The sequence below is a fragment of the Carassius auratus genome, chromosome 44 (assembly GCF_003368295.1).
Source record: "Carassius auratus strain Wakin chromosome 44, ASM336829v1, whole genome shotgun sequence".
NCBI classification, from domain to species: Eukaryota; Metazoa; Chordata; class Actinopteri; order Cypriniformes; family Cyprinidae; genus Carassius; species Carassius auratus.
The window spans coordinates 8,093,764-8,165,852 of NC_039286.1; the positions used below are offsets into that span (position 1 = coordinate 8,093,764).

At 36.4% G+C, this 72,089-nt stretch overlaps 1 protein-coding gene, 1 non-coding gene and 3 gene segments (V, D, J or C); 1 reads left to right on the forward strand and 4 right to left on the reverse strand.

Moving 5' to 3' along the window:
• Positions 1-297: 297 nt before the first annotated feature.
• Positions 298-48,457, forward strand: LOC113062361 (growth factor receptor-bound protein 10-like). Of its 3 annotated transcripts, none has more exons than XM_026232173.1 (17): positions 298-494; positions 10,914-11,026; positions 15,542-15,635; positions 21,783-22,029; positions 23,892-24,027; positions 37,209-37,365; positions 40,217-40,332; positions 41,836-41,910; positions 42,160-42,297; positions 42,943-43,053; positions 43,249-43,347; positions 43,902-43,979; positions 44,400-44,516; positions 44,605-44,671; positions 44,779-44,866; positions 44,951-45,044; positions 45,623-48,457. In XM_026232173.1, exons 2-17 carry the CDS (start codon positions 10,940-10,942, stop codon positions 45,767-45,769), a joined length of 1,851 nt encoding a protein of 616 aa, XP_026087958.1. In that variant the 5' UTR covers positions 298-494; positions 10,914-10,939; the 3' UTR covers positions 45,770-48,457. The 3 variants fall into 3 exon arrangements, with proteins under 3 accessions (XP_026087958.1, XP_026087959.1, XP_026087960.1); XM_026232174.1 differs by lacking the exon at positions 298-494 and adding an exon at positions 1,734-1,754; XM_026232175.1 differs by lacking the exons at positions 298-494; positions 10,914-11,026; positions 15,542-15,635; positions 21,783-22,029; positions 23,892-24,027 and adding an exon at positions 36,036-36,467.
• A 332-nt stretch (positions 48,458-48,789) lies between these two features.
• On the reverse strand, positions 48,790-48,861 carry trnap-agg (transfer RNA proline (anticodon AGG)). The gene has a single exon. It is a non-coding gene; the product is annotated as a tRNA-Pro (tRNA).
• A 2,699-nt stretch (positions 48,862-51,560) lies between these two features.
• Positions 51,561-57,289, reverse strand: LOC113062374 (Ig kappa-b4 chain C region-like). The segment is given in 3 exon segments: positions 51,561-51,750; positions 54,309-54,530; positions 57,169-57,289. Coding segments are annotated over 3 exon segments (321 nt in total).
• A 428-nt stretch (positions 57,290-57,717) lies between these two features.
• Positions 57,718-58,900, reverse strand: LOC113062373 (Ig kappa-b4 chain C region-like). The segment is given in 2 exon segments: positions 57,718-57,991; positions 58,525-58,900. Coding segments are annotated over 2 exon segments (393 nt in total).
• A 7,086-nt stretch (positions 58,901-65,986) lies between these two features.
• On the reverse strand, positions 65,987-71,041 carry LOC113062372 (Ig kappa-b4 chain C region-like). The segment is given in 4 exon segments: positions 65,987-66,475; positions 69,173-69,250; positions 69,659-69,739; positions 70,290-71,041. Coding segments are annotated over 4 exon segments (510 nt in total).
• Between the last annotated feature and the right edge of the window lie 1,048 nt (positions 71,042-72,089).

Here is a 72,089-nt window from a genome sequence, read left to right on the forward strand (position 1 = left end):
AATTTCATATTCTTGATATTGTTTCCTCAAGTCCTTAAAACTGACTCTTCCTAGAGTAGCGATTTTCTAACATTTCAACAAAAAAAAAATCTGTCTAAAATGACCGAACATTACCAAAGGGTTAATGAGAATATGTGCCAATCAAGCTTATACTAAAACAGACAAAACAACCAGTCAGATCATTCTGAAGGTGCACATCTGAAGTTTAGAAAAATGCGTTACAGTATGCGGTCTGTAACTAAGGAGGTGTGTCTTGTGCGTAAGGGGGCGGGGCTGGAAGAGTTCCTCGCCCTCATGTGTTTGAAGCAGTCAGCTGAGCCCAACTTGTGCGGACGCGGCTCTAACCTCGTACAACATGCAGGATCACAAGGATCACGTTTAACTCTGTGCACAGTTTGTCAACGTGTACAGAAAACCATCCAGTTTTAAACACCCACTCTTTTAATTACACTTCGCCGTTCTTTCCCCGTGAAGAATAGCCTACCGATTTGGAGGTGAGTATTCCAGATTGTTTGGATGGATGGGGGTGTGAGAGAACATATGGTTTCGTGCTCATGCTACATCTAGAAGTGTTTTGAATATAATTTACGGTCAAACCATACCAGTCAACAAACTGGGGTCTCACATATTTCACAATCGGCTCGATTTAAGGTAAACTTGCTATTTATGAATGAGATGCAAGCATGCATAAACTTTGAGTGAAACTATTTTCGATCACAGTCAGGTTTGCAGTAGATATATAGGCTACCGGTAAACTTTGCGCACGCGTGTTTACAAACAGCTTAAATAGTTCATTTATTTATATCGTATTTATAGATTAACCTATAGGTCGTGCTTGAGTCATCTCTTCTTTAGGATTGGTAAGCGAGAACCGGTTCTTTTTTTATATATATATTTTTTTAAATATAAAATACGGGAACCAAATCATTTCCTTGGTGTGATTTTTGATGATCTGTTAACGGATCAAACGATATGGACATCGTACTGAACCACTGACAGACAGGTTTTAATGCATTGCTGATCGTTAAAACGCTAGTGGGCAAACAGCGCGAAACACACCAAGTCTTTAACTTACAGTGAGTTAAACACACACCCGACAGTGAGTTAAAATTTTAAAACACGTACACCCGGCCAGTAGACAGGTTCGCCAAATTAATGTCTCCTGCGAGCCGGTTCTTTTTAGTGAATCGAAAACATCCAGCGCGACTGTATAGTCGTATTCCTGACCAGATGATTTTCATGACTCGGTTCTTTTTAGCGAATCAACAGAGCTGCACTTGTAGTCCGATTCCAGATTGACTCTTATGAGCTGGTTCTTTCTAGTGATTCTGAATAAACCGGAGCGGTTATTGATTTAATCTGAATTGCTGAACAAATACTTTCGTAGCGTCTGAAGTAGGGTGACGAGATGTCCTGTTTTGTTCCAGTCACAGTCCCGTATTTTCAGCTCTTTTTTTTGTGTCACGACTTATTTTGAAAAAATCTTGTTTTGTCCCGTATTTCAAAATTTCTTTATGACTCGGTGATCAGAGCGAGTCGTAGAAGAAGTGATCTATCACGCGATAACTGCCTAATCTAAGTAAGTGTCATAGAACCAAATTGCCGTCCAATCACAATTCGTTATCGATTAACTTGGAGTAAGCGATAAGGGCCTGGGCCTTAATATTTAAAAACACACACAGCTGTCAAAATGTCAATCGTGTGGAGTGTTTCACGTAAATAGAGTCGGTTATGGCTTAAGTGAACGTAAACAGGTAGGTGAAAACTGGATATGTGTCAGTATCATAGACTGACTAAAAACAGGGTAAATCTATTATATTCATTCGGTCTTAAAGGGACAGCAGCCTAATTAAATACCTGTCTGTCTCATTAATGTTAAATGGGTGGTTTACCGTTTTTCCCCCCTAGGCTTAATTGTTTTTATGGGGTGCAGTCTAACATGTGTTCGTGCTTCATTAAAAAAAAAAAAACACATTATATTTCACATAATTTAACTTTATTCCTCACCGATCTGTCCATTCTCTGACAAAAACCTGAGCATCCTGGCCCTCAAGCTCAGAATGTGTTTTGGTTATATTTATAAACAACCAAAATATGGTATAGATATGCTGTTGTTTGTAAATGCTACTGCTTCTGTTAGCTTTTAATTTATGGTTTTATTCTGATTAAAGCTTTAATACAGCACAGCAACCTTACGTGCATGTATAATGCTTCTCATTGATTTGTGAAAATAATAGGAATGGGGATTTTCCGCAAAGATCACATTTGAATATTTGAGCTCACAAAAAACTAATATTCGAATATTCGTTTATTTAAATTAAGTTTAATGAAAGAGACGTTATTTTTCAGCAACATTTATTGTTTCCGTCATTTTGAACAAGCTTACACACAATAAGCTTGAACATTACACATTGTGTTTTGTAGCTGAAAACCTTGAACAATTTGTGCAAACAAACAAAAGTACAGATAAAAAAAAAAAAGTGAACAAAGAAAAACCGTAAAGCAGCCTGCAGCGTAGCCTACACTTAACTTTTAAACTTTTAAACTGTCAGCAAATATTTTTTGCTATTTTTTCTATTGTTTTACATGTTCTTGTTAAGAAATATGGGCATGTAAACATGATCGGGGGAAAGTCGGCTCCTTAGTCTGTTAACAATAAGGCAGGCCGCGGAGACAACGCGCTCTGACAGCATAGACGTTGCCGGGACCCACAAATAACGGTGTGCTAAGCGAATAAGTTTTGTGAAGCGCTTCGTGTTTTCGTTTCACCACTGAATGGGATCATCATCTGGTGGAATACATGGCTCCAGCAAGAACTGTTCCCACTCGTCTCGGCTGGACTCTCTGTAATCATGGCTGAAGAACTGGCTCCGCCTTTTCCGACGAGTGTGCATTGCATCCTCTTCATCGTTGGTGGCGGCGGCTGCATCCGCACCACTCACATCAAGGAAAATGTTCTGATAATGTTCAAAAAAGGTTTTTTTTTCTTACTTCTCTCGTTTTTTCATCGAGAAACCTGAGATGTTTGTGCCGAGGATCTAGGGCAGACGCGAGAAGAGAAGTTTTCACTGCATTCTCCAAGTTTGTGGTGTTTATTCGTTGCTTGAAAGATTACGCAACAATGTTCTTGAATTCGGTCACTTTCTGTGCCTCTCCACGGCATATTTGAAGTACTGTAGAAGACCGCAGTTCTTAGGGGCCGTTCACATATCGTGTCTTTTGCGCGCTAAAGTTTGTTATTTCCAATGTAGGCGCACGGTAAGCGTGCTCATAATGGAAGCGACGCAGTCGTGATGCACACGTGGATCGACGCGCCTGGAAAAAACGTCCGCACCGCATCGAGTTAAAAACATCTCAACTTTTCAGAATGCCGCAAGCGCACCGCAGGTCATGTGACTAGATCTGTCTTAATCTGGTTAATATGACCGTAGTTAAAGATGTACATTGAGTTTTAATGCAGGCTACTTAATGGTAGTTTTAAAGATTAAATGAAATAAACCACCTTTATTTAGTGTTTTTATTTTAATGTATAGGGTCAGTTATTGGATTGCATTTATGGCACCTTATAAAAAGTCTCTGTAAACAAACCTTTTGAAATAATTTGAATACATTTATTTCTATTATTTGAGTTATGCTGAAATCTGATGTGATTTCTTGGAAAGTTCTATGATTCCCATTCTGAAATTTTGCCGCAGATAATGCACATTTGGCCTTAACTTTGTTTTCATGCGTTTTGGACCTGATGCATGAATTTAAGATAATAGTTCTAATATTCTTATTTGAGAGTCTAATGTTTGATCTTGATGTTCTACTACAATTAGACTTTAAAATTCAACATAATCTTACATTTTGGGATTGTGCAAAAATGTTTGATTTGCATGTGTCACAAATGCAAATGAGCTGTTTTTCATTTCAAACAGTTGTCCAAAGAAATTGTCCAGGAAAGTTATGTAATATATCTTTTGCGAGAACTCTCTTTCGCTCTCTCTCACACACATGGTAACACAAAGAAGGTGTACCTGTTTCTTTTAGTCAAGGAAGGAAGGGAAGTTGTTCGGTGGTTCAACAATAGACTGGCCGAGTGCAGGGGTTGGATTTTTAAAGGCATGTTCAGGCACATATATATGAGTATGTCACTCTCCCTCTCTCACACACATCTCAACTAGAAACGTGTGGGTTTTATTTGGCAGAGATTCTGCAAAAAGCAATGAAGCAAGACGACAACTCCAAATTGCCGCCTCCAGGGCTAGAGAGTTCAATTTCATGTCATTTCAGTTCACATTTTCATGTATCTAGTGTTCATTAAGGGAGGTAAGAATAAGGAGAAGCTTGATCACAAACACATCAGCATATTCTGGTTCATATGGCATAAGAAGGTTATATCCATTACCTTCTTAAACCTCTTTATTTCTTTCTTTTCCCCATTGTTTCTTATGCTGCTAATTGTCTCCCACTATCCTAATTTATCTGGCTATGTTCCCTCAATCTTTAGCACCTAATGTAAGCGTTCATCCTAAAAATATAAAAATCAGCATGCACTCTACAGTTCTGTGAAACAGCAGTTATCTTGCTAAAAAGAAAGCAAGAGATAGAGAGAGAAAGAAATGTAAAAAAAGTAGTTTATGCACTATTATTAGCATTGGCCACATGGAATCTTGGGGGGGGGGGAAGAGAGAATAAGCAAAGATTTTGACAGAGTAGTGTTACATGTGCTCTTAATTTAACCACTGGTGACTGATCCAAGACCCATTTTGTTTGTTTTGGTCAGACTTGCTGAAGTCTATACAAAAGTGGTTTTGGTCAATGCATAGGCGGTTTATTTAAAGTAGGAGTTCACTAAAACTACACATGAACTGTCATAACCCATCAAACTCCGCTGGCTTGCATAGACAGTAAGTGGGAACCTGTGTCGGTTTGTGTTGCGTTTCAGACTCTGTCTACAGTCTGGTTTTTCTTTTTCTCACTAGCTCTTTTGTTTTGTGTGTGTGGTCACACGGGTGGTCCATATTTGATAGATTCTAATTCTGACCTGATTTTGGAGTCTTGGAACACACACATACCTAGCTTCCTCAGATGGACCGTCAATCCATCACAGGGCAGTAGTTCTTTTGATCTCCCCACCGTACCACTGCTGTCTTCCAAAGCTTAAAGACCCTCCATGCAATCCAATACGGCACAATGTACCACTCTTCTCTTTTGTCCAATATAACAGTTATTTATGAACAGATCAGCTATGATGGTTGCTAGTCTAGTATTGTAAAAATCATTTCATTCATAGCAAAAGCTTAAATTTGTTGTATAACATTTTTTTTAAACAAATTAATGGTGACCTTTGACCTGAATCACCCTATTAGCCAAGATTACGGTTTAAATGTAGAGAACAATTAAATATCCAGTATCCAATGATAAATATGCATTATTAGTCAATAACAGATGCACTATTGACCAATAATCAACATAGCTTGACGTGTAAAAAATGGACCTTCTTTTCAAGCAACATTCCTTCAAAGTGGCGGGAGTGGAAGTCTTGGAAGGTTCTGGGCATTTTTACCTGTTTACTTGGGTATGTGGTGGTTTAAGGTATTTACTCGTGTCTTTAGCCTTAGTCTTTCAGACTGAAATTATTTTTTTACAAAAACCCCAAATTAAAGAAAACTTAAAATAAAGTTTCAGTAATTCAGGTTCAGTTAATTGGGTAATTGAACTTGATATTTCACCTTATCAGTTTTTACATATTGTTACTGTAAATTCAATTTTGGTCACAGTAATGTGCATCCACACTGCTGAAATGTTTACCTGTTGTAGCTTATCCACATTTTGTGCATGAAATGGTGAAACAATCAAAATACATCATCAGAGAGGCTATAATTAAATGATGCTGTTTCAAGGAAAATGCCACCGTTTTACCATATTAGACGAGCTGATACACACCTCTCCCGTCTCAGAGCATGCAGTCGATCACTGTAGCATGCGGCACCACTATGCTGGCATTTAGCTTAGCACCATTCATTCCTTAGGATGCAAACAGGTTCCAAAGTCCTCTTTTCAGATAAAAGCAAGTTTAGTGTTTCATTTGGAAACCAAGGTCCTAGAGTCTGGAGTTAGGGTGGAGAAGCTCATAGCCCAAGTTGCTTGAAGTCCAGTGTCCAGTCTGTGATGATTTGGGGTGCAGTGTCATCTGCTGGTGTTGGTCCATTGTGTTTTTTTGAAAACCAAAGTCACCGCACCCTTTTACAAAGAAATCTTGGAGCACTTCATGCTTCCTTCTGCTGACCAGCTTTTTGAAGATGCTGATTTAATTTTCAAGCAAGATTTGGCACCTGCCCACACTGCCAAAAGCTCCAAAAGTTTGTTAAATTACTTTGGTGTTGGTGTGCTTGACTGACCAGACCTGAACCCCATAGAGAATCTATGGGGTATTGTCAAGAGTAAAATGAGACCAAAGAGACCAAAAAATGTAGATGAGCTGAAGGCCACCGTCAAAGAAACCTGGGCTTTCATACCACCTCAGCAGTGCCACCAACTGATCACCTCCATGCCACGCCGAATTGAGGCAGTAATTAAAGCAGAAGGAGCCCCTACCAAGTATTGAGTACATGAACAGTAAATGAACACTTTCCAGAAGGCCAAAAATTCACTAAAATGTTTTTTTCTATTGGTCTTATGAAGTATTCTAATTTGTTGAGACCGTGAATTGGTGGGTTTTTGTTAAATGTGAGCAAAAATCATCAATTAAAAGAACCAAAGACTTAAGCTACTTCAGTTTGTGTGCATTGAATTTATTACACAAGTTTCACAATTTGAGTTGAATTATTGAAACAAATGAACTTTTCCACGACATTCTAATGTATTGAGATGCACCTGTAGAGCTAAAAACACTTGCATTTTTTTTTCAGAGCAATTATCATTCACATGGATATTCAAGTCACTAAATTCTACATGCATACCACTTTTCATGCCAACATACTGATTAGCCCAGCTTCAACCCTGTTCAACTACAATGTAAAGAGAAGCTGGATGATGCATCCTGGCATTTCCCAGCATACATTACAGTACTTGTTTTCATTTAGAATAGCCAAAGTCACAGTAGACGTGAAGCTTAAGGCACCTTAATCTTTGTCATTTTTGGATCCATTTGATCTGGTTGCCTTGGCTTTCTCTACAGGATTTCCTGACCGATGGTCGTGAGTGACTCTTGACAGTAGGATTCAGTGGTTGTCTTGTACACCTAATTGAGCATTCCAGAAAGAATGCTAAGACTTTGTTAAGAAGGAAAGAGGGGCACTTGACCTGTGTTTATGTACTTACTAAAGGGAGGATGGGACACTCTTGGAGTTATCACCTAGGCCTTGAAATTCCTCAGAAGACATGAGAGGCAGTGGTGGGATCCCTGGTACATCAAGCATTTTATCCATCTCTAAACAATGAGTTTTGGCCCATAACAGCTTTGTGTATATTTCTCATCATCAAGTCTGGTTGTGCTTTGGTCTAAACACAGTGGTTTCTTGTCGGTTCTTGTGCGGAGCACTACCCAAAACACTGGTGGACCATATCGGTATGTGGCAGCTTTATGTAGTGTCTGATATCTTAACAATAACAGGTTGGATTATGTAACTGACAACAATAGAGCCTCTGTCAATCAGCGCTCAAAACTATGGGAGGTGAAGATAAATGAACTGGATCCACTTGAACTTGGAAAGTCTTTCTCCTTTTTTTTTCTGCAGTGGATTTCAACATCAAGTTAGGGCCTCTGTCTCTTTTTATTCTTTGAATCTCCAGATGATGCAGAGAATAAACCCTGGTGAACTTAAAAAGCACATAGGCAGTTACGGAAAGTCGATTTGTCATGCATCTGGACTTCACGCAGGCTTTAAAACCTCAACCATGGCGATTTCACAAGTTTCTTCAAAATTTTCTGTTTAAAATGACTTCATTGTCGTCAACCAAAGGCATGTGGTTTTCAGATTATGACACAGATACATGAGTAAGTCAGTGTGTACTGTTTGGCATGTCCAGACGTTATAGATCATGCTCTTTGAACACATGCAAGGCTTCTTTTCTGGTAGAGATGGTTAACAATGTGCTATGCTTTAACAATGTACACGGGTCATTTATCCATTTTAAAGTCCCACTGCTATAGCCAAACTTCTTTGAGATGCATCTACCATAATTCATGATGTTTTATTAACAAAGTTCAAGAGGAGCATGGACTCAATTAGCACAGTAGTAAATATATGTCTCTTAGAGATTTTGAAAAGGTGTTTCATGCATTTATTTAGACAAGACTACTGTAATTGCCTCAATATGGGCATTAAGTAGGTGATCTCTTTCCCGCCTTCAGATGGTACAGAATGTCGCTGCCAGGCTTCTTACTGGTGTGCGGAAATGAGAGCACATTACTCCAGTTTTAATTTCTATGCACTGGCTTCCAGTCTGTTATAGAATTGATTTTAAAATGTTGTTGCTGGTTTAAATCCTTAAACGGATTAGAGTCTGAATACCTTTCTGACCTACTGTTCATTCACAATCCAGTAAGGTCTCTGAGGTCATCCAACCAGAGACTACTAAATGTTCCTCGAGCTAGGTTGAAACTGAGAGGTGATCGTGCTTTGTCCATTGCAGCACCGAAACAATGGAACATTCTATTTTCAAGAACTGCTACTACGCTACATGACTCTTAGGTGAAGCTCTCAAACATATCTGTTTTCTTTGGCTTTTAGATAATTAGTGTAGTTGCTGATATTATGTGCGTGCAATCTGTTATGTAGTATTTGGTTTTATTATTGACTGTTTTTGGACACATTGTACACCACCTTGGTCAACAATTGTTGTTTTTAATGAAATTTGGTTTTATTATAGACTGTTTTTGGACACACTGTACTGCACCTTGGTTAACAATTGTTGTTTTTAATGATGATAAATAAAGAGTTTCATGATAAACGGCATCTACCACCAAGTTTAGGATGCTTAATAGTCTGTTTTTGATCACAAGAACCTGTCTTATTTGGCTTCCAAGCCTGATTTGACAGGCTTTCTTAAGGTTAATCAACTTTTTGAGGGAACCCTCTGACAACCTATTTTTTAACTTCATAAAAATTTAATTGAATTCAAAGAAAACGCCACCATTTTACCATATTAGACGAGTTGATACCACTTTTGCTGGCCAAGCAGAGACAACTGAGTGTGGTCTCAATCATCAGCAAGAATCACTGTGTATGTGTGTGTGAATGAGTGTCGCTTTTCTTCTCTGTCAGTATAATGAGCTTGGCCATTGATGCATAGCAGGCTTGAACGGTCTTTCAATGCTGGATGTTAATTTGAGGTTTTGGTGCTGTGCTCTTGCTGTTCAGCTGCTCCAGGGTTGAGCCCCACATGTTTGGGCTTACTGATCTTCAGTTTGGACTTTCACACGGTGCTAAAGTACCCTGTCAAAAAGTGCTTTTAAGCATGTTGTATCCAAAATTTCCAGGATTGAAATCAAAACTTTATTTCAGTTTATTCTTTTTTGTCTTTCTCCAGCTCTTTCTTTCTTTCTTTCTTTCCCAATTCCCCTTTTAAGCCCTACCACAGCACAGCCCTCAGCTCTCTCGAGATAAGTTTGAAATGATGTGCTATTTTAAGTAGTAGAGTCTGTTCATGTAGCATGCTGTCTCAAACAAGCTGGCTGTCAAAGTGCTACAGCTGACAAAGTATTACAGTCACAAACTGCCCATGTCTATTAGTGCTTGATTGATTTACCACATGCACTGATTAGTTTATCTGTAGGAGTATAGAACAATTTCAGTGTTTGCAAACAGTGATGAAGCTTTTTTGTGGGCGGAGCCTATCAGTTGGCAGAAAATGCCAGTTGCCAATTTATTTTTTTGTATTTAAGTTCTGAGATTATATGTGGTAATTCTGGTAAGAAAAATCAACTAATCATTCTCTCTTTTACCCTCGGCTCAGAATCATACATTTATTATCCCACATTTCTGGCTTTTTTCCCCTCAGAATTTACAAACTCACAATTGTTGAGTTGAATTAAGTTCGAACTAGGAGATAAACTTAAATTGCAAGAAAAAAAAGTCAGAATGGTGAGATAAAATAGGTAAATGTTGTGTAAAATGCTATAGGTTAAAATAGTATTTCATGCTTTAACTGTTGGGCTAAAACAATCCAAATTGGTCTATACTGTAAGTTGGGAGCATAGGAATGAGTTGAAAAGCAACTTTGATAAAACAGATTTCATTGCTTTTACTGGAGCACAAAAAAGCTCTTTGGATTATGCTGGATACCAAGATAATTTGTGGAGTCATTTTCACTTCAAGGCGCAAAAAAAAAATGAAATGAAAATGAAAATGTTAATTTGTTCTGAGCTCATAATTCCTAAAATTGATGTCATAATTCAGCTTTCAGGTGAAACCATAGACCTTGTAATATATTATGTTATATAATTACCAATATATGCGTTTAACATTATAGTAGTGGGGATTTTATCTCAGTGATTGGAATCTTTGGCTTTGTTTCAGTGACTTTTGCAACTTGCATTGTTAGAACAGGAGGTTGTGACAAGTGAGTCTTTTGTGTTATGAGTGATCATGAAATCATTCACTCAACGGAGTCGCTCAAAGATGACTCCCTGATTCAGTTTGTTTACACATTGGTTCAATAAGTCCAACGAATAAAAGTTTCCTTTACAGCACTTACAGAATCAGGAAAGCTTTCACGAGCTGTCTTTATGATTTATTCCCTTAAAAGATGAAGTAAAAAACGCTGATTTGCTCACAAACAAAATACCAGTTTTTCCTTTTTGCAAAAGGGGTAATCATAATTTGTTTATTATTTTAATATAGTTTCTCATTTTTAGTGTTGATCCCAACTATAATTCGGTAAATTTGTGATGTTAACCAAGTCTCTCTCTGTTTTTCTCTCAGGCTGTTGCGCAGGGGTTTGGAGGTGCATGTTACCGATCACACCGAGCTCAGTGACACTGAGAATGGCCTTAGCTGGATGCCCAGACTACTTCCTCCATCATCCAAACTACCAGGTAAAGACTAGTATAGCAGTATCTGTATTGCTCCCTCTGAAGCAATGGAGTCAGAGCTTTGCTGACTCTTCAAATGAAATATGCACGGAAACCTGAATGCTCAGATGCACAAATGCTCCTGAACCAGTATGAGGGGACTCATTGCTTCAGCGCAGTGGATCCCAAGGGTTCTGTGGCATGTCCGCATGCCTTTCGTCACCATGGCGTTGTCATGGTGCCACACAGCTGACATGCAAAGTGGTGACTGTTGCTATTTATACCCGGGCTACGCAGTCAGTTCTCTCTCTCTGTTTGACTCTGCTTGTCTTCTAAATCTCTCTAATATGATTCCTTTCGTTTAACTTTTATAAACTATCCAGCACCTCCACAAACTTTCTTTCTTTCTCAGACCCTCCCCCCTCTTCCCTGCCCCCACCCGGGTCGCCTATACAAGCGGTTGTTGCTTGTGAACGTGGCAGAGCTTGGATGCATAGAGTGAAGGCAGGGGTGTGGGCCGCCCTCTGTCTGTGGCCGTATATATCTCTGCAGGGGTTTCTCAGAGCCACAGGCACCTGGCCTGGATCTTCCCAAGCAGGGGGGCAACACAGCCCAAATATTCCCTTTAGGCATACACAACCCAGGCACCCTGGCTTGTAATGTGGTTCTACTCTTTTCCTCTTTGAAGCATTAAAGAGGCCATATTCTGCTCTAGCATTTATTTATTACAGATGCATCAACTCTCTACGAAGGACCAAATTACTTAAAATTATTTAAATGATTAATAAACAAAATAAAATCAAGTGGCATTGGATTGAAATTAATCCAAAGATAACGATAAAAATGAAAGACATATTTACATGAATTACGAACTAATGATAATGTGAAATACAACTGATATTGTATTGTATGATTTTTTTTTTAGGGCTGTCACAATATAAGATTTTTCACTACATGATTATCGTGCCCATACAAATTCATAATATAATACATAGTAATATATCTGATTTTTTTATTTTATTTATTTTTTAAACTTTTTTGACTTATGAATCACAAAATTGCATACAAAAAGAACAGTTACACCAAAATGCCTACAGTTTATCACTCCATAGTGGTGCTGGTGATTTTAAGAGATATTTCTTGTTTAAATTATTATTATTATTTTTTTCAGAGATTTATCAGTATCATTGAAAGTGTGCATGCTTTTTTCTCATATTTTTTTATAGCCCCTTTCAGATTCCGGCAAATACATGGGTAAGGTGTCCCGGCAATTGTTCCCGGGTCGCTAGATTTTGCACTTTCACACTGCCAATGATTACCCGGGATATGTGCGTGCTCTCACACACAACCCGTAAAGATCCCGTAAAGACACTTGACATCAGGGCGCGACGTGTAATGTATGAGTCGAAAACGCTAGGCATGTTATACTTTCACTGAAGCTAGCGAACGATCTTGGCATCAGAGCGGAAAGTGAGGAACTAACTGATCTCTGCTTCATTACATTTTGCACATATTGTTTCGTTGTGAACATTGATTTTGCTTCTAACCACCTGGTAAAAGATTCGCGTGATAACGTGCGTCATCACTTTGACACAGCATTAGATCTGGCTTTTGTTCACACAGCACTCGTCCCGGGATTTAACCTGGCAATTTTACTAGGTCCCTGACCCGGGTTCAATGCCGGAATCAAACCCGGGACGTGCTTGCTTTGACACAGAAGGCGAACCGACAATGTTCCGGCAAATTGCCGGGTCCGACGTGCAGTGTGAAAGGGGGCTTATGATACTTTTAAGTTAATATTTAAAAACGTAAATGTAATGTTAAATGTAATCTATAGCAAATCTCAAATTGTATATCCATTTTTCATATTGTACATTATCATACTGTACATTTATAATGATGCCTAAATTAATTTAGTTTTTAGGTTCATTTAAATATTTAAAAGATAAACTAGAATTTTTTTATTGATCATTTATTGCTTTGATATGAAAAAAAAAAGTATCATCTTATTGTTATTGGCCAGAATTTTAATATCGGTTTATCATTATATTTTCTTACTAGTTATTTTTCTCACCCTTTTTAATTTCTTCCTTACTTACCAGTATTTCTCTCTATTTATTCTTATAAAAAAATTTTTTCTGAGAAGCATCTAGGTATCTTATCTCAAAATCTTATCTGTCATTCCTTATTTCTCCTCCTCTTTAGTTATGGTTAGGTATAAGTTACATGGAGAGTTGCAAGTCTTAAGTTGCTTGTAGTTAATGAGGATGAAGATTAGGGTCATGGGTCAAAAGGAGGCATGAAATTGGGTTTCAGGTTTATAACCGTGGGTCTGGTCACCAAGAGCCAAATGGGAAAGTTGAGTAGTTGTGTTTTTGTTTGTCAGTGTGTTTGTGTATCACAGCAGTGCCTCGAATGGCCAAGTTATAGCTTTCGAGGTCAGAGGTCAACTCCAAAATGCTTTGACATTCTAACCACTCTTTAGCCTAGTCAATAGCCAAGGCTCTACATGGGTCACATGACCTGCCTTTCTAGGAAATTCACCGCCTTTGTTGCCCTGTGGAATCAGCTGGGGGTTAAGGTTTACATAACGGACACAAGGCCTGGAGCCCATCCAAGAAAAATACACACACACACACACACACACACACACACACCCTCTCGCATTCCTCTGTCATCCCCTGCTACAGATCCTGGTGCGTTCCACTTTAGAGCCTTCTTGAAGAGAGTAAAACTATGTAAAAAGCCTTAGAGTTTGAATTTAAAATATTATGGCCCAATTTAAACTTTTTAAATGAGCAAATAAAAACTGAATACTTTCTGTTGGTGTTGGTGTGCAGCATCTGTTGACTTTTCTGGTCTTTTAACACTGCGCAAGATTAACTGTACACAGACTAATGTTTCAGAGAAGCTTTCTCAGAGCTGTAAATTTCCCTTCTCGTTTTTATAGATATTTTCTCTCTTTTTTTTTTTTTTGAGAGCCGACTGGCTTGGTGCAGTGCAAAGAGAGAGCAGAAGAGAAATAGAAAGAAGGCAGACTGAAAAGAGAGAATGGGGACCTCTGGCAGAGGCTAGTTCCTGGAAACTCGGCTTCCATGTTCTCAGGTTTCCTAGAAAACTGGAAATTGAAAATGTGGCTTTATTTTTATAATTTTTTTCTTGGACTATTTCTTCCAGCTTTGAGTATGCTGCTTTGAATTATATGGTGTGAGATTGTGTGTGTGGTTTGAGAGCAAAGCCGTTGCTGTGTGCATAGTTTGGCTTTTTTTGTTCGTCGTTCTATGTTGATGCATTGGGAATGATGGATGGGACTTTCATACACACATGTATGTATATAATTGCCACTGTCAAAGGCATGCATTATATATATTTTTTGCTCACATTGATTCTGTTTTTGCATTTGGTACACATGCTATACTGTATATTTGTGCATTGGCATTTGTTTTAGGATATGGACATAACTTATCATGTTATTTTACTTTCCCCAATAAATAAATAAATAACCTAGCTGATGTATTATTTCAGAGATCAAATCTATATTGGAGTGTATTCTCATTTTTTTAAATTATACCTGATATGGAAACTAAGACATTAAAGGGGTCATGAACTGCCTTTTATTATTGTGGACTGTTTTCTGAGGTCTACTTATAATGTTATCAAAAAACTTCATCATTTAGAAATAATAGGCTATTTTTCCATCCTGTTTTGAAAATTTTTATGATAAGGTTGTTGTTCCTTGGTTTTAGGGATGCGTGATTAATTAAGTTTTACTATGCAGTTTATTGTTTTCAATGACTGACATTAAAATATGAAATATGAACCCATTTCCTTGACAGCACTGCACTTTCACCATTCCCTAAATGTTTAGTAGTTTTCAGTAGGTTAGGAGAGTGCACTCCAACATAGTTCATCTTATTTATTTTTATATAATATTTAATATTATTTATTAAAATGTATATGCCATAAGCAGTATACAGTATTGTAATCTTGTGATTCCTATATTAACCAAAATAATTGTGATTTTAATATTTTTGACATCATCAAGCAGCCCTGTTTTCTTTCAATCTTCATTCACTTTCATCATATTGAAGAATGACCAGAATATATATATATATATATATATATATATATATATATATATATATATATATATATATATATATATATATATATATATATATATATATATATATATATATATATATATATATATATATATATATATATATATATATATATATATATTTTTTTTTTTTTTTTTTATAAATCATCTTCATTTACTTGATAGAAGAAAATAAATCATACAGGAAAATTTTAAGGTGAGCAAGTGATGACAAAATCCTAACTTTGGGGATGAACAGTTCCATTAAAGATTAGGAGTATACACATGAGCTAACTATATGCTAATATTCTCATAAAGTATTGGGGGCAATTGGCCATGGCACAGACTGGCAGGGACATCAGCTCGCATGCATTTCTTCGTATGTATTTTTTCTGTTCCAGCTTGAACTGTCTGACCTTCTCCATTTTTCTGTTCAGGACAATGTTGACTGCACACCCTCTCACAGACCATCAAATCTAATCAGCTCAAGCTTCCAGCAGTCGACGATTCGGAATTCTCCTAATCACCCAGGTGGGTTATTTTTCAAAAATATTTCATTTGGATATTTGGGCTCATAATAAACTAATATTTTCATATTTATTTAAATAACATTTTTTAATAATCAAGTTTTTGTCATCATTTCTGAACAAGCTTATGATTAGGCATTATACACAACAATGTTCTACAACGTAGTTGAGTTATAGCTCAAGGTTTTTCTTTTCTTTTCTTATATATATATATATATATATAAGAACAAGCAGAGCAAACAAAAAAAAAACTGTGTCAATTGCAGTACAGTATATACACTTGGGTCAGCTTATGTTTATTGTGTTTATTTTGTCTCACATCATTTTAATGTTGAGAAAAACAATAATATCCACATGAAAGTTGGCTCTTCAGCTGATAACAATAAGAATGTGACTGCAAAGACGTTCCAGAGACAAAAAGATAACAGTGTGCTAGGCAAAGTTTCTTACAGCGCTTTGTGTTTTCTGTTCTTTAACCACTCTACCTTGAGGAAACTCAAAGGAAGCATATGTCTCAAGATCATTTGGCAAGATCAGAAGCTCTCTTCTTGGCTCACTCGAGCTACAGCTGTGCTTATCTGCAGTCATCAATGCAGTGAATATTCAACTATTTGTGCACACCTCTAGTTGTTCCCTTGCTTTATTCCCGTACATTCAATTATTTCAGTTGTTGTTTTTTTGAATGGCAACATCTAATTGGATTGCACATGCAGCATTTGTCCTCAGTAGCATTGTGGAGGTCACTGGGTTCTGTAAGGTCACGGAGGTTACTGGCGACCCCTTCTGTAGCTGCGGTGGTTGTGTGCACTCAGGGTTGTATATCCTCCACGAGCTGTGCAAGCCAGGGCCTTCCCCGAATCGCTAACAGTTTTATAGCCGTGAGGAAGGCTCTTGGCCGAAGATCTTGTTGTGTGCATGAGAGTGTGTACACTGTGTGTGTGTGTGTGTGCGTGTGTGTACGTGTGTCAGTGTCCTGCTCTGCTCTCCAGATGCTGCCTTGCTTTAAAGTGTCACTATCTTGAAGCATATAGATTTTTCAGTAAGCCACATGGGCTGGTTACTTTGGCCAGGGTTGTAAAAAATACAATATATATATATATATATATATATATATATATATATATATATATATATATATATATATATATATATATATATATATATATATATATACTTGGATGTCTAAGTGAGGACATGCTATGAGCTTCTATTGTTTTTTTAATAAAAATATAGTTATAAATACTACAGACTTACCCTACCTCTTAAAACAGCGGTTTCTGAACTGGGTCCATTGACCCCCTAGAAGGTGAGAATTTATATTATGTACATTACACATATTTATTTTTAGGGCTTTCAAAAGTTACAGTGGGAACATGACATGTTCAATTAATACTTCTTTTATACATACATATAGCTGCCTTTTATATTTTAGAAATTGAGTCCCTCAGAAAAGAAAAAAAGGCCATACTAGATATATTAAGCCGTTTTCCTCATGAGGACCGTTGGCTGCTTCCTGTAGTGCAGGGCGAGAGCGCAGTAGTCCTGTATCCCATACAGAGACACACACTTGAGGAAACACACAGTGTAAAAGCCTATAAATCTTTCTTGTTGTGTTCTAGTCATATGTGGCCACTGGCCAGAAGTTGGGTGAGTGGGTGTGTTTGCATGCTTGCACTTACATGCCCGATTTGTGCTCTATAAGTTGAGGCTGGAGTTATATGAGGTGACCTATATTCAGTACACAGAAGGAGAGAGAGAGAGAGAAAGCTGGGCACATGAGGTTGGACGGTCTTCTGAAACCGTTCCACAGTGAGGAAAGGGAGCTGAAAGAAAAACAACAGGAAAGAGACAGCCAGTCTGTATTAGTCTCTGAAGATGTTGGTGTAGCTAGGATCTTCCTTCTAGATTGCTGATGAATGTTATTATTAGTTCTGTAACTAACTCCATTGTATGTCATTGCTAATTGTTTGACAAGGTCTGAAGTTAATATAAAGGTATTGTGTCCCTCTTACAATAACTGATAAACTGAAGTGAACATACTGTTGTAAATCATTCAGGAACGCTTGTCAGACTTGGCCACTAAAATAGACCACTCTTTGTAAAACCCCACCCTTGCAAACAGTCTAGTGTGCGGTCAAGAGATTAATTTGAATATGATTCATCAAGGATCCATAATATGTGAGTACATACTGTATTAATTGTGTGATTTGTAGCAGGCTTATTATGGTATTAAAACTCCTGTAGAATTATCAGAGTGAATGTCCAAAAACACGGTTACCATGATACTTGTTACCATGGTGAGCCGGGCGTTTTAGAACCTGACCAAAGTCAACAGGATTAAGATTGTTCATGTAACATACAGGAACATCACCATTAACTAAAATACTATTGATTTTTATATGACCATGGTAGTAGTATGTTCTTTTACATGTAGCAAAGTAATGGCATGGTTTATTATTATTTTTTTATTATATAGTCCATGGTTATACCATTGTAATTTTATATATATATATATATATATATATATATATATATATATATATATATATATATATATATATATATATATATATTTTACTATGGTAATAGCATGTTTTTTTTTTTAATGTAACATGGTAAAACCATTTGTTTTTGAAGTTAAAGTAACCTTACATGGTGATACCATGTTATATTATGGTAATATTTGTTCTTGTTAGTAATGTGACTGTAAGTTAAGGAATGTGAAATGGAGAAAAGAGGAAGGGAGTGTTTGGAAAGACGGGGAAAACTTTTAAAAGCTCTTAAAGCATTTTTGGACCACTTAGCGCTGAGAGCGGCAATGGGAAGATGCTCTTTGACACTCACTTGGACTCGTTGTACCTCTTGAAGATCTTGTACTTGTAGTACCTCAGTGTTTTACAGTCCTATTCATCCTATTTTTATGTGGATATTTGCGTTTGAGGAGACTTCTTTTATACGTGTTCTCTTGTTACATACACAAACACTTACACTCGGACACACGCGGAAGTGTGTGTGGGTCTGAGGTATGTATGGAATGCACCGTTCTGATGCTGCTGATGTAAAGGAAGTCAGAAGCAGAGTTTTGATTTTAGACCTGTTTTCGAATCGGCCTCTCTGATTGGTCACTTGTCAGTTGCTAAGGTAACTCAGGTGTTGTTAGGAAGCTAGCTAAGTTAACATTAGCTATCTAGTTAAGTTTAAGTTGGCATGAAGCGCACTTACCTGCCTCCATTTTTGAGTGCAGCGGCCACAACTCAAAAGCCAAATAAAGCCAAGTTCCCGCTTTACATTTGTTGTTTTTCAGTGATCGTTTAACACCTGATTTATGTAAAAGTACAGAATAAAAGATCTGTCGCCACTTCTGTCTCATTACGATTAATCTGTTTATTAGCTAGTTAAGCTAATATTTGTTCGCACTTGATCAAAGTTCAGTTAAAATTTAAAGACCTTTACACAAATAATGATAACTATAAATCCTCCTTTTTGATTTCACAATTCAACGTTTTTTTTTGTTTAGTTTTTTACAAAATATTGAATACATCATATAGTAAATGAAAAGGTGTCATTGTATTAGGCTATTGCTGCACGTTTCTTTGTGAAATTGAAATATAACAAAACTAAATTGAAAACAAACCCCAAATCAATCTGAGGCTTTGTCTGTGCTCTTTCTATTTAAAATGAGAGAAACCTCTGGATTTGAATCATGATCCAAACAAAGATGCAGCATATCTTCCTGTAGCTCAATTGGTAGAGCATTGCCTTATCAAGCAATACATTATGAACAAAATGTATTTAAATTTTTTTTTTCAACAAATCAACACATTTCACACACAAAAAAATCTGAATCTGAGGAGGATAACAATAACTACATTAGCATCCACACCAACGCATGCTATTATTGTTTATTTGTTGAGACATTAAATGCTCAAGCACTGAATTAGCATGAATTCTTGTTGGCTGTCAATGGTTTTGTCATCATGATTCCAACGCGGTTCCCATGACATTTCATTAAAGTTGTAGTTTGGCTTTCTCTGTTATCTTAGAATTAGATTGATTATTAAAAACGTATAGTTATGTAGTTATTGTTCTTGGTGTGAACAGCATTAAGCCAGTATATAAGTAGTGCTCCTGTTTCTCAGTGAGCTAGCTTAGCTAAATGTCTTTTTTTAGCTAGTTTATGAACCTTTCTGTCTATTTGTCTGAAAGCATGGCCATCTCACTGTCTTCCCTTTCCCTCACATGCCCGGATCGATGCCGGACGGCATGTTTCAACAATGGTAACGGTTCATGCTTATGAAGCAAAAGCACTTTGGTGGCCCAGTCTGCATTAGCATTACATTTAGCATGATTTGCTAACATTTTAAACGTACAAGTTGTTTGAGGAAATCACTCTAGGGCCTTAAAAGCTTATTTTTTTATGGGTCTTGAATGCACAAAGTGCTTCTCAACTAATGGGTCATGACCCAAAAATGTGTCTCAGGGCTGTTTTGATAAGGTTGTAGACAGAAGTGGAAAAACAACGCTAAGTGCTAATGATAAAATGCAGTTTTGGTACTGTGAAGGTTACCACTCGAGGTCCTGAACCAAAACCAGTTGAGAATCACTAGGTTACAGGAATCCAGTCATCACAAGTTAGTGAAAATACACATGCCAACCATTGAACCTGTCCTTATTGCTTTATTTAACAGGCATGTACCATTATTACTGCGCAATTCCACAAACCACCTGCTGTTTCTCCCACATAACAGAATGTATTATGTTGATGTGTTTGCTGTGTGAGGAAGATTGCTGAAATATTTGGTTTTGGAGATGTCAGTGAGTAACGTTTTGTGGTCATTGACTCATGATAAGTTGCTCCGAGTCAGATTTGAGGGGTTTGATCAGATCAGGGAAGGCTGGGGAATGTGACCAAAGCGCTGACCGCTTTGGTGTTTATTCACTTAATTTGATACTGCCATCTTGTGGCAATTTATTGTTAGTGGCATTGTACATTTAGTGCAATGTTTTCATAGTTTATCTTAATACTGTTGAAATGAGACCATTAAAATCTTGATTACGTTCTCAGATCCTTAACCGCTATGTCACACCATCTCAAGATGCAAATGTATTTGATTAAGCAAACCATACTCAAAGGAAACTAAATAAAACATAAGGGCAAACTAGACACTAAAGTTTTTGTGATATCAATTTCTGAGGTTCTGGGGCACCACTGAACCATAATACATATGGAGAACAAGTGGACACAGTGGTAAATGTTCTGTGGCCGATCTGTCAAAGTGTGTCCAAAGGCTCAGCTTAAATTCATCCAGGAAGCCACAGTGGATCCTTAAAAAACTCTTCCAAAGAAATGTGGGCTGGGAGAGGAGCAATGTGGAAACCACTGCTAACCAAGAACATAAATGCTCATCTGCCAAAGAGCACCTGGCTGATCCCCAAGACTTTAGGAAGAATGTTCTGTGAGTCAAAAATGGAACGCTTTGGATGACATGCATCCCATTATGTCTGAAACAGCATTCCACAATCTAAGAGCATCTTACCAACAGTCAAACACAGTGGAGCCAGTATGAGAATGCCTTGCTTCTACAGAACTTACCATGATTGGTTTAATGATTGAAATTGTAAAATCAAAGTAAATAAATAAAAACCCTTATAAAATATTGATGTGGTGGAGACATGGTGCAGCGTGACTTTTATTTTTTAATTAATATGAATTAATTAATAAAAAAAAAAAAAAAAACATATATAATGTATGTGTATATATGTGTGTGTGTGTGCGTGTGTCATGTTACATGAAAAAAAATATATGTCTGTATATATATTTTTTTATTCAGTTCAGTGTCTTTACAGTTACTTTTGATCAATTTAATGTGTCTTTGCTGAATAAAATTATTATTATTTTCCTAAAAACTTTTAAATGTTTTTTTTTTACATTATTAAAATTCTTCTTCAGCTTGATAAATGTTCAGAAGTGCAAATATTGCAAATATAGTATTTTAATTACTATGCATAAAAATTAATTCTAATATCCTATTGATGTCGATTGAGAGTATTTCTTTCAGTATTGTGGCTGCTGCTGATACACTTTTGAGGCCTGTGAGTGATCTAGGACTCAATCTCTTTCTCTTTCCGTGCATGTTTTGTTTTGCTGCAGAGGATGATGTAGATCTGGAGGCCCTGGTGAATGACATGGCCTCTCTTTCATCCTATGAGAGTATCTATGCAACCTGTGGGACCCAGCATTCAGACTCCGCCCCCCTCTTGCACCGCACTGATGGCAGTGGGCTCCATGGCAACAGAGTGGCCCCACTGCCACGGGCCCCTAGCAATAAAGTGACTGCCCCCCACTGTCCTACCCAAAAGCTCCGACGATCACAGCCAATGCACATACAGGCCGTCAGGTAATGTATATGCACACATAGAAAAGTGTAAGTGTGTGTGTTTTAACTGGTAACAGAGACCTGAGTACATCAGTGAAATTTTGATTTCCAGGCCTGGAAAATCATGCACATTTACAAGAGTGAATTACTTTTTCTCTACACTATTGTAAGAAAAAAATACAGTATTTCAGCAGACTGTTATATTATGAAGTAATATCAGAATTTCAAATAAATGTCTTGTGTTTAATATATTTTTAAATGCGCTAAATTTTCAGCAGCTGTTACTCTCGTCTTCAGTGTCGCATATTACTTCGGAAATCATTCTAATATGCTGATTTGCTGCACAATAAATATTTCTTGTTTGAAATATGCTGCTTCATATTTCAAGGTTTTTTATTACATAAAGTTCCAAAGAACAGCATTTAATTGAAATCGTTTTTTTTATTTGTACATGTAAATGTCTTTACTGTTACTTTTAATCAATGAAATAGTTTATTTTAAAAAATGAAGAAAAATACTGAAGTGTAGTTGTCCTGATATATTCTCTAATAATTTCATAATTTCATCAATTTATATGACATTATATTAATTTAAAATGATTTGGTCAAAGGGTGTCAGACTCAGAACCCTGCTTGTATCACATGCTGTGATTATCAAGAGGAATATGAGAATCCACCACCGATCACTGATTATAACTAGTGATGTGAATTTAATTTAGTGCAGTTTAATAATACAAAAGTGCTAATGTAAAATGTGCTATGTTATGGCTAAACGTTTTTTTATTAAAATGATTTACTGTATTTTAAATCATTTAAATTACCTTTTAAGAAAAAATTTAAATAAAGTATTACATATAATGTGTGTGTATATATATATATATATATATATATATATATATATATATATATATATATATATTTTGTTTGAAATATTTTTTTTTTTTGTATTTAAGAAACCAAATTCATACTCTCTTCTAAGGCACTATTGATTTATATGTTATGTACGTGTGCTACATTTTAAAGTCATCTTTCTGTTCATAGTCAGAATCTTTTCTCCCCCCAGAATCCTCTCGGATAGCTTGTTCTAATCAGCTCTTTTACACCTCACCTTTCTGCAGGGCTTCTGTATCATTCGCTGTCTTTCATCCGCTCCTCTCTGATCTCCATGACAGCAGGGTGTAGTTTCACACGCATACACACACCGAGATGGGTTCACTCAGAGGTTCCCGTCTCTACACGCTCACACAGACACACAGTCTTCTTTCGTTCTGACTCGGCCATGAACCCTGAACGGCACACCCCCTGCTACGGTTCGGATTTTAAAAATTCCCTCAGTTATTCCCTCAGTTATTATGGTCGCTCCAACTGCGGTGAGGCAGTCATGTATTATTCCTGGTCTTATTGATGTAGATCAAAGACCCGAAGACGAGTTTAGCCTCTGCAGTCTATGTGTCTGTCTGCTGAACTCTGCCGAACGCTACAAGAGTTCATGAACCGGTTCGCAGTTGGCTGAGTGGGTTTCAGATCTCTCGGTTTCATTCATATATTCTGTAGTAGAATCTGTAATGCAGCAGTGAGAATTTCATGCGGATTCTTCTGATTTATTTTTCATTAGCCTATCACTTTACAGCACTGAAGTTAACATGAACTTTAAGGCTTTAATTCCCTGCTCCGTTTCATGTTGTTTAAAACATTGATGATATCGGGAATACTGCATGGTTAATGAACCGATGAGATCTTAATGAAACGAGAAGATGTTTACTAGTAATCAAGAAGCTAGATGTTTAAGTGTTAGGAACTTTATGTATTTTTAAATAATTTTAAACATGCATTCAGTACAAAGTACAGTCTTTTTTTTTCTTGTTTCTCTGTCACCCCTTGTAGACGACTTCAAGAAGAAGAGTTTCAAGTTCGTCCGGCGTCTTTGCCAGCTATTCCGAACCCTTTCCCTGAGCTCTGCAGCCCCTCGGGATCTCCTGTGCTGAGCCCTGGATCTCTGCCACAGCCATCAGAGTCACATGTAAGACTTGAAAACAGACACTGCCCTCTGAGCCCTATAGCTATTATCCACCAGACACACATGAGATGCTACATGAGTGATTTATTGCAGGTATGAGAGTTCTCCGTTTCAGTATTTCTGGCATCCTCCTATTTTCTCACATATGTTCGTTCGAGAAACCTGATTGAGGTTAAGAGAAACTAAAACAACTGGAGATTCTTTGGCATTTAATGACATTTCTATGCCATTTGTCTGTCTCTGCAAATAAAAACTAGCCTCGCAATACTATGCAGTATGGATGCCAACGGTACGTTGGTTGTTTTAAAATCTAGTCAGCTGCATTTGTAGGTAGTATTTTAGGCATCAGAGGCCCATGAAATAAAACCGTACTCTTACAGTTGGTAACAAAGTTATGGGTCTATATAATGTCTTTATATTTGCAAGTCATGAAGATGAAAGAAACCTGTAAGCACTTTTTCTACAGTACTGACATAAAAAAATAATGTAATTTAATATTTGTCTGCTACTGTATGTAGTTATGCTAACATAAGGCTCTAAGTTAGTTACACAAAGGCTTAAGCCAGAAATATTGAATCCCCTGCTTTAGCGGTCAAATGTGCTCATCACTGTCAAAATGTTTGAGATGGCCAATCAAATTAAAGATGGCAGGCTTTACGTACTCTGCTTTACTAAACAAGAGTGCAAATTAATGCTTTTCACATTTCTGGGGTTCTCATAAACTAGCTGGTTTAGTAGGGATGCACCGATATGAAAATTTTGTCTGATACGATAACCGAGATTAAAGATATAAATGTATATATATTTTAAAAGCTGATAACCAATATTTTGGCCAATAAATCTATATCCAAATGTTTTGCCTGATTACAAAAAAAGGTCTCATCAATAAAAGCCACATCCCATACACTTCAACATAAGCAGCCTAGTGTACATTTTTTAAATAGTTTTACTCTCTCATTACCAAATTTCATCACACAAAGTCTTACACATAAATAAAATAATGCATACATTTTGCAAACAAGTCATCTTAAGTCAACTGTTTCTGAAGGAAATAATGCATTATTTATCGCCTTTAAGATATCGGCCAAATTTTCTTATCGAGCTGACACCGATAATAGAAAAATTTAGCATTTATCACCCGATACTGATATGGTAGCTGATATATATTGTGCATCCCTATGGTTTAGACATATTGGGCATTCATGAACAGTGAACTTGATGAACAATGAATGTGCGTATTTAACCCCTCTAATAACATGGATCCGGCCATGTTCTGAGATGCAACCAGGGATTAAATTGAGCTAGGATGGTCAAAAATCCATCTTGTGTAGCTAGAACTGTTTGTTTTCACATTGTTGCACAGAGTATGTTTCAGGCCTTGGGCTAATTGAGAAGCACAATTCTTCCCGTAAGGATTGTTTCAGATCAGTTACTAATGAGGTTAAATTTCAACTTGGATGCTGCCTTAGAAGGTAACAGCCAGTGTAGACAGTGGAGCAGCTCAATAGGTTTTTAGTATAGAACCTTTGACTCTTATCAGGATACAGTCGTACAGAGCGTTTCCTCTTCAATCTCCTGTACACCCCACGCACACTCTTTGGACTTCACGGGGTCAGCCAGAAGGATTGTTTGTAAAGCCTGTACTTTTCAAATGTGCAGTATTTGTGTATAAAGAGTACCCTACGAGATGATATGTGCATTTGTCAAGCATTGTCAGGAGTGTGAAATCCCGAACGGAAAAGTGTCACACTTTCTTTTTTTGGCTCTCGACCCCCTTTATATCTTTCCTTCGCATCCTCTAAGCGGAGACTCTTTTCTTGGAAATGAGAGTTGCTTTCCTTTCACACACTGCTTGCGTTTCCACTTATGAGTGTGTGGATGTTTATATTTGTCCAGGTCCGTGCCAGCAGTCAAAGCCCTTCCTTCCTCTTTCCTATCCTCTCTGTCCTTTCCCACAATGCCTTGCCTTAAGATCCCATTCCAAAGGAAAAAAAATAACTTTAGTTATGCTTGTTGGCATGCAAAAGTACATTAGAGAGATCATGTTTTGTGCGTCCTCTCCCTGAAGCATTCCTGAAGCTGTGTCATTGTGGGATGGCCCTGTGTTTCCAGTTCTTCACTGGGAGTGACCTCACCTCGGATGGGGTGACGTCTTGTGATGTCCTTTATGTGCTGCCTGGCTCTATTTTTGTCTTTTCATGTGAATATGATCATTTTGTTGTTGTCAACACCCTGGGTACAGTCTATCCATCACTCCTTTGTCCAATTTCTATTTCTCTCTATTCTGTCTGATCAATCACCTACGGCCCCATCAGCTGCTATAGACTACTACAATACCACAATTTGTATTCATTTAAATAGTATTTTTGCAGTTTAATATTAAAAAAGACATAAGTCCATATTGCGTTTTCTAGTTCTGACCTACTTTTGATTTATTCATCCAAAATTTGGCAAAATTCATGACATTCCATGTTAAAGGCCTACAGTAAATTCCATTTTTATGACCTGATTTCGCAATTCTGCCCACTTTTTCCGCATTGTGGAAATCATAGGGCCCTAAGTTTTTCTTTCTTTCTTTCTTTTTCTTTCTTTCTTTGTTTTGTTGTTTGTTTGTTCCTTTTTTCTTTTTTCTTTAATTCCTTTTCAATTCATTTTGTTGTTCATTCTTTTGTTCTCTGTTGTTTTTGTAGGTTCTTTTGTTCTACTTCATTGTTTAGTTTGCTCACTATTTTGTAAATTTTGATTGCTTTTGTTCTTTCATTCTTTTGTTTGTTTGTACCCTTTTCGTTCTTTTTCATTATATCATTTGTTAGCTTGTTCATTCTTTTTCTTTGTTTTGCATGTCTGTTTTTTGTCTTCATTCATTCTTTAGTTTGTACTGTCACTCTTTTGGTCTTTCTTTCAATCATTTATTTTTCTTTCATTCATTTTGTCATTCTTCCTTGACGTTCTGTCTTTTCTTCCCAAGTTTATTCCAGAATGCACTGCAACAAGCTCAAGTGGAAATCTTCATCCAAATTGGCAGACGAAACGGAATTGTTGTCATTTGTGAATATTTTCTTCGGTTTGACGTGTTTTGATAAAAATTAGAGCAATTTAAAAATGCAGTGTATTATCACCCAGTATTTCTGTGTGCCATGAATTTTGGTCTACTTAATTTGGAGATTTAGTTCAACAACATCCCCATCAGTTTCTTTGTTCTATGCAAACATGCCATCCTGTTAATTCTCTGTGCATTTTTAACAGTGTTGTACCATCATAAAGACCATTTATGCTAGTCTCCTCTATAGTGCTTATTGTGGCAGTGCTGAGAACACACTATGTACTTCACGCTGTAGTGTGAGTGGTCATTGTTGAGTCATTTCAGGTATACAGACTACAGTAAGCTTGGAAAGGTTTAGTTCTTTTGAACATACAGCTGGAAGAGATTCTTTGTCTAGACTAGGGTCACAAGATTGTTTGGAATGACTTGGAATTGTTTGAAAACATGGTCTTCTTCCCTTTTTGTGCATTTGCCCTTGAGTGAGTGAGAACAACCGAAAAAATCTGAAAACAGGACGCTGCTTTAGCTTTGAGGTTGAACCCAAGGCAGTCTGCTGAGGTAAGAGTTCCGTTGTCAAGATGTATAGGACATCCTGAACGGTCATGTTGATTTTGGTCCCAAAGTTAAGTGATTAAAATTAAGTGAACAATGTGTTCTTGTATTCATTCATTTATTTATTTATGCATCCTAAGAATCAGAAAAGCAGAAATTTGTTATAAACTATTCAAAAGTTTGGGGTTGGTAAGATTTGTATTAAATTTTATAATAAGTCTCTTAAACTCACCAAGACTGCATTCATTTGATTGTAAATGAACACAGTAACAGTAATATTGTGAAATATTATAACAATTATAATCAACCGTGTATTTGATATATTTAAAAATGCATTTTGTTTCTGCTGTGATGCAAAGCTGAATTTTCAGCATCATTACTCCTGTCTTCAGTATCACATGATCCTTCAGAAATCATACTCGTATGCTGATTCACTGACTTGTTGACCTCAGACCTTTGAATGGTAGTGTTTATGGGTATAAATAATAAAAATTAGAGGCATTAGATGTCGTTAGAATAGCTTTTAACTCCTCCTCAGGATGATTCATAAATTTGTATGGTGCTGACAGTTTGAAGATAATCCAGTGAAATGTATGTGATTAATCATTTTTTTATTTGGAACTTCATGGACCAAAAGATAAGACCATTCATAACAAACGAATACATCTGGCATCCGTGAACAAACATTCATATTATGTAACACTTGAGAGAGTAAAAAACTGATATTATAAACAGACTCCAGACCCTGATTGTAAACCATTTTCCAAGTCAAACGAAGTCTAATATTAAAGTTTCAGTTAAATAATGTACAGCCGTCTTTTCCACTGTGTATAGCAAAATCACACTGTATATAACGTTACACCACCCAGCCTCAGTATTTCTGACCTTTGTTCATATACTTTTTGTTCCCAAAAGTTCTGACTAAATTGATGCTGGTTATGGTATTTTTTTTTTCAGAGAGTTTGGAGGTCACACCAGTAAGCTATGTCTAATTATGGTTGGCAATACTTTTTGGGGATAATTGTGTAAATGATATTACTACTGAAAAATGCTGTAGATGGGTTATGCACACATGTGGTTTCTTAATGATCTCATGAGGATTGTCTGACCCTTTGTGACCGGCGGGCATCAGACAGATTTGGCCGGGCTTTGGCGTGCATGACATGGGCACAACACGCATTGCTTAATGTGGTCTCATGCTGAGCGTGGGAATGGAATAAATGCTGCTGCTGTGTTTGTGATACTGACAGTGCGTTAGCGTGATTATAATCAGGTGCTTGAGATTTCTGTCAGTAAGCGTCACAAAGATGGAATCTTTTGTAATTTCTCGTGCATGCTCCACAGAGGTCTTTCTGTATGTGTGTTTATCTGAGCGTCTTTGTATTTATACTGGCACTGGCCTCAGACTAGACAGGATTACACTCCTGCCTGCATATGCAACTGAAATCATACGCTCTCTTGCTCAAACACACAGCAAATTTAATCTGTACGTTTTTTCACCGACAGGTGAATGCATTTGTGTGATGTATGAATTTACAACTCTACTGTCACCCCAATAAGCACCTGGCCATGCTTGTGTGCGATAAATAGCAAAACTTCATTTCAAAATTTTGAATTTTCAAGAAAGCTAACACAACTTTTCAAGAAATAGGTTTAGTAAGAGACTGTTTGAAATTAGATTTCATATTATATAACCTGTGTGAACTTAAATGTAACTAAAATAATACAAAAATTAAAGATTAGATGAATTAAATATTTATTATTTAAGTATTTTTTGTAGATAAACTAGTAGAGCATAGCACTGATTATGTATGTTTGATTCCCATGAATGCATGGACAGATAAAAAGTGCGTAGTTTAAATGCCCTATAAGTAGCTTTGGATGGAAATGTTTTTCAGAATGATGTGCATTGATTAATTGCCCCCAATAAGATCCAAAACATGCATTAAAGAAAATAAATGGGATCAGTTTTGACTTCAACTTCAACTGCAAGCTTGTGTGTAACATCTCCGAGTGGTGTTATGTGTGTTTGTTTAAAACGGCAAGAGCGCACAGGTCTGCCGCGGTGGGATTAATTAGGATTCGCTAGATTCTCTTATTTACTCTTTGCTTTATTTATGCGTGTCAGCTTTCCCCTTGTGCATACAAATACTTATACGCCGTTCTGTGCATGAGTGATGCATCTTTGATGTAGTAACTTGAGTTTCAAGCGCTGAACCTGCCGTGACCTCTGCTGGATTCGAGTGATTAATGGCAGCGAGCCCGAGCTGCGGAGCCGCAGGGGGTGCGTGTCTGTGAGTTTGTGTACAGTGCGAAACGACACCAGGCCCTGAAGACTCTCGTAAAAGTCAGACCATAAATTGACAAGTGATTGAGTGCTAGCAACATACACAAAACCGACACAGACACATCTGTGCGTGAGTGACAGTGACACCTAATGTGTGTGCTTTTTGAGCTAGTCATCTTTGTTTCCAGTTAGTCTGGATTTTTGGAACGTACAGGTAGCAACAAATCAAAAGAATATGGGTGCATTTCATGCCATATATCAGGTCTTCTTAACATTTTGGTAACATTTGCCTGCTGATAGAGAACAGAATCTTCAAGCTGCTGGCTTGGGGTTTTATTTGAGAATCATGGTATCACATGATTTTATTTCAGTTAACATGTATTTTGTTTCACGTAACAAAAAAAGTTTTTGTTGTTTTAGTTTTAGTAACTATAATACCTCTGGTATTTCTAAGCTTAGTTGTGAAAAATTAAGGCTGGTTATCTAGAAGTTGTAGATTCAAACCCTTCAAGGTGTTGAGATGGAAAAAAATTTCTCGCACTGTAAAAAGCTTCAGAGTCACATCTGCCACATCATATTACAATATTGCAATAAACTCTGTAGAGTGACCCTGGAAAACGTACAATCTTTTGAGGTTTTTCATAGCTATTTTGACTCTCTCAGACCAAACCGATTCATTCTGAAATAAAAAATACCATAAATTAGATATTAAAATCTGATTTTCCATTGAACTGTATTGTTTTTCTTCTGGCTTCTAAATGTTGTAAAAGAAACCTTTGTATACTCTGTCCTCACTTACTCTTTAAACTACAGTTCAGCCAAGCTTAGACGCCCTCATATAGGAGACAAAGGCTGAAATTTGTTAACTTATAACTGAACTCGAGTGCTCCGAGCAGCATGGGACCGCACTTTTTTTTTTTTTAAGTCTGTCTTGTCCTCGGGATGTTGCGGTCAGCTGATGAGACTTTCCATGAATGCTTTGCCTGATTGGAAAAATCAAATTCCTCTGTGTCATCTTTCTTGTTCTCTTTGAATGGCTCTCTTGTTGTGTGTGTAAGAGAGTGTACGAAACCGTACTGTACAATGCTTAATTTATCTCTAGCAAATTAGTTAACATTCACTGTACTTATACAATGGCCGATTGTTTTGGATGTATGTTAGGCGTCTGGTTTCCTTGCACATTTGCACAAAACATTTGTCTTGTGTTCAGCTTGTTTGCGCTGTCCTATTTCACATCCATCCAAAACCCACCTTTAGATGAGAGGGATTTCTAAGGAGTATGTTGCATAGAATTTACCATGTGACTTTTCACATATGAATACATGGGTGTGTGTTGCAGTTTCTATAGGAGCACTGCTAAAGCATTTGCACAATTGAAACAACACCTATATGTTTCTAATACTTGTTTACCTGACACACACAGCATTTGAGGCATGGCTAGTCACGCTTATGTGTTCAAGGTAAGACTGTAAGTAGCAAAGGTCACACAGTTTAATTCACGTATTTATGTAGCATTTTTAATGTCATGAAGGAGTTTTACTGGGTGTGATGCCCAAAATCCCAGTGAGTCAGCACAAAATAATTGGAACAGAAGTCAATTAAATTGACTGCTTGTGAACGTGGCATTGTCAGGTCATGAGGAATTTAATTTGATTTAATTTGTCACACTTGTATAAGCAGATGCTCATGAGGTAGTCCTGTTTATTTGAACACAGCGATAGAATTATTTTGAATTATATATATATATTTCAATTCATTAATATTAGTTAAGGCATTAGCTGTCATGAACTAAAAATGAATGTTTAACTTTCTAGCTGTAAACTTCTAAGATCTGTTCATTCATTTATTCAGAAACCATTAACTTATTTGTTCAGTTTGAAATGTTAAAATGTATTTGTAGTAATTAACATTCATTCGGAATGCCTTGTATGCTTGTATGCCTGTCTCTTTTCATGCAGTTTACTAGGATGATGCACATTTAAACACTTTTTTTTTTTTTAGACCCATAACACTGACGATCCACATATTTGGTTTACCTGTCTCCTGAGACATGCTCTGTGGGAGAGCCCCTTTGTAGTCCCTTTGTAGCCCCTTAGTTCACACAGTCAAACAAATTCAGATGCCCCATTTAGCAGAACCCTGGCCAAAAATCCCCTCCCAGGTGACCCGTTAAAGGTTTGTGCTGTGAAATGAAACACTGTTGCAGCAGAGTTGAATATGTCTGTGCGTGTGGATCTTGTCTCCACCCTAGTGTACACTCAACACCAGTTTGCTTCGGATTGTGTGCCAGAGCCTTAGGACACACTACAAAACACACACTCTCAATCTCACACACTCTCATTCTCACACACTGCCCAGTCAGCTGACTGCAACACAAACCCCTGAGAGATGACATGTGCCAACATTGCTGAAAACATCAGCATGAGAAAATAATCCTCTCCTCAAACTACCCTTGTCCCTCTTCATTCTTAATTTATCTCAAATGGTATCTTTATGTCTGGTCTTTTGATGTCAGTTAATTGGAAAATAACATTTCAGGAGAAACAATGTACCGACTCATGATGATTGCTGGATCTCTATATTGCTTTTGGAGTGAAATAGACACTGAAGACCATGGGATAAAAAATATGTTTCAGTCCTAGTGCCAGACTACAGCCGAATGTGTCTGGGTTTCAATCTGTTAATGCTAATTTAAATTTAAATTTAAACTTAAAAAAAAAAAAAAAATAATAATAATAATAAAAAAAAAAAATATATATATATATATATATATATATATATATATATATATATATATATATATATATATATATATATATATATATATATATATATAGTAGTATTATCAATGTGCAGTGAGGTTCAAAGTCTGAGATCATCAATCTAGAATTAATTTGTATGCATTCATTTATTTGAATTGAATTGAAACAAATGTATTTTTATTTTATTTTTTATCAGCTTTTTTGATCATTTTTTATTAAAGCTTTCTCTCTCTATAGAGTCACCTCTCCAAGGATGGTTGCACTCACTCTACTATTGATATGCATATGTCATATTGTGTCATATGTATCCCGGTCATCTCTGTTTTTATCTTTTATTCATTCTGGGTTTGTTTACACTAGCTGATAAACTGTGAAACACGACGGGTTGCACAAATATATGTCTCTCTCTCTCTGTATCTCACACACGGACTGGCTCCTCTCAGTGAAACCTGAAACTTCCAAAGCTGTCACTGACGTCTATCCCCTAAGATCTCTAAACAAAGGCGTGTGTGTGTATGTATGTCAGGGCAAGTTATATTTTTTGCCTGTAAATGTGGATTTTTACAGTATGTTTGTGATGTCACTGAAAGTCAGGGTCACGTAGAGTTCAGCAAACGACAGATGGTAATTATGCATGAGTTTGAGTGTACATGCATGTGCATCAGGCCTGTGTGGGGTTCAAATCAAATTTGCACTGTCTAGTTAGGTAATAAGAGTGAGGTGATTGACCGCAGCACACAGGACTGTTTATGAACTCACAGGGCCATATTTCCAGAGAGCCACTGGTTTCTCATGGTCTTTTGCACTTATTTAATTTACTCTAGCTTAGACAGTGTTCTATCATGCTAAGTTTTACAACACGTAAAACATTGTCTTTTAAATGGATGGCTGTTTAAGTTCAATTTACCATTTCCGGTTATTCAGTCTTTTATCTGTGATGACGTCTCGTTTCTGATGTCTTTGATCTTCCGCTGTGGGGGTCAGTCTTGCATAAGCAAAATCCCTTTAAAACAAGTCATTTCACTCAGCAGGCATCTTTGAAACGCCTCTTGGGCATGCAAGTGCAGCTCCTATCTCTTTGAATGGGGAAACATCAAGTTCTCCAAAACTGGTTGCCAACCTTACAATTAAATTTCAAATTTGAAATAACCAAATGTAATCTGACAACAACTGTCTCATAAAAGTTGTTTCTTTTGCTCAAATAGCATTTAAAAAAAATGTTTTTTTTCAGACTAGACCAGCCAGTGCGCATGCACAGTCCTAAGAATGCGTCTCAGAATGCTGTTTCAATAGCAACTGGAGCTTCTAACGGCAACTGCATTGACGTGATGACTACCTATTAGTGATTGGCTCTTTTATTAAAAAGACAGTGCTTCCTTTGATAGAGAGGCCATATTGAGCATTGCATTTTTCCTAATGCAAAACTATAAGAGTCACATGTCTTGCGTATTCTGTAGTCTTTGGCATAAGTGTGTTTTATGTGTTGCGGCCAGTCGGATTTAATGGTTTCTCACTCACATATTGCTCATGTATGCTTTACATGCATCTGTGTGCTTGTGACTATGCTCTGTGCTTTATACACACACACACACAAAACCCAGGGCAGTTTTTAGATGCACATGAGTTTGATTATGACACAGCATAGTATTGCACTCACTCACATGCTCATTTACTGAAATCTTACTATTTGTCTTACTATCTAGCTGTCTTATTAACTAAATATCGAACTGTATACCCAACTGCCTCTATCTGTGTAACTACCTAACTGTGTAACAATCTACCTTTTATACCTGTCTATCTACTATATATATGTATAAGTGTATATATATATATATATCCTAACTAGCTGTGTACTTGTCTGTCTTGCCATCCAACTGTATTTATATCTATTTAACTGTTTCTAACCGTATTCCTGTATATATAAATATGCTCCTATATCTGTGCATATATAATCACAGAACCTGATGTATCCAAAGTATTGGCCGTATACTGTGACCTCTGTTCTATTTCTGGATTACCTCTTCCCTCTTTATACAAACTCTGAACAATGCCTCAATAGCCCTCTATTAACTCCCTACAAATACTTTGTTGCCATGTGACCCTCAATGTTTGCAAAACCTTTATTTAACATTTAAAGATCCTCCCATGTGACCCGCGGAGGCAGGATGGAGCAGTGCAGAGCAAACGTTTGCTCGTAGCCACATGATTGTGAGGATGCGTTTGAACAACATTGGGTAAACCATCTGACGTCGTAAAGCTTGTAGAAAACAGTATTTGCAGCAGTAGAATGCTACATGCTTAACTAAGAATGAGCCATGAAACAATGCTCTGCAAACAGTTTCCACCGCTATACTGGTCTCGCCAATAACTCAACCCTCAACATCCTTTTCTTCATGGTGTCGAGTCAGATTACATGATACTGCTGTCTTCTGTCTGAGAGGACTGAATGGTATGTTTTTCAATTGGTTTTTTATTCTTTACCATACTTGTACATACATCTCCAAATACTGAGAACTGGTAAGTTGTTGAGAATGTAGAGTATGAGAAAGAAAATCACTAGTTTTACTGGGGAAGTGTTGTGGGAGGAGGGATTTTGCTGGGATTTGGCCACTGATGTGTGTGTTTAAGAAACACTCGCCAGTTGTGATACGCTGAGTTTTAGGGAAAGAGAGGGAACGGTTTTCTTTGGCTGTGGAGTTCAAAGTCAAACTTCAGGGGGGAAATGGGAGTGAAAAAAAAGAATGAGGACAAAATCTCACTCTGTGTGTGTGTGTCGAGATCTGGATGTGGGGCTCTGTCTCAAGGCTTTCCAGAAAGAATTTGAAACTTTGACAGAAGCCAAGAAAGAGTTTGATGTGGGGGAGAAAGAGAGAGTAAGGTTGTGGAAAAGAGAGAGCGAGAGACAAAAGGGAGAGATGATGGAAGGAAGGGAAGAGAGACAGGACGAGATGGAAGGGGGCATATAGAGGAGTTTCTATAAAAAAGTATATGATAATAAAATGAGAGAAAATAAAATGTGCACAACTTTGAAAAAAAAAAATAATAATGTAAAAAGTATATGTTTTTATCGCACTTTAAAAACCAAAATAAACAAAGTACAATTATTACACGCATATTTAAATGCTTGATTGCATTCTGTGTTTTGTTTTGGTAAACAAACACTAAAGATCTTAAGTTAAACACCGGTGATATTTTACAATTTTATTACTAAATTGAATGTTTTATATTTTAATTTCATTTGAATTATATATGAAATTTATCAGCACAGTCACATTATCTATGATGTTTGCCATCATTGACGTCGGCTGTATTTGAATAAGATTTGACAGCAAGATCGACTCGGCCCCAATTAATTTTCTTTGTTGAGGCTGTCCTCTCCCATGTAATCTCTTTTGTTCCATGGAAGAAAAAAAAGTTATGTTTGTAATGACTAAATGAAGGGAAACCCATTACATGAATTTTATTGACCAATTGAAATCCTAGTCATCTCTTTCCGTCTTTTTCTCGCAGCTTAATCCAGCAGAGTATTGTAGGACACAAGCTGCTTGTCAGCTGAGTCTCTCTCCCTTCTTTTCTCTCTCTCTCTCCCTCTCTTGTTTCAGCAACTCTCTTGGTCTCATCTCAACCCTCTGCCCATTCTCAACTCCTCTCATCCTCTCGCTTTCTTTCCTCCTCCCCTTCTCTCCTCCCTTTCTCTCTAACTCACACACTCTCTCTCGCCGTGTGAGTGAGCAGAGGTTGTCTCAGAGTGAAAATGCCATCGTGTTCGCCGGACTGTTGCTTATATCAGGCTGTAGAGGTAAGACGGACAGTAACTACTTTCTCCAAGAAAACCATACACTTCTTGCAGATGCCGATCTAAAAAACATTTCAAATTTAGTCATGCAGATCATCTTTGTGCATTTGTGCATAAATTGCACGCTACTGTTCCCTTCTTCTGTGCTTTTAATTAAAAAAGTGTCTATAATAGTTGCAAATGTTTGCATTTGTGCATGAATGTGTGTATCTAGTTGTGCACTTGCATAAGTCATTTCTTGTTTTGTGTGCAGATTCATTGGAATAATTTCTCCCTTTTCTGTTCCTTTCTCTGTATCTGGGCCGTTGGCTTTGGTGTTCACGTGAATTCTGCCTATTAATGGAGTATATCCTCTTGTGCGTGCGTGTTCAAGTCAGTCATGCTTATGAGCGCCAGGCTCCATCTAAACACGATAAGAGTCTATGCGGATTGAGCTAAGGACCACATAAACAGAGATATGCATGGTTTGCAACAACAAAAACATTGAACGAAGTGAAAATAAACGTGTTTTTTTTCCCTTGAAGCATCATTTTTATTCTTCGCTACCTGAAAAGTTTGTATTTGAATTACATAGCGTTTAGTTTGGATGGTACACAGAGGACCATTACAAGGCTAAATTGTCGAAATGCAATCCAGTCTGGAGCATTGTGCGAAAGTGTGTCTGTAGTTGTTCGACAAATTAGACTCGTTGAGAACATCGCCTTCAGGTCATATTAATTGACAATCTGTGTGTGTCCTCAACAGATCATCAAGGTTTTCAGCGAGGATGGTGTGGGAAAAGTTGTGGAAGTCCCCGCCGACATGACGGCTAGAGATGTGTGTCAGTTCCTGGTCTACAAGAACCACTGCCTGGATGACAACTGCTGGTCGCTAGTGGAGCATCATTCCCAGCTTGGTCTGGGTGAGCCAACATACATGTATACATTAATTTTCTGCGTCTGTATGACTTGTGCGCGTGGCACACACCCAGTCTAAGAGGACACGGTGTTCTGTCCGGGGACACTGGGTTCCCAGTGCACTGCACTTCGTGTAACAGGAAATCAACTTTCAGCAAGCCCAGACTCAGAGTCTTATATAAACATACATATTTGTTCTCCTATTAACACTTAAGCTCTCAAAAACGACTTTATACATCATGCACGGCTGCACATTTTGTATGCGCGCCCGCTCGTAGAGTGTCTAACCTGAAGGAAAGAAAAAGCATTCACAATACAGATAGTTTTGAGGAGATGAGCATAGAAAAGACAAGGTTTGTGAAGACCTAGTGCTTAATCTCGTAGGCAATCACTGAGGACACGTGCGGCTGCCTATTTCTCAGGCAGATTACAGATTAACCCTTGTCTAAATCATACTAAACAGATTTAACTCTGCCTGACCTTTAGAGATGCAGTCATTGCTCTTGTAGGGTGTTAAAAAGTCCTTTATTGAGCTTCTGAAATAATTCAGGCGGACACAATCAGCTCTTTATTTTAAATCGTCCACTTTAAATGTATCAAGGAAAGTCGTGACACTTGCATGATTGTGCAGATCACATGGTATGGTGAGGGTGTGGTCTGTTTTGGTGAGCTGACATCTCTGGAGAGGCCAGATATTATGTGGTGTAGCTAGATGTGTTCCCCTCATCTCTTCTGGAGACATTAGAGTGTCAACATTACGGAAACCTTCTGGAAACGTTGCGCTTACGTAAGCCATTAGCAGAGAGACTATGCTGACTTTGCTGCCCTCGGTGCAATCAAGCTAAATACATGACCTCATCCCTCTGCAATGCCTCTCACTTTCCCTTGCTTTCTCTTTCATACACACAGTCATGCTCCCTCTCCTTCTCTTGTGCTCTTCTCGGAGGAGTGAATTAGAGGATGAGGGATCAGATGCACAACAGATACATTAGATGGGGTTTGAGCCAGTGCTTTGTTGTCTTTGACATATGAGTACTGCTATACTTAAGAAGCATAGACATTACAGTGTATGGTTAATTTGGCTCGTTTTCTCATTATAGGGCATCATGTAATTGAAATATTCCATTTGACAGTTTTCAACATGTCTGTTCTTGCTGTTTAACTGCTAGAGCAACGTCAAGGTCACAGGTTTGATTCCCAGGGATCATGCATAATGAAAAAATGTATAGCTTGAATTCACCGTAAAACACTTTGGTTAAAAGTTTCTGCCGCATGCATGAATTTAAATATAACATTTAAATGTTTAACAGATTACTGCATATTTCTGACAGATTTGGATTATTAAAAACATTAGACTGAGCATGAATATATAAATCGTATTTTTAATTCATTTTTTATTTATATAGCAAATAATTTATTATAAGTATTTTTATAGATAGATGATAGGGTGGAATGGTTCAACATTTTCACCCTTCGGTTTGTTTCGGTTTGTTCAGTATGTGCTATGTTTGTGGAAAAACTATACTTTCAAATAAAACAAAATTCTACCTAACTACAAGCAACAGCACAAGTAAATACAATGGCGTAAAGATAAAAATAAAATAAACGGTGATTTTGAGTTTTTTTTAGGTAGGTCTAACATTAGTTTTTAGGTACAGAAATTGAAGAATGTACAGTAATTAAATGTAAAACAACATTGCATATTGGACTGTATAAACTGATGAATAAGATGATTCTTTGTTAAAGTTAGAAAAGCTTTGCAATCAAGAGCAGTGAGCGATTTCTTTGTTGTTGCTGTTTGATTTAATATAAAGACTGTCACTTTAAGAGAATAAACTGATCCAGTGCACTGATAGAGTAGGCCAATGTTCAGCTGGCTATGTCTGCTGTAGGATACTTACAAAGACAGGCATTTTTACAATTTATGTGTGAATTTGTCAATTTATACACAATACTTTAGAGAGAGCTTAATATTTGTGTGCGTTTTGAGGCACGGGTTTGCATGGTTCGGATAAGTGCGCGCACAAATCTTCTCACTGCGCGTGATTTTGCATCCTTTGGCTATTAAATGTTTAAACTGTCAAAACTTAAATGAGTTTAGTTGAAACACAGATATCAACGTGTTCCTGAACAGCACACGTTGATATCTGTGTTTAAACTAAACTAATTTAAGCTTTGACAGTTTAAACATTTACGGAATAAATGACTCATATTCCAGCATACGACATTCGCTTTGAACAAGAGTGAATGGTTTGTCCAAGGTTTTTTTTTTTTTTTTTTTTTTTTTTATCGCTGTTGTTGTAATGTCTGGGAAGCCAGAATGTGCATCCATCAACAGAAACATATATAAGCTGAACCCTGTTTGTTTTACGTGCTATTTATAGCAAACCATATTACAGATGCTTTGTCAGATTTAGGTTGAACCACGGTCCCAGTGTGTGCCGAACCGTGTGTGGTGAACCAAATGGTTACATTTTTTTTTTCGGCGAACCGTTCCACCCCTAATAGATTATATAATTTGCAATCTATATTATACTTAAATATTCTCATTTTAATGTTTTCATATTTGTTTATATGTATGCAGTGTGTATAAGTTTTTCTTTTAAAAGAAATTGTACAAGCATTAAAAGCATTGTTGAATTTTTTTTTTTTCATGCTTTAACTAAATTTTTTTATGAAAATGTCCCCTTGACAGTTTTTTTATATACCCCCGCTTCAGAGGTCCCAACACATCCCATTATGCTCTGATACAGAGTGTTTTGCGATCTTAAAGTGATCTTGTGAAAATCCGTTACAGTAGTAGCAGCCACCTTGCCAATAACTAACACTGTTTTAATGTCATCTGTTTAAATACAGAGAGGTGCCTGGAAGATCATGAACTGGTTGTTCCTGTGCAGGCCTGCATGTCTCCAGAGAGCAAGTTTCTCTTCAGAAAGAACTACGCCAAGTACGAGTTCTTCAGAAACCCACTGGTGAGTTGTCACAGACATCAGTCGTTTTCCTTCAGCCCACCCATGTGTTTCCTTGCCTCTCAAGACCACCACTTCATGCTTAAATCCTATGAAATTAAAATCTAATTATCCTTGAAAATCTTGCTAAGAACACTTGATTCATGACCTGTGTGCTATAAATCCCTTAAATATCTAAATATATATATAAAAAAAAAAAAAAGTCAAGTTCCCACATTCCTGTTTTCCAAATGTGAGAAAAACCTCCTTGTTAATCCATTTCCAGCCATTCAAGCACAGCTTGCACGTGTTCCATCTCACTAAGCAAGTAACCTGCTTTTTTCTAATAAGCTAGTACTCAACACCTTTTAACTGATGGCATTTTGACAAGTACATTTGAATGTGTCGTATAAGCATCTTACGGTGAGAACACCGTGAAACATTTTATCCTGCTTTGTAATCCATGGACTTTTCGTATGCTTGGAAAAAATGTTCATGCAAAAGCTTAATCTTATTTGAGCCTCTGCTTTAGTACGGTATGTACAGTGTGTGTCAGCACTTGAGGCATCTTTGGGCCGGTTAGCCCGAGTCTGTTTTGACAGAGCACTTAACCTGCTCTTGGTAATCCCTGGCTTTGGCAAATGCTTAGTGCAACTCACCTAAATTAGCTTTAGATGAGTTTCAGCTTGTGTGTATGCTTGATTTCATGCTTGTTTCTTACCATGATCCTGTAACTCAACTGGTACAGAATCACGCCTCGATTTAACGGTTGTTCAAAAATTAATCACAGGTTGTTGATTACTGTGATCAGCTAATCTGTTTGTTACTCATCTAAATGAATAATTGTAATCACACACACACACACACACACACACCGTGCTAGATAGTACTGATCACATGTAATCTGTATACATAATCAGATTCAGAAAAATTAATTACTTGTAATTGTAATTAAATACTACATTTTAAAATACTTAAGTTAATCACATTAGTTACTTTTTGTGATTACATATTATTCAAACAATGACAGTAAATTATTCATAATTTAATTTGCTGTTATGCTCCATTTCTTATTTTTCCCTTTTTAAAATTCTACCACTTTATAAAAATGTAATCTTCCTTTGAATCAACCCACAACCCATTCATGAACCCCTAAATATTAAAAGTAATAATAAACATTTACAGAAAGAGAATTCAATTAAAACTTTAACAAAAAAGTGCAAATTCAAACCTTTGTAACGAATTCAGAGCTTGTTCCATTCGTTGCCCTCAGTTTAGTAACAATCATCTTGTGTAATTGTCTACTAAGAAAGGCATCTGCTCTTGGTGAGGTGATCCTAAAACAGATTAATTATATATGGCTTCCTTACTAATTATTTAAACTAATCAATGAAAAAAAAAAAAAAAATTGCTCAACCTTAGTTTATACACACACTAGTTGATCCATTTAGTTTCTTGTGAATTACTGGCATATGTTCAGTGCAGACGGTCTTTTCTTACCTCTCACCCTTTATCTTCCTCTCACAGAACTTCTTTCCGGAGCAGATGGTAGCGTGGTGTCAGGAAACTAATGGCTCTATCCCACAGTCACAGCTCTTACAGGTGAGGAAAACACGTAAACGGATCTGTGACACAGCAAAATCTGGATTAGCCTACATTATGAACCCGTACGGCACACACTTACATGACTATTGCAGTTAAATGAGCATTTTAGTGGATTCAAACTACTTTTGAAATGCATCCTCATGTCTTGTGATGGCAAAGAGGCCGCGCTATTGAAGCATGAAAGGCATCCGGGTTTGAAGAACTCATTTTCCAGATGGTCCTCTGCTTTTTTTCCCTCCTGCACAGAATTTCTTGAATTCCAGCAGCTGTCCAGAGATCCAGGGCTTCCTTTATATGAAAGAGACGGGCCGCAAGTCCTGGAAGAAGCTCTACATGTTCTTGCGCCGTTCTGGACTGTACTACTCTACTAAAGGAATGTCTAAGGCAAGCTTCTCTTTAATATTCTAATATGAATTCAAGTCTTTGAATTCCATATGTATTTCTGAACACATCAAAGAACTTCTGACAGCTCTTATGTGACTATTATTCATAAACTTTCTTGCAAATAAATACAGTGCAGTCCAAAAGTCCATGTTGAAAGTCTGGGAACTTGACCCTGGATATATATTTTTTGTGATTTATTGTTGATTTAATATTTATGTCATCTGTTTTATTAGGAGGTTATAAAAAATTTTATTTTTAGAATTTCAAATTAATCTGATGAAGTGTTATTGTAACTTTATAAGGACCTTAATTGTAATTGCATCATTATAATTTATTTATATTATTATTACTATTATTATTATTATTATTAAAAACAGTAAAAACTGATAAAATAAACAAATAAGCATATTTGTTAATTTTTCCATTTTCCATTTATGAAAATAATTCAAATTGTAATTAAAAAAATCCATCAAATTAGTCTCACTACAGCTGAAATGCTGAATAGATTTTTTACTAGTGGTTTTAGACTTTTGTTGACCATGTTGTATTTTTATTTTCATAAAGGATGTTATTCTTCATAACAGTCATTATGTAGGGCTGTCTTTGGGAGTTGTATTGTGATGAATTTTTAATTGGGTTGTTTAGGAGCCAAGGCACCTGCAGTTACTGTTGGACTTAGAGGAGAGCAATGTTTTTACTGTGACGACGGGCAGAAAGATGCACAACGCACCCACAGACTACCAATTCTGCATTAAGGTGAGCAGGATGATGGTCAGTAAATGAACAAAATCATTGACATTGAGAGTAGAGGAGGCATGACTGGCACAGTTTCAAAAGTCTTAGATTTTTCCCCTTTAAATAACTACCCATTCCTCACCTGGTACAGTGCATGCTAGTCTTCATTAACGTGAGCGCCTTGATTTGACAGTAGATGTATTGCTTGATTGACAGCCCAGTAAGGGCAGGACAGAACAGAAGGAGTTGAAGATGCTGTGTGCCGAGGACGAGCAGAGCCGTACGTGCTGGATGACTGCTTTCAGACTGCTCAAGGTATACAGTAAAAACATGATGATATGTCATTACAATTAAAATATCTTGTTTCTGTTTTAATGTATATTTAAATCCAATTTATTCCTATGATGGTAAAACTGAATTTTCAGCTGCCATTAGTCAAGTATCTGCTTAATATTTTATAGATACCATGGTACAATTTTTTCAGCATTCTCTGATGAATAAAAAGGTTAATTTATTTGAAATAGATTGTTTTGTAATATTATAAATGTATTTACTTCCAGTTTACATGGACCGTTTAATGTGTCCTGGCTTGAATTTATTTCAATATTACTTACTCAAACCTTTGAACCAGACAACTATAAGTGAGCCTTTTGTTGGATTATTTCTTCACGAGCATATTTTTGCACACACCAGATTAAATAACCTAATTATTTTTTGTTTTTGTTTGCTAGGAAACTTATTCTACAAGCATATAAAATTATTATTATTTAGTCACTACATATTTGTGGTGAACGAGCTGTCCCTCACTTATTTCCCACACACACTCTTGTCCATTCTTGTTAACTCATACACACTCTTTTCTTTTGTAGTTTGGAATTCTCCTGTATCAGAACTACAAGAGCCCACACCAGAGAAAGACTGCCATATCAAACTTCACCACACCTGTGGTAAGAAACATTCATATGTTACTCAATGTACTCTCTAGTGCACTTGATGGGTTAAATGTTCTGTGAGTTCATGTGGTATTACGCCCTGTGAGCTCTTGCTGAGAGTTCTCTTAATCTGCTCATAACAGTATGAGCAGCGTGCTAATGAAGCGTGTGGCTATAGATTCCTTTACGAGGATTTGCATTTGGAACTTTCATTCAGGGCAAATGTATGAACACAGGGGTTGCCGTAGGGATTCATTTAGAAGGTATTTAATAAGGCTTTAGTGGTTTAATTAGAGAGGTTTAATGCTGATCGTAACAGGTTGTTGTTGAGGATGACGTATAGGATTTGTCTGTCGTGCCTTTATTAATTTCTACGTGTAAATGAACGCTTGTTTTGTACTAAACTGATCAAGGTTAATATTATTTTTATTACAGCGGAGTGTGTCTGAGAATTCGCTGGTGGCCATGGATTTCTCAGGAAGGACGGGTCGTGTGATTGACAACCCTGTGGAGGCTCAGAGCGCAGCCATGGAAGAGGGACACACTTGGAGAGTGAGTGCTTGGATACATGTATACTCGGATCATGAATTAGGGTCTTTTTTTTAATGCATTTATAGCAATTTTTTTAATCTCTGTTCAGAAACGAGGTCAGAGAATGAATGTTTTGGGAAGCCCCAGTCCTCTACATCCCTCGCCGTTAAGCTCAGGTGAGTGTCAGTTTAGCACCTTTAACACCAGTTGATTTAAGTGGTACTTCAATAGAAATAACAAAATTTCATGCCAGTAAATGTGGACTTTGCATTTATGTCCCCAGTGATCCACAGGACGCAGTTATGGTTCCATGGCCGAATTATGAGAGAGGAGTCCCACAGGATGATTACGCAGCAGGGCCAAGTTGATGGGTATGCCATTTTCCACATTTATAGTGAATGTTAATTGCTGTTTCTTAAGAGGGTAGTGAAATTAATCCGTGTTTTGTCTCACAGGTTATTTTTATTGAGAGACAGCCAGAGCAACCCAAAAGCATTTGTTCTCACGCTGTGCCATCATCAGAAGATTAAACACTTCCAGATTTTACCTGTGAGTCCCTAATAAACACTAAATACAAAACTGCTCTTTTGCATGCATTAATGTTCATACTAGTAAAAAAAACTGCTATTTTGTTTTGTTTTGTTTGTCATGTTACCATATACTTAAAAAAAGGCATAATTTTTAGCTGTCAGTGATTGAGAGAGGTACAAGAGAAAATTAAATGTTGAAATCTTTTTAGGCAAATGTTAAGTTTTTTTTGTTTTAAGTTATTATTTGTACTTAATTTGTAATTACATTTTTATTTAATTTAGTATAATGTGTATTTTTTATGTAATTTATATACAATGCGGAATATATTTAATATGTATATTATAATTATATAATATATATACTGTTTAATATAATATGAGTAAATAATATTAAAAATGTATTAAATGATTATGAATGGAATTGTGCCTCAGTAATTCACAGTTTACCCCAGTCACCTTAACATTATGCCACATTTTAATTTGTAAGATTGTCTCTCTATAGGCTCTTGTTTTCTAGATAGGAGAGTTCAGTGATTTAAAAATTGGTTGACTGATTTAAAAATCTGTTTTATTTTCACCTCTTTCTCTCTCTGGCAGTTTGAGGAGGACGGCCAGGTCTTTTTTAGTCTTGATGACGGCTCTACCAAGTTCACAGACCTGATCCATCTGGTAGAGTTCTACCAGCTCAACAGGGGCATCCTGCCCTGCAAACTCAAACATCCCTGCACCATGGTGGCCTTATGACCCCCTCCTGATCCTTACACACAGACACACACACACACACACACACGTACATATACACACAAGTAACTGAGAACCTGGATGCTTTTTTTCAATGATAATTTCCAGTCATTTTCACAATAAGCTGACACAACCCACGGGCACGAAAAGATCTCTGTTTTTCCCACTGCTCTGGGATTAGCACGTTTGGGAAAAATTATGGGACAAGATCAACTTCCCGAACACCCTGTCCTTTGGTTTTGAGAAGGATGGCGTTTTTTTTTTTTTTAATGGTCTCTGTGGTGATATTCATGAACTTTCACTGAAATCAACACTTTTTCATCATTCAGGACGTGACACTAGACACACCCCCCATGAACTGATTGGATCGGGGCGGTTGTTTCGTGTGGTGTGTCTGTGGAGAAGTTACTTGATGACGATTGATATGTATTATGTTTTTTCCTACCTGAATATTTTGCACTCTCAAGCTGAAAACCCTGAGCTTACCGCAACAACTGTTACCCATTTGCCTTCCTCCTACAGCTCACCCTTTCATTTTTTGTCCTCTTCTAAACTCTTCCTGGGGATTCCCTGTGTAATGATGGGATTAGTGCAGCAGCGATCACAGTAATGACAATCTGAGGTGACAAATCCTCAGCCAAATAATGTAACCTGGTCTTTCAAACATTGCTATGTCTATGTCAGCGAAGAGGGACTAGCAGCAAGGGGTAGCAGACTTGCACTTCGAGAAATTATACTTGATTGCTATGCTTTACCAGCATAAGAAATAGTTAAGTTTGGAATTCTAATCAAGCTTTGCCTAAAAGGAATGTTCTGGGTTAAATATAACTTAAGCTCCATCAACATTCTCAATCGCATGCCGTTGATTACAACAGAAAATATACTTTAAAAAACAAAAGCATGTCGACAGTCACCTGCTTATAATGCAGCTACATTTTTCTCAATGAACTTGCTTTGTAAGTGGATTTCAATCAAATTTTGTATTCAGTTTGATTCCAAGGTGTCAGACAAGTGTTTATGTTAAAAACTAAATTATGCCACATAGTTTAAAGGGGCTGTTCACCAAAAACAAAAAATTGTCATCATTTGTCAAAATGGTCATCTTGTTTTTTTGAGTTAATGGTCCCTTTAAATCTGATTTAACTCAGAATGTAGTAGTTTGGGGCACAAAGGTTTTTATAATTATCCAGCTCATCTTAATTCAGAGAATTTGTTCTGTTTAAGAAGACGATGGCCTGTTTAGTCTCAATGAATTTGCAATGTTTTTTTTCAAAATGCACGCATTTCGCTCCTGGCGTTGAAAGGCCATTATTGATTGTGCGTAGTTTATATTTAGAGCCATCAAAAACTTGACTCGGGCCTTAAAGCGCCACTGAAACTTGACACAAGAGGGTTGTTATTTGTTTCCTACGCTGACTCCAGGACGTGTTACTTAGCTATTAGTATAGCCCGAAGCTTAACAACTGCCTTTCCAAATCACTGTGCTGTTCTTGAGCCATGTTAAACCCCTGAAGTGACAGGCCAGGCCCGGACTTAGCACCTGCGGGGACGCTCGAGGCCTTTGCGATTTCCCGTCTCACAAGCGTGTCCGTAATCCTCCGGGGCTACGTGACATAATGCGGTGAGGAGATTATCTCCCGTGCCAGCTTTGCAAAAGGAGGTTAGCGGCAAAAAAGCCGGTGTACGGTTACCTGCGGCGCTACTCCAGCAGTCTCCTGTCTGTCCCTGACCCCTGCCTTGTTACCCTTCCAACACTGGCCCAGCAAGTCTAAGCTATGGTTTTATATGCTAACTCTGACAGCTGACTGTTATACTGCTGAGCTAGAACCACACACGCCTAGGACGAGAGTGTGTACCATGCACACTGCGATTGACAAACACTTTATACCACACAAGCACCTTTTGATTTTCACATTCGATTCACGCTGCTTAACTTATGTGAAACGCTTTAAAAACTTCATCTCAGATGTTAGCTACGAGCCTGATCTGCCTTATCTTACGTTAACGCTTCTTTGCCGCTTCATACGTAAATCGTCTTTGTAAATTGTTACGAAAACTACAAGCTTGAAGCATTCATCGTCAGGGATTGCGGTTGGTTGTTCGTTTAGTAATTTAGTGACAGTTCCAGCTTGCATGAGTTAGGCAAGGACGCCCATACGCAGTATGTTCTTATTGGAATAGGCTACGTAAGTGTGAACGCTGATTCGTTCCGTCCAGGTGTTTGGATAATGCTTCTTTTTATCAGACTTGTGCTGTGTGGCTCACAATTATGAAAAGCCAAACATGCATGTAAAAAAATCAACTTCCCTGATCTTTAATAAACCGTTTTGGTGGATGTTTTTGAACACATGTGATTTGAGATTATTTGACATGTAGGCTATGTTTGGCTCAAATGTAGCTTTGTCTATTAGAAACATGGAAACATGGAAACACGTCACGCTCTTCTAAGTATGTGAAGCCTAAGGAGAGGTAGTAGATCTAACACTGTATTAAAACACCATCTGTGAGTATATAAATGTGGTCCACTCCAAAACAGAATGAAGATTTTGTGCATAAAGTGCAAATTATGCATATTCCCTCTCGATTTTTACCAGTGTGAAATATTTTTTAGCTTATGTTGTGTTTTCATTTTTATGTCACAAATGTCTTTTTATAAAGAGTATATATTACAGTATTAAATTAAAAAATGTCTTCTGTTGTCTTTATTTTTCTATTGGTTTGATGTTCAGGATGTTTAGATTATTAGATTATGTAATGAGATTGTCCAGTCTACCATTACATCCAATGGTTTTCTCATTCATAAGTGCTTTAAAAATACTTTTAAAAGGTTGAAGCTGAACAGTTTAAAGATATATAGAGAGATAGACAGATAGATAGATGAATTAGCCTATTGCATATTTCTCTTTATGAAGTTAGACAGACATAGATTAGATGGATAGACAGATACACAATTTAGCCAATTGCATTTTTCTCTTTATGTGATTAATATAAATTCAAGTAATTTTCAAGAAAGATGTAAAAGCGGGCTCGTCCGGGATTTGAACCCGGGACCTCTCGCACCCTAAGCGAGAATCATACCCCTAGACCAACGAGCCTTAAAAATTTCATGTAGAACTGTGTGCCACGTTGCATGGGACCATGAAGTGAGTTTGAGACACTTATTTTGGCGGCGTCTACCGACTAATGGCGCCATCTGGTGGCAGAGTTTTGTACAAATTATCTAGATTAATTTCTTAATTTCAGCAAAGTAGCAGTTCTTTTGCGACGCTAAACAGTGTTTAAAAGCCTGCAAAAATAAAATCCTGATGTCTCTGTTATCTGAAAACTGAATGATATTAAAATATGAGTATGAATATATACTTGTAAACAATATCTTCTGTTACCTTGTCTACCTTCGACTTTTACAAAGGACTTTAGACAAGCAATGTCACTGAATTAAATATTATGTTCATAGCACAATGTGGTGTATACCAGATGTGATTAAAAATAAAAAAGTCAACTCTAAGATAAAACTTTGCTCAAGGTAAATACCGATTCTATTACTGCTTTAAAAAGTGAGTTAAAATGGACTGAGATTTATGAGACAGAATACTTTGACAAATATGCTTAAAACGTGTGTGCTGTTTTGTGCTGAAATAGGACAACTGACTGTGTGATTGTTTCCATACATTACAGGAAAATTTCAGATACTTCTTGATATTGGTTTTGCAGAAAGTTCACTTGCACGTTCGCATGACTTTATGTTGATCTCAGCTGGCTCATTGGTCTAGGGCAGGGGTGTCAAACTCAGTTCCTGGAGGGAACCCTGCTCCAATGTGCATAGCATGTAGTTTTCAAATAAGCCTGAAGGACTTGATTAGCTGGATCAGGTGCGGTTAATTAGGGTTGCAAATATGCAGGGGTGTGACCCTCCAGGAGCAGAGTTTGACACCCCTGGTGTAGTAGCATGATTCTTGCTTTGGGTGTGAGAGGTCCTGGGTTTAAATCATGGACGAGATTGTCTTTTCATTGCCAAAATATAGGGGAAAAGATGAGATCAAAGTTAAGATTGCATGTGAAACACTTAGATTTCCTATTGACTGTAAAGCCACATGTAAATCTGTCTGTTCTGACCAGTGGCCAAGAAATAACATTACTTTAAGAACATTAAGAAATTTAATTAAGGAAAACAAATACTAACTATAATGCACCTTTTTTTCTATGGACTCTTAACAGGAGCACCTTCACATGGGCCTGGTAGAAAAATCTCGCTGTAACAGAGGGAATTCTATCGGTGGTCTATAAATGTTGTTATAGACCTGTGAATAATTAGTTGTAACTCAGTAAACCGTTTGCTATAAATAGTTACTGTAAAATTGAGACAAATCCAGAACCTTCATTTTTGGGCCTGTCCGGGATTTGAACCCGGGACCTCTCGCAGTCAAACACACCTGAGTATGCTAATCAATGTTTTTGGGATCATTAAAAAAATCACAGACAGGTGACTTTGATCATAGTTGGAGCCAAACGCTGCACCGCATTGGCCCTCCAGGGCAAGATTTGAAAAGCCCTGCCCTAGACCAACGAGCCTTATGTCCTGATTAATATATGTTTGGATCCATGTCAAATTGCGACATCTAGTGGTTAACAATAAGATGTGGCGTTCTTCAGTGGATGTGTCCTTTATTCAGAATAGATGTTATATTTCTATTTTTAATTTTGATACACATTTTTTAAACGAGGCTGATTTGTAATAATGCGAACTAGGTTAATCTCTGAAAATACGTCTTTTAAAAAATGTTCCTGGTGACAGAAGTCTCTGGAAAATGTTGTGAATGTTAGATTTGACATTTATATTTTTCACTGTAGAACAATAATATCAGTTCTATCGATTAATACATTTAATTGATCAGAAACAGTGTTCTCAGAATAATTTTGTATATTTTTAAGAAAAAAAAATCTGGCCCATACAGATTAGCAGGTGAAATATGTAACTTGACAGTACCGAGATGTTGTTGTTCTCAGAAAGAACATTTACATTGTGAAGACACTTTGCATTGAACTGCATGCTTCAGTGCTCTGGAGGTCTTTATAGTAAATCTGTGACTTTATGATTGTATGACCTTCTCCTTCTTGATAACAGACCATAAAGCAAACATGTCTTTAATAGCCATCATTATTTGGACACTCACAACCTGCACCTGGGGTAAGTATATAGAAATTCATATCATCAGCTGATTTAGAGAATATTAAATAAGCAATCCACAGATCCACTGCAGGTGGTGTGATCAAGATGTAGTTTAGACTTAATTCCCTGCAAATACTGTATATGTATTACCTACATATTTTTCTTATATTTATGTTTTTGGCCTGAGTATGTGCAATAAAAAATAGTTAAATTTGACCTTTAACTAATATGTTTTGACTTTATATCTTCAAGTCAAGTCCTTTATTAAAAAAATGCTTAGTCCTTGTATAGTGCAACAGTAAGAAATATTAAATGAGCTCATCAGTTTGATTTTATTCTGTTTTCTGTCTCTCTCTTCAGGTTCTGTGGGGCAGATTCTGACTCAATCTGAAAATCAAACAGTGAATGCTGATCAGACTGTCACTATTCACTGTAATCATAAACCAGTGATCCTCAAATTTGGCTCGGGAGATCCAGTTTCCTGCAGAGTTTAGCTCCGACTCCAATTAAACACACCTGCCTGTGATTTCTAATGATCTTGAAGACACTGATTAGCAAACTCATGCGTGTTTGATTAGGGTTAGAGCTAAACTTCGCAGGAAAGTGGATCTCGCGAGCCAGATTTGAGGATCACCAAAAGTTAACAATTTTTAAAAAGATACCTCTCAATACAGCATGGACTGGTATTATCTTATTCCTGGATAAGCTCCTAAACTCATGAACTATTACATATCAGACAGAGCTTCAGGTGTTTCTTCTAGATTCAGTGGCAGTGGAAGGGACACAGATTTTACTCTGACCATCAGTGGAGTCCAGCCTGAAGATTCAGGAGTTTATTACTGTCAGAGTCAACATAACAAGGGTTTATAGACTGGGTGTTCACACAGTGTGAAAGCATCGTACAAAAACCTCTTTGTGAGAGACTGCAGCGCTGCAGCTTTGAGCTTCTGCAGATGTTGATGTTGAATATCATTATTCACCTCACTGTCTCACTGTTGATAAAGAAAAGATCATGGCCAAAGCAATGAAATTAAAATGAATTTCACATTCTAGTTAATTTTCTAGCTACTAATAAATATTTATGTACGATACAGGAGCAGAAATAAGCTTATTTTTATTTAGATCATTTCCCAAATGTACTTCTTATGTAGAAATGACTTGTGTTGCATGTAATTAAATAAAATTACAAACAATACAATGTTAATAATTATATATTTAGTTACATTTACGGAAACTTTCTTCTTGTAGATGCATATTTGATTGCTTCTCCATATATATATATATATATATATATATATATATATATATATATATATATATATATATGGAGAAGCAATCAAATATGCATATATATATATATATATATATATATATATATATATATATATATATATATATATATATATATACAGGTCTTTCTAAAAAAAATAGCATATTGTGATAAAAGTTCATTATTTTCCATAATGTAATGATAAAAATTTAACTTTCATGAAATTTGCATATCATGAAAAGGTTCTCTAAACGAGCTATAAACCTAATCATCTGAATCAACTAATTAACTCTAAACACCTGAAAAAGATTCCTGAGGCTTTTAAAAACTCCCAGCCTGGTTCATTACTCAAAACCGCAATCATGGGTAAGACTGCCGACCTGACTGCTGTCCAGAAGGCCATCATTGACACCCTCAAGTGAGAGGGTAAGACACAGAAAGACATTTCTGAACGAATAGGCTGTTCCCAGAGTGCTGTATCAAGCCACCTCAGTGGGAAGTCTGTGGGAAGGAATAAGTGTGGCAAAAAATGTTGCACAACGAGAAGAGGTGACCGGACCCTGAGGAAGATTGTGGAGAAGGACCGATTCCAGGACCTGTGGAAGCAGTGGACTGAGTCTGGAGTAGAAACATCCAAAACCACTGTGCACAGGCGTGTGCAGGAAATGGGCTACAGAGAAGCAGCACTGGACTGTTGCTCAGTGGTCCAAAGTACTTTTTTCGGATGAAAGCAAATTTTGCATGTCATTCGGAAATAAAGGTGCCAGAGTCTGGAGGAAGACTGGGGAGAAGGAAATGCCAAAATGCCTGAAGTCCAGTGTCAAGTACCCACAGTCAGTGATGGTCTGGGGTGCCATGTCAGCTGCTGGTGTTGGTCCACTGTGTTTTATCAAGGGCAGGGTCAGTGCAGCTAGCTATCAGGAGATTTTGGAGCACTTCATGCTTCAATCTGCTGAAAAGCTTTATGGAGATGAAGATTTCGTTTTTCAGCACGACCTGGCACCTGCTCACAGTGCCAAAACCACTGGTAAATGGTTTACTGACCATGGTATTACTGTGCTCAATTGGCCTGCCAACTCTCCTGACCTGAACCCCATAGAGAATCTGTGGGATATTGTGAAGAGAAAGTTGAGAGATGCAAGACCCAACACTCTGGATGAGCTTAAGGCCGCTATCGAAGCATCCTGGGCCTCCATAACACCTCAGCAGTGCCACAGGCTGACTGCCTCCATGCCACGCCGCATTGAAGCAGTCATTTCTGCAAAAGAATTCCCGACCAAGTATTGAGTGCATAACTGAACATAATTATTTAAAGGGTGACTTTTTTTTTTTTTTTGTATTAAAAACACTTTTCTTTTATTGGTCGGATGAAATATGCTAATTTTTTGAGATAGGAATTTGGGGTTTTCATGAGCTGTATGCCAAAATGACCAGTATTAAAACAATAAAAGACCTGAAATATTTCAGGTGGTGTGCAATGAATCTAAAATATATGAAAGTTTAATTTTTATCATTACATTATGGAAAATAATGAACTTTTATCACAATATGCTAATTTTTTTAGAAGGACCTGTGTGTGTATATATATATATATATATATTTTTTTTTTTTTCAGATTTATAGTGTGATTCCTGACAGGATTCTGTAGAGTGGAGAGTGTTTTTCATGTTTACTGCTTCACACACAAAATGATTGGTGTGTGTTCAGTCCTGCCGGAGTCACTGATACACATCCTAAACTCCTGATTTACCATACAAGTAACCTTGGCTCTGGAGTTTAAAACAGGTTCAGTGAAACTTATTCTGGATATGATTTTTTTTTGCTGAATATTCTTTTTATATTCTTACTTTTTTTTTGGAGAAAATATGATTTAAGTTGCCATGTTATATTAAAAAAAATATATATTATCCACATATGCTCGATGCTGCTCATCGTGATATAGCATTAAAATAAATAAATACAATTGAATAAAAGTGGTATTTTTTATGTTTAATATAACTGTGTGTATAATTCATCACACTGCTTTGTGTTGAGGCTCTTGGTGACTGCAGTGTGGGACGGGTGCATGGCTTCACAGCTGACGGTTGCTGCTCTGCTCCACTCACTCTCAGTGAGGCTCAGGCTGCTGCTCCAGCTGTACAGTCCATCCTTCTGCAGCTGACTGGGACTCAGATCCACACCAGAGCTCCTGCTGCTGCAGTCCACCTTCCAGCTCAGCTTCCAGTCAGAGGGGTATCCCTTACTGGCCACACACAGCACTGTAGCCTTCCCCTGCTGCAGCTCGTCTCTGGAGGGCAGCAGCACTGTGAGAGCGGGACGAGCCGCAGCTAAAGAGAGACAGAGATGGAAACTGTGATGTTTCATTCTTCTGAAAAACAGCTCTGTCAGTCATTCTGAGAGTCTTTCACTTCCCTTTAAGACATTCAGAGTTAATCAAGCAGATCTGTCGAGCAACAGTCCGTAAAAATACAATTACTGACTCATAGTACTTGGATTTTAGACAATCAGTATTTATAATAATATATGGTAACACTTTACTTTAACCTTTATAGTTATAGTTAACATGAGCTAATACTACTAAAGCATTTGTTAAACTTAGTTAATGTTAATTTCAACATTTAATAATAATAACAATAATAATTAATATTTATTGGACCTAAGTTAACATGAACTAACAATGAACAGTTATTTTTATTTACTAACATTAATAAAGATTAATAATTGCCATATCAATTGTATTGCTCATAGTTAGTTGGCTTAAATGAATTATAACTATATCAGACTTTAAAAGGAAAATTATTTTGTATTTTATTCAATAAATATTTCACATAAAATTAAGATTTTTTATTTTGTTTCTTTATTCAAATATCCAAGTATATATAAAAATTTATTAGTCAGTCATTAGACATTTAGATTTATAATATGATATATAACAATTTATTTAGATTCATTTATGGAGTCATTTATTTCTTATGTGAAACACACACACAAAAAAAATTAAGAATATACTAACAATTATAATTTACCAATTAGATAAATAAATTATTGATCGTGGTCATGTTACACAAGTTTTTTTTTTAATCCTAGTTTGTTCTTGTATCTCTTGTTCTGTGATTTTCTTTTTTTATATAAATATATTGTGAAATAGACAGAGATTCACTTACTTCCAACTGAGAGTCGAGCTCCTTCACAGCAACACAAACCCAGTCACTGTCTGGTCAAAAACCTCCTGCACTAAAACTGACCCTGACATCAGCACTCACAATAACACTGACACTGCCCTTAAGACTGACACTAAAACTAATAATGCATTTTAGCTTTATACAGTCACATCCAAAAATTGAAATACTCTTTTAAAGTGCAGCAACATTATTTTTTACAGATTTTTAGGTAAATTCCAGGATGCATCTGAATGTGTTTATGAGATGTTTTGCATATGAACTGAACACTGCGCTTAAAACTCCACAGATGATTATTAGTATGTAACACTGACACACCCACACACACACACACACACAAGAAACAATGATTTATCTTATTCTAATGATGTTAACACTTGCTTAAAAATACCTGTATGAGAAGAAAAAAACTGTAATTTATTGTTCAAATATTGGAATTTGTGTTTTGTTTTTTATTGTGTAGTGTATTTAATTGACTGGTTTTATAGCAGGTGTAATCTCTTTGCTTGTTTTTTAAAGTATTGTAATATTTGTTTTGCATTCTCTCTCAGTGTCTCATTAAGAGGTTCAGTCTCCTGAGTCTCTGTCTGCTAAAGCAGGAGATTCTGTCTCTATCAGCTGCACTGGGACCAGTGGAGTCAGAAGCGACATGAGCTGGTATCTGCTGAAACCTGGCGAGGCTCCTAAACTCCTGATCTATGGAGCTAGTGAACTTGAACCTGGAGTCCCAGATTCGGTTCAGTGAAAGTGGATCTGAACCTGATTTTACACTGAACATACATGGAGTGCAAACTGAGGATGCAGGAGATTATTACTGTATGGGGGTATATGATGGTCCAGTGTTCACACAGTGAAACAGCTTCATACAAAACCTCCCTCAGTCAGACACCATGAGAATATGAGCATGCTGAGAAGATCACAGTATCAATATTATAATTAGTCTTACTCACTATTATGGATGACATTTGACCAAACATATTCTTAATCCTAAAGGCTAATAGAACAGAACTAAACAAATTTCAGGATAGGTGCCACAATTTGAAACATTTTAAACAACAGTGGGTCAGATTTTAATTATTCAATCTGTTCATGAAATTTTTATTGTCAGTATTGCAGCTGAAAACAATATAAATAAAGAAATGCCTTATCAACAATTATCTTTGACTCAATTTTCAAGATTCTACAACTTTTAAAAGCAGATTCAGAGACTAGAATAACGTTTAAATGCAGCATGTACAGTATAAAACGCATCACTTTATTCTGTATATGAACATGAACTCAGCCAATAAAACCATACAATAATTCTTTTTAATTATATTTTCAGTTTTTTAAATGTAAATATTCATGCTCCTCACAACCACAATACTTATTCTTTATTTCATAATATATATTATAAAAGTAATTATCAAATATGTAACAGTTTTTTATTTAATTTTGCAGAATTGTTGGTATTTAAATCGTATGTGAAGTTGGACATCATCTGTTCCCGGATGAACATTATTTGTTGGTTCTGGAAAATTCAATGTGTGTGTCAAAGAAACATATCCCAACCCTTGCCATAAACCATTACACAAAAATATAGGGAAATTATAGATTGATAAGAACGCTTGATCTTTCTGCATGTTAAATCCCCAGTAGGAGACAAGAAGTGTCTTTTTTTATGAAGGAATCATTAAATCTAAAATATCTGGCTTAGATAGATTATGAAGTGAAATATGTTCCTTGACATTTAGAGAGGTTGTTGTTCTCAGAAAAAAAAAAAACAGCATTTACATTGTGAACTCACTTTGCATTGAACTGCATGCTTCAGTGCTCTGGAGGTCTTTATAGTAGATCTGTGACTTTATGATTTTATGACTGACAGCTCTCCTTCTTGATAACAGATCATAAATCAAACATGTCTTTAATAGCCATCATTATTTGGACACTTGCAACCTGCATCTGGAGTAAGTATAGAAATTCATATCATCAGGTATTAACAGAAAACTAAAAGTTTAGCAATCCACAAATCCACAGGTGCTGGGATCAAGTTTTGACTTAATTTCCTGCAATACTGTGCATTAATTAACTATATATAATATATATATATATATATTATTTCACCTGATGTGCAGTAAAAAATACATTAACATTGAACTTTAACTAATATGTTTGGATCTTCAAGTCAAGTTCTTTATTCTCTTTCTGTTTGATCAGCTAAATGTGAAAAATGCTTAGTCCTGTAGTGTAATAAGAAATATTGTGTGCTCAGCCTGACAGATGCCTTATAACTAAGTGTGAGAAAAATGTGCTCATAAATTTTAGATTATTCTGTCTTTTGTTACTCTCCTCAGGTTCTGTGGGGCAGATTCTGACTCAATCTGAAAATCAAACAGTGAATCCTGATCAGACCGTCACTATTCACTGTAAACACACACCAGCAATAAGCTGTGTGAGTTCCAAAAATAATTCTCTGTATTGTATGGCCTGGTATCATCAGATTCCTGGAGAAGTTCCTAAACTCCTGATCTCCTCCACATCAGAGAGAGCTTCAGGTGTTTCTTCTAGATTCAGTGGCAGTGAAAGTGGAAACCACATGGATTTTACTCTGACCATCAGTGGAGTCCAGCCTGAAGATTCAGGAGTTTATTACTGTCAGAGTCAACACAGTACGGCAAAAGACCCAAAGAACCCTGTCTGGGTGTTCACACAGTGTAAAAGCGTCGTACAAAAACCTCTTTGTGTGAGACTGCAGCGCTGCAGCTTTGAGCTTCTGCCGATGTTGAAGATCATTATTCACCTCACTGACTTTACACACAGATACACAGAGAATTTTAAAGGTTGCTGAACTGTTGATGTTCATTATCATTACACACTCCACTTTCAAAATATTTGATCCATAATAAACACCAGAATATCTCAATCAGGTTTCCACATGAACTACAATCCAATAAAATCCACCCAACCTTGATGAAAGCAAACTAACCATATCCAAAGCAACTTCTCAAATACATGCTTTAACTAAAAATATAAATAGCTCGGTTCAGTGTGAAATAAGCCAGAATCCATATTTTGTTTTAGTTAACAACCACAAAAGGTTTTCCCTGCTATATTTAAAATTACAAATATATTAAAATACAAAATATATGAAATTAAAATACACTCTCAGTGAGGCTCAGGCTGCTGCTCCAGCTGTACAGTCCATCCTTCTGCAGCTGACTGGGACTCAGATCCACACCAGAGCTCCTGCTGCTGCAGTCCACCTTCCAGCTCAGCTTCCAGTCAGAGGGGTATCCCTTACTGGCCACACACAGCACTGTAGCCTTCCCCTGCTCCAGCTCGTCTCTGGAGGGCAGCAGCACTGTGAGAGCGGGACGAGCCGCAGCTAAAGAGAGACAGAGATGGAAACTGTGATGTTTCATTCTTCTGAAAAACAGCTCTGTCAGTCATTCTGAGAGTCTTTCACTTCCCTTTAAGACATTCAGAGTTAATCAAGCAGATCTGAAGAGCAACATGATGTAAAAACACATTTTATCAGCAATCACACATATATCTATATTTAGATTCAAAACAAGTTATTCACTATACATATATAATAACATTTTATGTTATGGTTTCTGTATCTGTATCTCTTTTGTTAAAATTGTTAAATTATTTGTTAAACATTGATTATACTGTATTACTTACAGTTAGTTTTTAGTAGTTTGAAAATATACCTGAAGAATACACATTGTTGTCTTACGTGACATTCAATAAAAAAAGTAACACAATTATTGAAAGATGACACTCAAACATCAGAGCCACACACCAAATCTGCAAAACCATACACTAATTCTCAGCCTTTTACTCAGTTTTCAATTTCATAAAACACTTTTTGCAAAACACAACTCACAATTCTCTATGTAACATACAAAAATCTAGCAGGAAGTATCTTGATTTCCTTTTTTCGAACACAACCAATCAAAATGCCACACTAATTCACCAGTCCCTCACACTATCACACTAAAATGAATTTCACATTCTAGCTAATTTCCCATTGTATTTAATTTTCTTGCTAATAATAAATATTTATATTTGAAACAGCAGCATAATTATGTAAACAATTTTTTATTTAGCTCATTTCAAAAATCGACTTTTTATACAGAAATCACTTGTGTTTCATGTAATTAAATAAAAAATACAAGCAATTAGATAATGATAAAAAAATATATATATATATTGTAGATGCATAAATGCTTCTCCGTCATTTAGTTATTATTACAGTTTTTCTCAGTCGATTTGGTACAGGACATTTCTCCAAACTCAGGTAACAGCTCTCAAAACAGTTAACACAGTAAATTCTCCTTCATTTTATACAAATCACAAATCAAAAGCATAATTTTCTCAAAACAGTGCACAAAAATCCCTAATTTTATCACAGCAGTTCATTCAGCCAACCAAATCTTTAATCTATCAGGAAAAACATTTGTAACTTTTTCATTGTTCTTCACAAAGATCACAATAATTTTTGTACCATTTTCAAAACACAACAAACAAAACTCTGTGAATTGAAAAACAGTCAGTTGCACACCTTCAATTAACGCCAAATTGTTATCTGATGAGTTAGTAATCCACTCAACACAGAAAAAGCCAATTTCCTAATTGTTCACACAGCTGTCTTACGTAATTACAACAACAACAAAGAAGACAAATGAGGAGATACAGTAAGAAAAAAAAGAATTATGAGCAGTGGAAATAAAAGAGGTGTAAGAGTGATAGGTGGTGACCAGGGTAGAGGGAGAAGAGGAAGAGAAAGAGGAAGAGGAGAAAGAGAAAGAAGAGCTGATGATGTAGGAGGAAGAGCTGAAGATGTAGGAAGAGGAGAAGAGATTGAAGAGATGGATAGATTGGAGGGCAATGGTATAGTGGAATGAGAAAATATAATAAGAGGTGGACAGGGAGGAAGTGGAGGGCAAAGAGGAAGAGGAGGCCAAGGTGTAAGAGGAGGGAGGAGAGGTAGAATGAGGGTAGGGTACATGCATGCTTCAAATGAAATCAGAGCCACGCTTATTGACCATGTCATAAATCATGGTCTCTCACTGAGAGAAGCTGGCCAGAGATTTAAGCCCAATATAAACCGATCCACAGTGGCTTCAATTATCCGTACATTTCAGAGGGAAAACCGGTAAGTAATTATATCATTCTACTTTTACAATGAGAGTCCATGTAGTCTTGTTTGACATATGTCTAGATCTCTACAGTAAATGTTCCTGCTTGTCCAAACCTTTTTCAGTATTTAAATTGGAGAGCATTCAGGTGGACGAACAAGACTTTTTTTCAGTTGAACAAGAGCATGCCATTGTTGACATGGTGGTCCAGAACAACACCCCTCCGCCTCAAAGAAATTCAGCAAAGATTAACACAGGACAATCAACTGTTCCACAATATCCACCAATGCAGTCTTTCCACAATTGACCGTGTTCTAAGAAGAAATGCTATCCGAATGAAGCAAGTATACAAAGTGCCCTTTGAGAGGAACTCCGTTAGAGTGAAGGAGTAGCGATTCCAGTTTGTTCAAGTATGTGCAACCAAATTACTGCAATTTTACTGTCAACTCAAAGATATATTTTTCCTGAATTAAGTATGTGTCCATAAACCATTCCATGCTAATATATGTGAAAAGATTTAGGCATATCTATGTACAGTATACTGCTGCTTCAAAGTGTGAACTTAAACTTCAGCAACAATTTCACAGTAGTATTGACTGCAATCAATGCCATTACTGTAAAACACAAATCTACTATATTTTACCTTGTGTTCTTTAGAAAATCTTGGAGTTGGATAGCAGTGCAACTCCTTATGAGTACCTGTATATTGATGAAGCAGGCTTCAGTCTTCAAAAAAAATGAGAAGAGGGAGAAATGTGATTGGCCATCGTGCTACAGTTAATGTCCCTGGACAATGAGGAGGCAACATCACTCTCTGTGCAGCAATTTCTACAACTGGTGTTTTGGCACACAATGCTGTCTTGGGACCATACAACACAGCAAGGCTCCTACATTTTTTAAACCTCCTCAATGAAATCCTCTTCCCGCAGGGTGATCAGGAGCAAATGGTGCGGAATTTTGTAGTTGTTTGGGACAATGTCCAATTCCACCATTCAGCACTAGTGCGAGGGTGGTTTGAGAATCACCCACAATTCAAGATGGTGTTTCTTCCACCCATATTCTCCTTTACTGAATCCAATTGAGGAATTCTTCTCCTTTTGGAGATGGAAAGTACATGATCGCAACCCTTACAACCAAGTAAGTCTTCTTCAAGCAATGGAAGAAGACTGTGGAGATATTGGGGCACAAGCATGTCAAGGATGGATACAGCATTCAAAGCATTTTTTCACACGATGCATGACTCGTGAAAATATTTTCTGTTCTGTTGATGAAATTCTCTGGCCAGATGTGATTGAGAGGCATGACCCATAAAATAATTGATTCAATGAAGGCAGTACATTTATCACTTTATTTTTTATTTACCTATGTTTTTATTTGCATAATATATGCATATATTTTTGTTTGTGGGGGTGGCAGCTTATTGTTATACACCTGAACTCCTCATTAAAGAATTAATGAAAAACATGTATGTTCATTTATTTCTTTGTGTATATTCAGCTGAATTTGTTATAAAATCAACGGAGAACACACTTTTAGTTTTGATGTTAATATTGAATTTTAATAAATGCATTACTAGAATAAAATGCTGTGTTTCATTGTGTAGTGAATACTTAATGGTTTCACTAGCATAAGAATGTGTTTTGTTTGCTGTGTTAACTGTTTTGAGAGCTGTTACCTGAGTTTGGAGAAATGTACCAAATCGATTGAGAAAAACTGTAAATAATAATATATAATTAATGATTCAAAAAGCAAAATATACTTTTTTTTAATGCACCTCTCAGTGATGCCCAGGCTGCTGCTCCAGCTAACTTGTGGGTAAATCTGTTTCATTCATCATTATGTATTTTATTTAAGATAATTATCAGAATGTATCTGCTTCTGTCTGAACTGACTGATATTGTGACATTGTTGTTTGGATTTTGTAAGATGTGAACATGTCACTGTAAGCCCCAGTACAGTAAGAATCTCCTGTATCCTCAGGCTGGACTCCACGTATGTTCAGTGTAAAATCAGGTTCAGATACACTTTCACTGAACTGATTTGGGACTCCAGATTGAAGTCAACTGTCTCCATATATCAGGAGTTTAGAAGCCTCACCAGGTTTCTGCAGATATGTCATAAATGACCTCCACTGGTCCCAGTGCAGCTGATAGAGACAGAATCTCCTGCTTTAGCAGACAGAGACTCAGGAGACTAAACCACTTCACGAGACACTGAGAGAGAAGTCAGAAACAAACTTTTCAATTACTTCAAATTACAGATAAAGACAAATGTGTCTGCTAAGGTACTGAACTAAACATAAATAAAAATAAAAATGTATGCACAAAAAACTGTCTTAAATGATTATCCAAATAACATTGAAAGTATGTTTTTGAACCTTCAAGGAGCAGAGTGTCCCCATGAGTAATAACTGTTTCTTAAGTGTGTGGTGTTACACACTAATAATCATCAGTGAAGTTTTAAGATCAAGAAACATTTCAGATTATTATCAGTGTTAGTTAATAAACTGCTTCATATTTTTGTGTAAACTATTATTATTGTGGACAGAAGCCTGCTTTGCATTGAACTGCATGCTTCAGTGCTCTCAAGGTCTTTATAAATCTGTGACTTCATGATTTTATGACAGACAGCTCTCCTTCATGAACAGATCCAAAAGCAAACATGACTTTAATAGCCATCATTATTTGGACACTCGCAACCTTCATCTGGAGTAAGTATAGAAATTCATATCATCAACTGATTTACAGAAAACTTTTGCAGTCCACAGATCCACAATTGCTGAGATCAATATTTAGTTTGGACTTCATTTCTTGTGTGTTCTTTATATACTGCACATTTATAAACACACATTCTTACTTATATTCATATTTTTTTTATCCGAAATAGCAGTACACATTATTATGATTATTGAACTTATATGCTTTGATATGAATTATGTGTTTTTGTGTCTCTTCAGGTTCTGTGGGGCAGATTCTGACTCAATCTGAAAATCAAACAGTGAATCCTGATCAAACTGTAACTATTCACTGTAAACACACACCAGCAATAAATTGTGTGAATCCAAAAAATAACTCTCAGTATTGTATGGCCTGGTATCATCAGATTCCTGGAGAAGTTCCTAAACTCCTGATCTATTACATATCAGAGAGAGCTTCAGGTGTTTCTTCTAGATTCAGTGGCAGTGAAAGTGGAAACCACATGGATTTTACTCTGACCATCAGTGGAGTCCAGCCTGAAGATTCAGGAGTTTATTACTGTCAGAGTCAACATGGTAAGACTGGAGACTCAAAGAACCCAGACTGGGTGTTCACACAGTGTGAAAGCATCGTACAAAAACCTCTTTGTGTGAGACTGCAGCGCTGCAGCTTTGAGCTTCTGCAGATGTTGATGTTGGAGATCATTGTATAAGATAATTTCCCATTTCAATTTCCTATCTAATAATAAATATTTATGTTAGAAACGGCTACATAATTAAACTAGTTTTTATTTAAATTGTTTACCAAATGTACTTTTTAGAAATAACTTGTGCCTTCATGAACTAAATAAAAATACAAGCAATTAATTATATTAATAATGATATACATTTAAATACATTTACAGAAATTGTCTTCTTTTAGATGCATTTAGTTATTATAAATGAAATTTTAGGGAATGTGTAATTTATTTCACAACCCTGTTTTTCTCAAAACAAAAAATGCTGTCTATTTGTTTTTCACCTGGTTTACATTTGTATTGTGATTAATTCAGCATTTCTTCAACTTCTTCATTCTTTCTGTACTCTTCTTGACAAGAGTCTGTAGAGTGGAGTGTTTTTAGTTTACTGTCACACACACACACACACACACACACACACACACTCAGATGATCGGTGTGTGTTCAGTCCTGCCAGGGTCACTGACACACAACACAATCAGTTTACTAATTGTGGCTCTGCTTGCTCAAGGTTAAAAACTTATTTTCATTTCTTTTTGTGATAATTGCATTATCAATTGTATTAACTTTCTCCCCTCTCAGTTTTTAATACAGATCAGGGCAAAGGTGTAGTTATTGTCGGGTCATTGTGCTCAAGGTCCATGAGAAAAGCTGAGAAACCTCACAGTTCAACTATGATGAAGCTAGGATCAATAAGCCAACAATTATAAGCTTGTTCATTTAATAACCCGGTGTTTACTAAAGTAATTCATGTTTAATATAACTCTTAAGGAAAAGTGTTTTCCTTTACCTTGCTAGTCCCCATTGGGGTCACCGAATGTGTTCTTGTTCATGTTTTAAGTATACCCCAGTGTTCCTGGTGATTCAGCTAGTGTCATTCATGTTTAATGTAACTCTCAAATCAAATGAAAACCGTTATAGTAGGCAGGTAAGTGGTAGAAAATTAAGCGTTTTTAGCTGGAATGGCTTTTAGCAGCCACATAAATGCCTGTTGGAGTCTTCAACAGGGGTCTGTGGTAATACTGCTGGATATTGTTGGATCTCAAACTAAAAATCTGGAAAAAAAAGTGGGCAATAGAGGCTGTATTTTATTTAGAATCATTATTGTGTATATATAACATACAATATTGAATATTTAATTGTGCATTCCCTTATTTTTACATTTAGATTACCTTCACCTTCATCTAACACACATTTAAAGTTACTCTTCAAAAACACCAATAATTTAGTATCATGTTAAATATACTGTTTAGAAAGTCTAAGAATTCATATATTTTGATGCAAAAAGAAAAAAAAAAGTAAAAAACAAATTCTAAAGTGTTCTTAAAAAGACCTGTATCACAATGACTTCTCCTGTGCCCTGATCTTTATTAGAAACTGAGAGGGAGAGAAAGTTAATACAATTGATAACACACACACACACACACACACACACACATATATATATATATATATATATATAAACAGTCTGCTTTTAAAATGAAGAAAAAGAAGCTTCTAAAATTATCAGGTCTCTAACTAGCTTAGTCGCTAGCTGCCAGCACAGCACCTTAACTAGTTGTGCAGATAACTCCATTTGTAAAGTTTGAATCCCTTGTTCTGCTTGCATGTTAGATCAGGGGACCAGACATTACCGCTATGATGGACATCACGGAGACATCTAACACTGACATTTTGGGTGACATGAAAGTAAACCAAAAACTGATATCCCTATTTCTGGTGACAGAGCCAATTTTTGTTCATTTATTTACATTTATTTGTGGGTCATAATCTATTCATTTGGAATACTGCAACAAATCTATATCCATATAATATTTTGTATGTAACTGTATTTTTATGTTCTACTGTTAGTTATATATAGTTACTGTTAGTGTTATCTGTATGCTCCAAGGGTCTGAGAGTAACGTAATTTCAATTCTCTGTATATACGTGTTTGTTTATGTGTTTGTTTAGTGCTCATCACTATGTTACATGTCAAAAAAATATATAAAATTAAAAAATAAATAGGTATAGTATTTCATATTTTAGTAATAATTCAGCAGCACATTTGAGACAAAATGCTTTTATTTGGCAGCAAGAATAACATAAAAAATTCAAAGCATGGCAGTTGTAGAATTACAACAATAAGACCTATATGAAAAATATACTAATAGCATGAAAGATTAATTGTTGAGCAGCGGCTTAATTAGGACAGTGTGTCTGTTGGTGTATTTCACTGGTCATCACACTGCTTTGTGTTGAGGCTCTTGGTGACTGCAGTGTGGGACGGGTGCGTGGCTTCACAGCTGACGGTTGCTGCTCTGCTCCACTCACTCTCAGTGAGGCTCAGGCTGCTGCTCCAGCTGTACAGTCCATCCTTCTGCAGCTGACTGGGACTCAGATCCACACCAGAGCTCCTGCTGCTGCAGTCCACCTTCCAGCTCAGCTTCCAGTCAGAGGGGTATCCCTTACTGGCCACACACAGCACTGTAGCCTTCCCCTGCTGCAGCTCGTCTCTGGAGGGCAGCAGCACTGTGAGAGCGGGACGAGCCGCAGCTAAAGAGAGACAGAGATGGAAACTGTGATGTTTCATTCTTCTGAAAAACAGCTCTGTCAGTCACTCTGAGAGTCTTTCACTTCCCTTTAAGACATTCAGAGTTAATCAAGCAGATCTCTAGTGCAACAGTCCGTAAAAACAAATTTTATCAACAATCACACATATGCCTATGTTTAGATTTAACACTATTTATTCATTATTCATAATGTCATATTATAGATCTTTAACTTTTCAGATTTCTATTGTCCTTTTTTACAATTATTATAATCATTATATATATTTAATTTTATTTACAGTTAAGTTTATATAAACTTAAGTCAATATTTATTACAAATATTTAAATTCATTATCATAAATTCAACTTTGCATAATTTCTAAATTGTCTTAATATGTACGGTATATTGACACATTTATGAATAACATTAAAACTGACAATTCACAGGTTAAAATACACATTTTACATAATGCTTTCTTGTTTGCCTCTTCGTCAAATAAATTTGTAGAAGCATTTAGAAAATTGCACTGATGCACAATTTAGATTTCTATCTCATGCTAAATCAATTAAAAAAGAAACAAGCATTTATTCTTTGTAAAATATGATTTAACGTTATGATGGATAAAATGCCCAACACTGTGAAAAGTGATTGTTTTAAACTGGCTTGGAGTAAGGTGCACATAGATTAGGTAAAATCACACATGAAAAATTTTACATTCTTAATTATTTTATTTTTTATATTATTTTAAGATATAATGATAATTTTAAAAAACTCATCTCTTGTTCTTTTAATTTAATTTTCATTTTGAAAACAGAAAGAGATTTACTTACTTCCAACAGAGAGTCGGGTGCCTCCACCGAAAGTCCACCACAGTGATACAAACTCAATCAACGGCTGTACAAAAACCTCCTGCACTACAACTGACACTGACACTAGACAGTTAGCTCTTTTACTCCTCTATAAGATACATCAGTATAATTAAACCAGTTAAATTTTCTGAATTTCCCAGAAAGAAAAAATATGAAGCACTATGTAATTTTATTATTAACAGCAATGCTAATACAAACATGATAAAGAACTAAACTTGTACATCAGTCACTTTCATGTTAGTTTATATTTTGTTTCAGCATTTAGTTTTATTTTTGATTCATTCATATTTTATATTTAAATGGATTTTATAGTCTAATTTACAATTCTGTATTACTTAAAGCAGAATCAATACAGTTCGAACAAAAAAACAAAACAAAAAAACTGTTTTCTCTATATGCAACAATGCATTTACAGTAGGTCCAAATGGGCAGTCTAATTTTATTTGTTTATTCTTCTATTTATTTAATTCTGCATTACTAAAAATAGTTTTGTTCTTCCACTGAAAATACCCCTCAGGAATTTGTTTTTAAAAAGTTAAACCTGGATGATTAGCTCATAATTAATTATTCATATACAGTATCATCATATAAGTAAGAAGATATTTTAGACTAGAAAGGGATTTTCAACTGATATTTTGCATTAGCAGCTCATGCCTCAATGCTCTGAGTGTTTATAATCCTTTAAACACTTTTAAAAGGTCCAAGACCTGTCAGCTCTAAAACACAAGCCAAAATGATTCTCTTTATCTGCATTTTACTGTATCCAAGGTAATTTAATTTTCACTCCCCCCCCCCCCCCCCCATTTTATCATCAATGATTGATTAACCTCAGCAGAGTTTTCTTTCTCTCTCACAGAGCTTCCCAATTGTAAAGCATCACTGGAATTTCTTCTGTTATATGACATTTATCATATTTTAATACAATGCTACACATAAAGAAAAACCAATATCAATACCCATATGTGATGTGTTCAGTATACATTGTCGGCAGCCATATCACCCTGGAACCCAAGACCGGTTGCCCACTGAAGCTAAGCAGGGCTGAGCCTGGTCAGTACCTGGATGGGAGACCTTCTGAGAAAACTAGGTTGCTGCTGGAAGAGGTGCTAGTGAGGCCAGCAGGGGGTGCTCACCCTGTGGTCTGTGTGGGTCCTAGCGCCCCAGTGTAGTGATGGGGACACTTTACTGTCAACAAGCACCGTCCTTCGGATGAGACGTTAAACCGAGGTCCTGACTCTCTGTGGTCATTAAAAATCCCAGGATGTCTTTCGAAAAGAGTAGAGGTGTGACCTCGGCATGCATATATTATATAACATGCTTCATACAAAGTTGAGAGGCAGAAAAAGCCTATTTATTTAGGATATACTTAGAGGAAAATCGTTTCTGTAATCTAAACATTTCTATTTATCTACTCTTCATAATTTTATTTTAAAGTGAGAGTTCAAAAAAAATGTCTGGGGCCTTCCAACACTGAGCTCTGGTTGGTTTTGAGGATTGTAGAATTGACTCTGGCTGCAACCTAACATTTTCTCAGTCAATATTATTAATAATCATATGTCGTATGTTTAGAATCAGAACCAGTGGTTCACCAAATGTCAATCTGAATCATGCAGACTAACAGGAGCCGGTTGCCTGAACTGCTTAGACTAGTTTTTAAATGCTAGTCATCTAATTTTCTTTTTTCTTCAAGACTAGACATAACTTTATAAATTTGGTCATAAAAAAAGTAGATTGGTCTAATTTGTGTCTCAGAAGTATGACCATTACCCCCTGTCTACTGTTAGTTGGTGAACCAGACCCAGTCTTAAAATAGTGGCCATGTCTATGTTACCTGATGCACTGAAAAGGTAGGCAACCCAGAAGCAGGAAGTTTCTTCTGTGGTGGGGACAGAATCGACTTTGGCAAAATCTGCAAAACATGAGTGGACTAATGTAGGGAATAGTGAATGAGGGTAAGAGATTGATTTCAAACACAGCCTTGATCATTCATTCAGCGTGTGTGAAACCTCTCCACATGAGCTTGAATTTACAGTCACCTGCAGTTTTCATCTGTATGAAATTAATCTTGTGTGACTGCAAATTATAATACTCTGAACAACTTTCTGATTTAGGAGATTTATACAGTATAGGCTAACAGATTTAGAGCTCTGCAAAATGTGACAAACCCTCAATATTACAGCTGAACAACACTAAAATCAATTAAATTGATCAATACAGTATTTCAAATTGATTGAAAAATATTTGTCTCATCCAGATTAGCAGGTGAAATATGTTCCTTAACAGTAAGAGTATAAAAACATTTACATTGTGAACTCACTTTGCATTGAACTGCATGCTTCAGTGCTCTGGAGGTCTTTATAGTAGATCTGGGACTTTATGATTTTATGACTGACAGCTCCTTCATAATAACAGATCATAAAGCAAACATGTCTTTAATATCTATCATTATTTGGACACTCGCAACCTGCATCTGGAGTAAGTATAAATTCATATCATCAGCTGATTTAGTTTATACTTAATCTAAACTGTGTACTCTTTATACATTTAGAAATGTATGTATATTATTTAATATATGCATGTTTTTGACCTGAGTATACATTACCAGTATACATTATTATACTGTAAATATTATCCTTTAACTTTAACTCATATATTTTGATACGAATGTTGTACAAAAACTAGCATGATATACAGAACTAATATAAAATAACTAGCATATTTTCATTTACAAGGCAAATTCTGTATTGCCATTAATGATTATAACAGTTTAAAAGTGTTCGATTTTTAAACATGCTCATCAGTTTTATATTATTCTGTTTTCTGTCTCTCTCTTCAGGTTCTGTGGGGCAGATTCTGACTCAATCTGAAAATCAAACAGTGAATCCTGATCAAACCGTCACTATTCACTGTAAACACACACCAGCTGTGATTTGTAGGAAAAAGGATACCTCTCTGTATTGCATGTCCTGGTTCCATCAGATTCCTGGAGAAGTTCCTAAACTCCTGATCTATTACACATCAGAGAGAGCTTCAGGTGTTTCTTCTAGATTCAGTGGCAGTGAAAGTGGAAACCACATGGATTTTACTCTGACCATCAGTGGAGTCCAGCCTGAAGATTCAGGAGTTTATTACTGTCAGAGTCAACATGACAAGGGTGTCTCTGGCACCACAGACTGGGTGTTCACACAGTGTGAAAGCATCGTACAAAAACCTCTTTGTGAGAGACTGCAGCGCTGCAGCTTTGAGCTTCTGCAGATGTTGATGTTGAAGATCATTATTCACCTCACTGACTTTACACACAGATACACAGAAACTCTCTTTAATGCTGGTGAACTATTGATTTTCATTGTCTCACACATTTCTTAATACATTCTACATATTTTATTAATAATTCACATAAGAAGGTTTTAATGGTTTTCAGATTACAATCCAATAAAATCTATTCAGCCATGATGATAAAGGAAAGCTCACCATGGCCAAAGATAATGAGATGAAAATTCTTCAAACCAGTCCCATGTGAAAAGCCACCAGATTTTTGCTATGAAATGAAATGGTTTAGTGGAGTAACTGGGAAACTTTATATATCTTTAATGTATCTCATATATACTAAATGTAAACCAGTGCAACTGGTGTTCAGTGGGAACCACAAAAACCTCCCTTGGTAAGATTATTGAAACATCTTCTAATGCAGCCGCAGATGCTGAAAAGAGGACAAAAACGATGATTAAAAATTACACACAAGCACTTACAAAGTTTATAAATTATATAAGTTTGAATAATTTTTTACAAATTTATCAATTTATTTTTTATTTGATGTACATGTTTTGTTCCTTCATTCGTTCTTTCTTCTGAATGTGTGAATTAGTGTAGGTTTATTGAGCTTTGTTGAAGCTGAAAACTAACATATCTTAGTGGACACTATGAATAATATGCAATAAATTAATAAAATATTGTCTATAGGACTTTCCCACTAACTGTATATTTGTATATTTGAAAACAATTTTATCAAATTAAATTATTCCACACATCTTTGTCTTTTTGCTACTAAAAAATATTTATGTAAGCTACAACAGAATATTATATTGTATGGCATGCATATTTCAATAGGTCTCCATCATTTAGTTATCTTTAATATTGTTATCTACTAAATATTGTATTAACTTAATTTTCTGTAAAGTTGCTTTGCAATGATTTGTATCATAAAAAGCATTATACAAATAATAAACTTGAATTTAATGAAACAGGGTATTTAGTATTCACAACCCTATTTTTCTCAACACAACATTTACATTATTATTATAGATTATTTTCTAAAAGATTTTTCGGTTCACATTTATAATGTGATTAATTCATCCTTTATTCTAAGCACTCTTCTGGCTGTTTACTGCTTCACACACAAAACTCCTCTGATGATCGGTGCGTGTTCAGAGAGCCACAGACACACAACACAATCATATACACATCGCTACACTGGGTCTGCTTGCTCAAGGCTAAAACGTCTTTTTCTACATTATCAGTTTTTGTGCTTTCTTTTATTTTTATTTTTTAACCAAATATTTTATCACTCAATTTGTATTATGTCTTTTTTTTAAATCTCTCTCTCTCTCAGTCTCATCAAGAGTTCCAGACTCTGAGTCTCTGTCTGTTAAAGCAGGAGATTCTTCTTCTATCAGCTGCACTGTATCTTCTGGAATTATTCAATGAGCTGATATCTGCTGAAACCTGGAAAAGCTCCTAAACATCTGATC

Coding starts and splice junctions, on each gene's coding strand:
- LOC113062361 (XM_026232173.1), top strand. CDS start 10,940: ATGTTACCGATCACACCGAGCTCAGTGACACTGAGAATGGCCTTAGCT. Junction 22,030..23,891: donor ATGCACATACAGGCCGTCAG/GTAATGTATATG, acceptor CACCCCTTGTAG/ACGACTTCAAGAAGAAGAGT. Junction 37,366..40,216: donor TCATTCCCAGCTTGGTCTGG/GTGAGCCAACAT, acceptor GTTTAAATACAG/AGAGGTGCCTGGAAGATCAT.